The sequence below is a fragment of the Solanum lycopersicum genome, chromosome 4 (assembly GCF_036512215.1).
Source record: "Solanum lycopersicum chromosome 4, SLM_r2.1".
In the NCBI taxonomy this organism is placed as follows: Eukaryota; Viridiplantae; Streptophyta; class Magnoliopsida; order Solanales; family Solanaceae; genus Solanum; species Solanum lycopersicum.
In genome coordinates this window covers 35,359,001-35,431,089 of record NC_090803.1, presented here as the reverse complement: position 1 = coordinate 35,431,089, position 72,089 = coordinate 35,359,001, and the positions used below count along the sequence as shown (strand labels likewise).

Below are 72,089 nucleotides of genomic sequence, written 5' to 3'. Positions count from 1 at the left end.
GTTAGAATTATCAAGTTATGAACCTATGGGGAACATGTAAACCTTAGTTACTTTTATTAATTGGTTAAACTCCAACATTTGAAAGCTGTTAGTTGTCTCCTTTAATTTCGCTAGTTATTTTCATTTATTTAGAAATTGAAAACCCCCATTTTTATCATTTTTTTCTTTCCAAGGAAGTATTTGACTAAACAATAGTAATAATAGATTGAAGTTAAGTCTAAACTATTTTCCTCATGGGAACGATCCAAACCTCATTAGTTGGGTTATTTACTTGACACGATCGCTTTACTTTTTATTTGAGAAGTAAGTTTGAGCGTATCACGCTCAGAAATAAGTTCATACATAGCTAGTACTCGTCGCCATAGGCTTACCGTTATTTTCACTGCTTAAATTTACCACACTAGACTTTAGGATCACGATAGGACTTTCTTGGATTTAAATGTAGGCTCAGGGTCAAGTGTGGTACATTTGGGTATATTATTTTAGTGACTTTTTTGCCTCCAAGACATCTCTCAGAATCTTTTTACCTCTTTTCATTGCTTTTTTGGGCCCTACTTTTCTTTGCTCGCCTTCTTTTTAGACATGAATCTTATTTATTTTTCAACTTTTTCAAACTCTTTTCTTTCTTCTCTACACCGTTTTTCTTTCTTTTCTTTCACTTTCCTTTTCTTTTTTATTCACATAGGTAATTTCACTGAGTCACATCTTTCACTCACTTTCTCTTTTCTTTTCAATGTTCAACTCTTTCCATACCCAATTTTAGGTCATCACTCATAATAGCCATCAACTTATGAGGTACATATTACCCATGATCTTGAGTTAGCTATTGTGGTACTTGTGTTAAGACTTTGTAGACGTTACTTATATGGTGTACATGTTTATGTATTTACTGACCATAAAAGTCTTCAGTATGTTTTTGCACAGAGACAAATGAATCTTCGTCAGAGAGGATGGCTAGAGCTGCTCAAACATTATACTATGAGTGTCCACTATCACCCAGGTAAGGCCAATGTAGTGGCTAATGCTTTGAGGCGAATGAGCATGGGCAGTGAGTCTCATATTGATGATGAGAAAAAGGAGCTAGTTAAAGAGGTACACCAATTGTCTAGGTTAGGTGAACGGCAAGTAGATACAACAAGTAGGGGTGTATCAGTTCATTCCAGTTCTGAATCCTCATTTGTTGTAGATGTTAAAGCTAAGCAGCATCTCGACCTAGTACTCATGGAGTTGAAAGACTCAGTGCTGAATGAATCATTATCCCTAGGGGGGATGGTGTGCTTAGATACCAGGGCAGGTTGTGTGCGCCCAATATTGATAATATGAGACCTAATATTATTGCAGAGGCTCATGGCTCCAGGTATTCCATTCATCCAGGTTCCACCAAGATGTATCATGATCTGAAGGAGATCTATTGGTGAGAAGGTATAAAGCGAGATATTTCTATGTTTGTAAAGGAGTGCCCCAATTGCTAACAGGTTAAGGCATGAATACATTTGGGTTATTATTGACAGGATGACTAAGTCTTCTCACGTCATTCCTTTGAACTCTACTTGTAAGGCCAAACATTATACCAAATGTATATTGATAAGATAGTGAGGTGGCATGGTATACCTTTATCTATCATTTCGGATAGGGGAGCCTAGTTCACTTCTCATTTTTTGAGATTTTTCTAAAAGAGCTTGGGTACACAGGTGAAGCTCAGTACTTCTTTTCATGCTCAGACGGATAGACAAGTAGAGCGTACCATTCATACCCTTGAAGACATGTTGAGAGAATGTGTTATTGACTTCAAGGGGAGTTGGGATAATCACTTGCCACTGATTGAGTTCTCTTATAATAATAGCTACCATTCAAGTATTGGGATAGCCCCTTTTGAAACACTGTATGGCATGAGATGTAGGTCCCTAGTTGGGTGGTTTGAGGTAGCAAAGTATTCCATCCTTGGCCCTGAGATCATACATGAGGCTATGGAAAAGGTGAGAATGATAAGGGATAGATTGGCTACTACTTATAGTCTTCAAAAATCATGTGCTGATAATAGGAAGAGGGTTCGTGAATTCGAGGTAGGTGATAAAGTCTACCTTAAGATATCACCCATGAAAGGGGTGATGAGATTTGGTAAGAAAGGGAAGTTGAGTCCGAGTTATATAGGTCCTTATGAGGTCTTACAGCGAGTAGGGAATGTTGCCTATGAACTGAAGTTGGCAAATGACTTGGCTTCTGTTCATCCACTATTTCATGTTTCGATGCTTAAAAACTATCTAGGTGATCCATACTCAATCCTGCCTGTTGAGGGGTTAGGAGTTGATGAGAAACTTTATTATGAAGAGGTTCCAGTTGAAATTTTAGATCGCCAAGTAAAGCAACTGAGGAACAAGGAGGTTGCCACCGTAAAGGTGTTATGGAGGAACCACCTTGTTGAGGGAGCAACATGGGAGGCCGAGGCCGACATGAGGTCCCGTTACCCTCACTTGTTCAGTTTTTGAGGTTAGATATAATCTTCCTAAGTATGATTTGTTTATGAAATTTAAAATTTTAGTGCATTAGTCGGTATTGGTGCTTTAAGTCTATAAATGTGTGTTTTATACTTATACTATATGAGTTAATATGAGTTCATGCTTGCATTCATGTTGTTGTTCTTTGTATAGCGTTAGACATGATTTTTGTGTCACATGAGTTATGATGTGCATTGGGTTAATGTGAGATTGAGAAAGAAGTTCCTCAATCTCAGATATAAAGCATCAAATAAGCTTTGAGTGATGTGCATCATCTAGAGTAAGTTGTGAATCAGATATTCACAAAGAGTAAAGTTTCAAGTATATTGATGTGTTTTTCGAAAATACGCTCTTTGATTCAAAATGATGTGTAGTGTCATTCGGGGACGAATGTTTCTATGGGGGGATAATGTAACATTCCATAAAATGTACTTGACAAGTGAAGAGTCTATTGGGTTTTAAGAATATGTATTGGGGTACATAGGCATCCCAATGCCTAATATTGATTAATATTGAGCAAGTTAGAGAATATTGGCTTAAGGGTGTTAGCAAAATTCTATGTATTAACAAGTAACTTAAAATACACTTTGATGTTCAAATGCTCCAATCCAAACTTGTTTAGGAATTGTACCTGCAATGAAGACCATAAGCTAAAAATTTTGTTTTCTTAACTTGCGCAAATTAGGTACGAGGTATCCAAGTGTCAAGCCTAGATACCATAGCACATGATCATTTAAAATGATCATGTAGACTAAGCAGTTCACAAAGACATAGTGAGAATTCTTGGCACAAGAAGTTACCTTTCCAAGTGAAACTACAAAGTGCATGGTTACGAAACACACGACTAAAAAACAGTGAACAAACGTAAGAAAAACAAAAAAATGCTCTCGGTTGTCCTTAGACTATTTCAAGGCAATTCTTTAAGATTTACGTGCAAAGTAAAGGGTGATCTTCATAGATTAAATTCTACAGTAAGGTATGGGTTTTCTCTCTTGGATTTCTTTCCCTAGGAGGTTTTTCAAACATTTTGAATTCAAGAAAACCGAAACAAGGGTTGTTCCCAATGAAATGGTCGAACTTTTGATTCTAGTACTATGTATAATGCAAATCTCGAGCATGTTGTTGGTATATTCTGCTAACTGATCATTATGTGTACGTTTCTGTGATTCGATAATGTCGAATGATACCTATAGGTTAGATTTGTATGATTAGAGTATCATTTACATGAGTTAACAATTGTTGTAATGCCCAGTTGTGTTCGAAAAGATGAAATAGTTATAAGTAGTTTATGAAATTCAGTTTACTGTTGAAAGGAATGAAGATTTTGATCACTATGTATGTTTACAGTAGATATGTTTGTAAGTGTTTGGAATTTGATGTCCCAAAGAAGAAATAAGAATGAGAATCAAAGCCAGTTAATGAATCTTCAATGCCAAATCAAATTTATAGTTGGCCAAACTAAGCACTGAATCGTTCTTATGAGCTAATCAAATGTTAAAAGTTGGCTTGGTTAAATTGATGAGATTATTATAGTATATATATGAATATAATTGACTTGGCTAGTGATAATATCATGAAAAGTATTTAGTGAAAGTTTGGTTTATGCCAATAAAATGGCTAGCAATATTATTTCCATAATATGAAATAAATTGCCAATGACAAGGTCATACCAATCTTATATGGTCAATGTAAATTATGATATTTCTTGTAAGGCCAAATACATGTTAAAAGTTGACTTGACAAGATATAACTCAATGAACTCATAACCTAGGGTATGCCAATGAATGAGACAAGTCTGAACATACCCTATCTAAATGAACTTGTGAACATAGTAGCACATTGAATAAGTTCTCATAACTTTCACAAAGAATAGTACAAGACTACCAAATAACATTGAACAAGATAAGGTGAGTAATTATATGACTAAAGGCCTATGAGTTATGAAATTGACCTAGAATGGGGTGTTAAAGGAAGTGAGACAAGTCTCACTTGCACCAAAACAATTATGTTAAAGATACTCATATAATAGGGTATTAGAAATCGTCAGACAAGTCTCATTCACACCATAACGGTAATGTAAGATTTAAGGTCAGACTCATCAAATATAGAAAGGGATGACAAGTAATCCATTGAGCTAAGAATACCTCATACTAGAAGCAAGCTTCAATAGTGTATGAGTCAACTATAAATGTTGTAAAGTATAATAAAATTGAGCTAAGCACGGATAGACTAGTAACGAGCTTGTGCAAGCACATGTAAGCCTCATGAGATGACACTACCACCAAGGTGGATAAGGGTCTCCAAATTCTTCTAGTCATTGAACTATGTCGCCAGCATAGGTTACTAGCAAGTGGATCCACCTAAGAAAGCTAGGAAGTATTCGGTTTCACTTTGGCCGGTGAATCACCTCTTTTTCAGTATGGGGAAGACACTTGATTTCATGTTAGCTCACATGATCTATGTCGGTTAAATGCAAAATATTTATTTAAGAAAGAAAGAAAGAAAGAACTAGGAAGATAAGGGGTGTTCAGATAGGATGACCAAAGGGTGAGGTTAGAGTCGTTAGACTAAGTAATGATGTAAGCCATTCTTAGTCATTTTACATAAAGATTCCAATGGAAGTCTTAAAAGAATATCCTAAGTCACACTAGCATGTTCAAAGTGAACATGAGATCAAAGAAGAAGAAATGTAAGTTCAAAGTGAACTAAGTAAGCAAAAGCATAGGTATATCAAATCATCAGTGTTTGATAAGAATGAAGTTTTAACAGTTATTGGCTTATACGAATAAAGGGAGCAAAAGATAATAGCTCATCAATTTGAGTATGAATATATGCCCCAACATCTTTATATTATGCAAATGATCAAATAATGGGCATAGCCAATAAAGATAGGGTTATAAAGACTTCATTACTAATTCAACAAGAATGGAAATAATAGCTTGTGAGTAGGGTAGTCAAATCATTTCCTTAGTCTTTTGGATTACTTACTTGATTCATTGTAGCAATGGGACTACAATGAATCAATGAACTCGTAAGTAAAACATAGGAACAAATGAGATCATTGAACTACACAACAAAAAGAAGAAAAGACCGAAAAATAAACTAAGTCTGGGAGAGGGAGCTCTCGGCCTAAGGGGAACAAAAATATTAAATTTTGCTTGAGTTGTTCTAAAATTAGGTTCATGATTCCAAGGTCTTATATTCATATAAAAAATGAGTTGTGTGCTTTAAATGCATTAAAATATACCGCAGTCATAGGATGATTCATAAATAACGAATTAGGAATGTGAAGTGACTTTACTTTCCAAAAATGGCATGGTTCTATAGGAAAAGCTTTCATTGATAATGCATAATCATTCTGTGTTTATGTGCATACACCCATACTTAATACAAGTGTATAATAACCCAAATACATTTATTATTTTTATAGGTGCAGGTCTTTGAAGAAGATTGAAGATCGGTTGAAGTCGTTTGGACTAGTACCTCCAAACTTTGGTAGGTCCTCTTGACTTCGAGGATGTCTACACTTTATTTTCTAGCTATAATACATTAGACTTAGCTAGTGGATTTTGTCCCTAGCGTTTCCTTTAAAATATTTGTTTAAGTTTTTGTATTAAGGCCGGTTTTGCAACTATTAATGATATTATGAATTCTTCATTTCAATTGTTCAATCTATTAATACATGGTTGTTTATTTTGAGCTGTTATGCAAGAATTATATGAAGTCTAAGTACAATTCAGTAAATTTAAAAAGTTTTAAATTTTTCCGCTAAATTTAACTGTATGATTGTGATGAAAGCTAAGAAGAGGCTTGTCTGAGACCTCTGGAAGGTTAACGATGCATGTCCCATCTAGGATCTAAGACCCGGGTGTGACAAACACGGTTAGATTATTTGAAGTTTTCTCCATTTGTCTGAACTGCAATCGACAGTTACAAACTAAGGACCTTTGATTGAAAGAAAGGTCGTCGATGGCCTTCATGGGTTGCCTCTACGCTATTTTGCAACTTCCTTCTTCGTCTTAGTTCTAGACATCTTTCCTTTAATACAAATATAAAAGCATATTAAAACTACTACGAAAAGGCTCTAGACACACACAACTCTTAAGGAAAAAAGAATTGAAAGCACCGTATATGACTCAAAACAATATTTGGTACAAATGTATACTCTTTTAAGATTTTGGAATCACATGGATATCAATCCCAACTCTTTCTTTGATTTAGCTCATGTTTATGCTCTCAAGTTTGAACAAGCTAACTCATGTGGATCACACCTTTGACACAAACTCACCATAAATAGACACTTTTATTGTTTTACTTCTCACCAAGGTGCCAACTTTCCGACATCACAACTAGAATACTCACTACAACAGACATCCTCTTTTTTCGCACAATGATTTTAAATTTGGGTACAAGGACATTTATTCAACACTCACGTTCAAAAACAAGTTCGTACAAAGCTAGTACTCATCGCCATAGGCTTGCCCTTATTTTCACTGCTTAAGTTCACCACACTAGACTCTAGGATCACGGTAGGACTTTCTTGGCTTGTAATGTAGGCTCAGGGTAAAGTGTGGTACATTTGGGTATATTTTTTTTAGTGACTTTATACCGTCCTTGACATCTCTGAAAATATTTTTACCTCTTTTCATAGGTTTTTTCTGCCCTACTTTTCTTTGCTCACTTTGTTTTTTTACATGACCCTTATTTATTTTTCAACTTTTTCAAACTCTTTTCTTTCTTTTCTTCACCATATTTCTTTCACTTTTCTTTTTTATTTTCATTCACATAGTTGATTCACTGAGTCACATCTTTGACTCACTTTCTTATTTCTTATTAACATTCAACTCTTTTCATACCCAATTTTGGGTCATCACTTATAATATCCGCCCTTAACTTATGGTTTTTTTTCATTGGTAGAGGTACATATTACCTGAGGTTGGGTCAAGGACAAGAAGAGGCCAGTTTCTGCATTAGCCACTTAAACTTAGGCTTTAGTCCTAAGTCGAGGTGCACATGTCCAAGGAAGGACAAGGCCAACACATTAAAGCCAGCGAAAGTGAGTTAGTGAAGAAAATAAATGTCCATTATAGAATCAACAGATTTTGATCAAAACGGAATAAAACTTTTATTTGGTTAACTTCTTTTTAGGCTAGATGGTTTTTAATTCGAACAAAGGCCTATGATCGTTTCCTAGTTGTCTAACACAAATTCGTTTTATATGATCCTTTCCTAGGAGAACCATGCAAGTTCTAGCTAGGTACCAATAGTTGAACACTCAAAATTCCTCATACTTTATTGACACTTCATTACCCTACAATATTGTTAGATTTCCAAGTTTAGGTGTTAGTTTGAAGGTCATACAGTGGGTGCCTATATATGTCATGACTAGAGACAACACATTCAACTCATTTTCACCTATTCATGCAGGCACTTTTGTAGGACGAGATATAATTCATACTTATCCATCATGCTTCATATTTCATGCTTTTATACTTTGTACAAATTACGACTTGCCGGTTCAATAGAAAAGTAACCAGTATCTTGGGGGAAAAGAACACAGGCGAGAAAACCCCGAAGAGAGGATTGCGAGTTGGGCTACTCAGACTTCACCCTAACACTCACTTTCCATTTACCCCACCCCCAACAAAAAGATCATGCAATTGTCCCCAATGCATGATAATAATTAAAAAATAGGGTGGTAGGTGAAGCAAACCTGTGGAGCATAGCGATGACGATCTATCAACAAGTGGGCGGGTCCAGTTCCCTGAAACCCACTACATTAGTAGACAGGTCAACCTCAGTGGTTCCCATATAAATCTCCATACCATCTATGGTGCTCCTCTAACCGTCTCCAGTGTAGAACTAGATGCCCCGGCAGCTAACTCTCATGCCCTCATCTAGCAGGTCTCCTCATCAATCAAAGAGGCCCTCACACTAGCATCCTCTCCCTTAGTAGTGAGGCTGCAATTATGCCTCTTGCCACGACCACGTGGATTAGGTTGTGGCTCAGGAGGTGCTGAAAATAGTGTAGCAAGCATAGTGTCCTCCGCTAGCTTGGAGGGTGCAGTCTCAGGCTCCGTCCCTCGCATCTCAAGAATAATGTTTATATATACCCTCAAACTAGCCAAAACCTCTTGAAAAGTAGTCAAGTCAATAGTACGGGATGCGTGTGCAAGGAATCGCAACTCAAAGGCATCAAAGCACTGGTGAACGGCCTAAATCTTCTGCCCAATCTGTTGGTCCACCCTCTTATCAATCCAGTTCTCAGCCAGGGTGGTATCAACGGGCTCTAAAGTCGCAGAGTCAGCCCCTTGGGCTAACTCCACTGTGTCTGCCAACTTCTCACTCAACGGTTGCAACTCAACTCTGGGCCTTCTCCTCAGTGCCGCTACATTGGCCTCATCCCTTATGAGACCTATATCAACCGTCCCAGTCGGAGTGTGGAGTGCATCGCAGTGACAAATGGGCACTTCGGCATCCCTACATAAATGGAAAATAAGACATGCGAAGGGGTAACTATTAGAGGTATTGAAATCCCTCTAATGTATCACCGTGATCAATAGCTTCGCGAAGTCGATCTCCAAACCTGTTACCAGGGCCGCTACCAATACCGCATTATACCATGTAAGAATATTATCGGCACTCGTCAGCGATAGGCGGTTGTGGACTAACAACCAGAAGAACATGGTTGTGAAACTGAGGTTGGCCTTCTTGATCATCCCTTTGGAGTTTAACACCAGTCTTCCCCCTCACCATCGATCGACAAATATGAGCAAGCCATCTCTTACCGGCTTCTCTCTCCTCTGCGTTCCTCTGAAACTTGACAATTTTTACCATCTACCACCTATATTCGAACTCTGGAGTAATAGGATCCCGTTGTGTGTCAGTGGTGGGGGTGTTTACAAAACGGCAAATGGTGAATGCAAAAAGTTCAACCTGACAGCCTCAAACTAGTACCTCGGTGAGCGGGTCCTATTTGGAAGGAATTTCCCGCCTATCAAAAGAGCCTCTTAGAGACACCACATAGGAGGTTTAGAACTCTCGGACGACCTCCTCACTGTACAAACCCAAACTCCTAGCAATCCACTCTAGCTTGTTTTTGTTAAACAGCGTATGCATATCGAGGACTGTGCACAAACTCCCCGTAAGAACCCAACGCTCGACATTTGCCAACCAGGTAATCACCCCCTTCTCATTCAGCATTTTGACATCTCTGTATACCTGATATTGACCATCTGCACACCACCGGTTAGGATCCTAAGCAACCGGTGTGCGGACATCTGCATGGGGTGCTGGGGAAGACACCAAGCTAGTATCCTCATCAGACGAGGCTTGACGGGTAGGTCCCTCAAACCAAGTGGTTCCTTGAGATAGCGAACCGGAGGCAGTGGTCTCATTCAACCCCAACGAGAGGGCTGACCATGATGATGAGGCAAATTTGGAGCCATACGGTTCTTCAGAACTCGAGGCAGACCCAGACGATGTGCCGGTCAGTGTTCAATCCTCATTAGACTGGGACGCAGTGTCTAACACTAGGAACCACCTTCTGGGATGTGCCTCGAGCGGCTCGTGCAGCTGGTGTAGCGGGCATGGTACCCAGGGGAATATACTAGGGATCTTGTTCATTATCGGAAGTAGAAATCATCCAACGAGACTGGGCTACAGACTTGGATTTTCCCCTTGAGTAGATGATATCCTTTTTCGGTGCCATTTGTACCTATAGAACAGTTATTTGTCTCAAGTCAACACTACCACACACTCGAAACAAGCAGAGCAAAGAAAGAAAAGCAAATTTTACTATATAGTGTAGGTCTGCAATATCAGGATGACAGGCACTGTCGACGGTCCGTCAATAGGATCCGTCTTACGACACTAAGAGTTATTCGGCTTAGTCTAATTTTCTGACCTCTCAGATGGAAACGACAGATGTGCAGAATGGTCCGTCGATTCCCCTTCCTTCGTCTAACACTTAGCATTATTTCTTTAGAATTGGTGAAAATAGGTTTTCTGAATGAAACGACGGACGTGCAGAACGCTCTGTCGATCAATCGACGAACCGTAGTGCACTTACGTGAACTCAAACTTTTTCAAATTAAGGGTGAGCAATCGACGAACCCCATTGAAGGCCAGTCCATCCATTGATGGTTCGTCGATAGGGTCTCATTTTGTTGGCCTGAAAAAAAAATTCTAGGCCATTCTTTCGATCTCCACTTTTGAACACTTTAAGACCCATTCAAGTTTAGACAATACAACATAATAACCAAGAGACCATTTCATGATTCCTAGTGATTCAACTTCCAACTTATGGACTTCTAAATTAACAAAAGTACAAAACCCTAAGTCGGATTTGGGAGACACGACACCTATAACTACATTTTAAGTGGATTACAAGACCATACAATCACTTTCTATTAAATTTAGCCCCTCTGTCAAGACCTACATTCAAAATCAGTTTATGAACGAGAATTCATAGTATAAAGGAAATTTACACACCTTGAGTTCGTAGTGGGACGGATGTGAGAGGGAATTTTATAGCAGCCTACACGCCCGATTTGAACACCGAATGAAAAACAACGGAGATGGAAGAGAATTTGGGAAGAGAGGGTTTTGGGGAATTTGGGGGACTCTTATGATGTTCAGAGAAATTTGATGGTTATAGAAGGTGAATGTATGGTGTTTTATGAAAAAGGAATGAAGTTAATGAAGAAAAGTGGTTTTGGGGGAATTTGAAAAGATGAAGGCTAATGATTGTAATGTCCTTTTATATTACCAGATGGGTCGAGTTGGGTTGCAGGCAATTTAGACCTACAACACCCCATCGACGGGCCGTAAGTCAGTGACGGTCCATTGAGTGGGACCGTCAATTACATTAAGACTTGGAAAAATTTACGAGACATACCTGGATCTACAGACACCATCGACGGTCCGTTGATTGGACGACGGCCCGTCGATGGGGTCCGTAGACCTGTGCCCAGACCATTTTCTGCAGATTTTTAGTTTTGGTCCTAAACATGTATCACCCATTAAGGTATTCTTTTTGTACTTTTTACGACACTTTTGAGCCATGGACTCTCTAATAATCTCTAGCCAACAATACTGCATAAGTGAGAATGAAATAAAACTAAAAATAAAAAAAAACGGAAAGAGTAGGACTATTCCTACAAAGAACATAAAAACCTATCATTGGCTAGAGGGTATACCTTGGGTTGACTCCCACGAAGCGCATGATTTAAAGTTGCGGCACTATGTAGGATCCTTGAATACTCAGACTTCATCGAGGGGATAAGCCTCAACCACTTCATGGACGCTCTTTGCATGCCCCAAGTAGATCTTAATCTTTTGCTCGTTTAATGTGAACTTTGCACCCTCCTCATTTTCCAACTCAACCACTCCGTGTGAGAACACTTTAGTGATGAGGAATGGCCCTGTCCACTTGGATTTGAGTTTGCCCGGAAACAAGCGTAGCCTAGAATTGAATAGAAGCATCAGATCACCTACCAGAAATTCTCGCTTTTCAATCCTTTGGTTGTGGTACTTCCTCATCTTCACTATGTAATTGTCTGAACTTTCATAGGCTTTGAGTCAAAACTCATCGAGCTCATTCAACCCATTTAGTCGTTGGTCTACTTTTTCAGTCCAATCCATCTTCAGTTTCTTGAATGCCCACATTGCTTTGTTCTCTAACTCGATCGGAAAGTGACAAGCCTTCCCATATACAAGTTGGTATGGATACATACCAATAGGAGTCTTATATGCAGTTCGGTAGGCCCAAACATCATTATCAAGCCTCCTTGACCAATCAGTTCTATTAGCATTCATTGTTTTCGCCAGAATTTGTTTGATCTCTCTATTGGACACCTCAACTTGCCCGCTAGTATGCGGATGGTAAGGAGTAGCCACATTATGGATAACCCCATATTTCTCCAATAGGACTTTGAAAAACTTATTACAAAGCCACTACCACCAACACTAATAATGGCCCTAGGTGTGCCAAATCTGGAGAAGATATTCTTTTTCGAGAACGCGGTGACACTCTTTCCTTCATTGTTAGGAGTGATATAGCTTCCACCCATTTAGACATGTATTCAAACGCCACAAGTATATACTTCATCCCATGAGAAGTCACAAACGGGCCCATAATATAAATGCCCCATACATCAAATAACTAAATCACCAGAATAAGTTTAACGGGAGCTCTTGCCTCTTCAAAATTCCTCCATCTCGCTGGCACCGATCACATGATTTGAAAAACTCATGACATATTGGTGAATGGTTAGACAATACTACCCACACTACAAAATTTTATGCACAGTACGGATACCACTATGGTGTCCTCCCACAGGCGAGGAGTGACATGCCTCCAAAATGCTAAACATCTCAACTTTCGATATGAAACAGTGAATCATCCCATCGGCACAACTCCGTTATAAATAAGACTCATCCCAAATAAACTTTTTCACATCGTACATGAACTTCTTCCTCTGATGGAAAGACAAGACCGAAGAATAATAGACAATTGAGACATCTGTAGCTCAAGATACTTGATTGAAATTACATGTGCATCCACCTTTTCTAAAATATTAGCTAATCACCTCTAGTATCCTTGGCATTCTCATTACTAGTATCAAATCTCCTCATCATATTTTGTAACATATCTCAACTCACTCCATACTACCTATACCATCCCTAGGAGCAATTTTCCGATTTTGTAGGGGAATATAGGGCCCACCCGTATCATTCCCATTACCATAGTTACTCCAGTTGAAGTTGTTGTTGCGATTATAGTTCCCATATCGAACATATTGACCCTCTCGAATGTAGTTACTGTAGTTCCAACCATGATATCCTTGACTTTAGCGCTAATTCTCCTAATTGGAGCCTTAGGCGTTTGGTTAAAAAAAACCCATGTGATCATTCACTGCATAGTAATCTTTTTCATAATAATACTCATCTATCAGCGGTGGTGGTTTAGTGAAGTATTTCATCGCATTTACTTTTTCATCACCCCCGCTCACATGCTTCAAAACTAACCCTAGCTCAGTTCTCATCTGTGCTAACTCTTCACGCATCTGATATGTTGTTGGGTTGTTTGTATCTTGTACTGCAAAGGTGTTTCTTCTAGTGTCTGACTTTGTAGTTCTCCAATCCTTGTTGTTGCAAGATATCTTCTCCAACTTCTATGTGATCTCTATATATGTGTACTAACCATAGGAACCCCCCGCAATAGTGTCGAGTAATGATTTATTGTTATCATCTTGATCCTGATAGAAGTACTCCTTCAATGATTCATCATCAATGCGGTGGCTTGGTATGCCTCTCACAAATGAAGTAAATCTGTCCCAAGAGCTACTCACCGACTCCCCAGGTAGTGCCGCAAAGTTATTCATTTTATCTTTGAGGTTTATCTTCTTGGACATTGGGTAATACCTTGCTAAGAACGCATCTCTGAACTGATCCCAAGTATAAATAGAGTTTTTGGGAAGCTCAGTAAACCATATGGCGGCATCTTCAGTCACTGATACAGAAAACACTTGCAACCCAATGACATTCATATCTAAGTCTGTCCTACCCACACAACTCTTATATAAAGACCTCAGTTTGGATATGTGAGCATGAAGATCCTCTGATGGCAGTCCCGAGAATAAACCCCTCGCGGAGAGCATTTGTATTAGGCTACTCATAACCACAAATGTGTGTCCATTTGAAAAAGAGGGTAGGACAAGAGGTCCATCAGACTTATCTATGTTAACGTTGCCCCTATTGTAATCCTTAGGTCTTGGCTCTGGAGGCTGCAACCTCAAAGCATTCTCCAACTCAACTTGAACTTGATTGTGTGCTTCAACCAGTAGTGGAGGTTGACGAATTGCCCCATCACCTAGATTGGTTGGGTTCTCCTTAGCTTCGTGTACTTGGCATACACTAAAGCTAGACTTGAAAGAGAAAAAAACAATAAAAAAGATAAATTTAGGAAATTCTTGACTAAATATCAATATTGTATTTAAAGTTATTCTAAAAGTCACTTTCTCCAGAAGCAGCGCCAAAATTTGATACACTTAAATTTCACTTCCTTAAATAACTATAAGCGGTCGTATCAAGTAAAGAATCCAATTAGTAGGTTCGGGTCGATCCCGTGAGGAAAATGGTTTAGACTTAACTTTTATGTACAATTATGTCTATTTAGCCAAACTCTTTCTGAAAACAAGTAATTAAAGGGATTTTGTGAAAAAAATTTCTTTAATAATTCTAATTAAACAAGTAAGCAAAAGTAAACCAATACATAGAAATTTTGCCGAATACTTTGCCTCACATTGAACCATCTACAAGAGTATAAATGTTTGGACATAGCCAATACAAGAACAATCCTCCATTATAGGCTTATATCAATTGTCTCAATGATAAAAGAAATAATAATGTTCCTAAACGTAAACAACATCATAGCTAGAGTGGAACATGGCAACATCCCTGAACATGAGGACTCACCAATGACTTGGGAAAAGATCCAAGTCTTCTTTTCAAATTTGCCACGAATCTTCAATGATCGGAACCTAAAATATTTGGGAAAAAATTAAATAAAATGGTTTAGTACATCACACGTACTAAGTATGGCTTCTATGCACAAAATCATCAATTCATGAGAAAAAGGACATTTTAGTCAAAATCATGCTTTCTATCAACTTAACTCAACATGCACATATAATAAGCATAGTAAGTAAATTCAACATAATATCAACCGAACATATAGTGCACCTAAGCAATACTTGTGCAATGCCAAGGATAACCCCATATCCCTATCCAAACTAAGTATCACACTGAGCAACCCACTTCATACTTACAACATATTCTCATAATTCATCATTAAATGATTAATACATCAATACTACTCATACATTATCAAAATAATCATAATCATAATAATAATAGTAGAACCATCCCTTATGATCCCACAAGTTCAATGTGAAAGAAAAGTATCATACCCTCTCTTACACCATGTTTAAACCTTCAAGACAAGCCCTAGTATGAGTTCATACACTTAACTTGATAATACTTTTACATCAGAGAAAGAAGTGCAACAACTGACATTAGATCATGTGAGCTACATGGAATCTGGTGTTCTACTCCAACACCAAAAAGAGAGGGTTAACACTTGCCTAAGGAGTAACCATTCGTATGTAGCTATCTAGGTGGATCCACTAAGCTAGAGTCCTATGTGGGCACATAGTTAAGGGTCAAGGAGATTATTGCTGGAAACCTTAACTTACTAACGTGGAGGTTTCCATCTCATAACACAACACATAACTTGGGAATCCGTACTTACTAACGTTTATAAACACATGTGGGAGGCTGGACATACTAAACGTGAGACCTCCATCTCATTTACATGCCCTTTTGGTGCTAAGCATTTATTCCCTTTATTAGTTATCATACTCATTATACAAGATAAAATTAGTCTCTTCTAGACCTCTATGTGAATTTTTTATCATAATAGCTCATAGGTATTCGAAAGTGAGAACTATCCTTTCACATAGAAACCAAATACAAGTGAATAAACCTTTCACTCAACACTTTATTATAATCATGAGAAACTACTTTCAATATATAATAAATCATACCATAACATAGTTGCATACTTCATAACTAATTCAATAGTCTAGGGATAAGGATGAATAATACTTGTTATCAACATTACAATCTAAGTAACTCATACTTAATAATTGGATTCAAGAAAAATCAACCTTTTTAACTCATCGCCTTTTCATTTCCGCCATACTTCAATTACCAAAGAGCACGTAGCCAATGCATGACTAAGGTAAATTCAAGAAAGCAATTGCATAATTAACATCAATATAGTTAATCAACATATTCATCCTCTTCACAATTCACCCTATCAAATCAAGGTTTTCATGAAATTGGGGGAAAGACATCGGTCTAGGTAAAACTCATAGGAAATCATTAATTGGCCATCAATAAATACTTAAACAACATTAACTTATCATAATTCAACACAATTGATTCTCAATTTCACTTTTCAAAGAAGACTCATGTGTGGAAGAAAATCCTTGTTTTGGGAGATTTAGAAATTATCCTTTGGAGGGATCTTTTGCAGGAAAACAATCCCAAAAGTGAAACAAACCATAAATTAAATATGAATACCCACGAAATTTAAGTAGAAAATTGGAGGATTTGGTCTTCTTTTTCAACCTTCAAGGCTTCTTCAATAGGGATGAATACAGAGAGAAAGTAGTGAGAGGTGAGAGATTTTTAGTTTGATTTGGGGATTTGGTTTTTGTGGGAAATTGTGGTGAAAAATTAATTTAAAATCAATATATAACCCTCCCCTAAAATACCCAAAAAGACCCCTCACTTAAATTTACCCTTTAATGAAGTCCAACTCGAATTCAAATTTGAGATTTTTTGGCGGGAAACAAGTCCGGGTCGCGGAGCTGTTCCCGCATAATTTCCAAGAATAATTTTTGAAATAGTAGATTCTGCCATGTGGCCACGTCTCAGATTAAAATTTTTGCCTTGGGTGTGCCAAGTCAGCGAACTCGAAAATATCTCACTCATATGAAATTATCTCACTCATACGAACTCGAAATCGCACAAACTCAGCGTAATTGGAAAGATATTTCCAAGATATTTGATATGGTATCTGGAAACACACCTAACTAATCCTGAGTTAGGATTTATAGTTGTTTGAAGTTGACCAGAAATCCAAACTTACCATAACTTATTCAATTTCTAGATTTTCCATTCTTTCCAAAAATGGCTATTTCCAGTTCTAACTCTTTCTAGTTCTTTCAATTAGTGATATGTTACAGGGATGACTGAAACTTTATAAATCTAAGGAAAATAATAATTATTTGTATTTAGTTTTTCTTAGATCTATGAAGTTTGGCTATGGATAAAGAGGATAGTTTGTGGATTAGTGTAGAGGAGGGCAAAAGGAAAAAATGATACAATTTTGAAGAATTTTCCATCCATAGGGTGGTCGCCGCCAGCGTGATGGTGGCAGGTGGAAGCAAGGGGAGAAGAAAAATAAAATCAAAATAAGGTTAAAATTCTGATTTTTGGAGTTTTGTATTTTTGGTAGAATCACATAAGAGCCCTTGGATCAAAATATTATGAATGATTGAGATTCAATCTTGACCGTTGTTATTGGACCAGGTCTAAAATTCATTGGGCTATAAAGATTGGGTCTAAATTTGCCCCAATTCAATCAAAAGTTGGTCATTTGGGCCAATTTAAAAAAAAACAAGACAAACAAACCATAAAATATAAAATACAAAGCAAAACATAAGAAAAAACTTTATTATATATTGTAGGAGTAGATTTAAACACGTATTAGGTGTTTACGATGGAGACCACAACTTCCCTGTTGGCTTGAGCCATCATGACTTGAGAGACACTTGAAAAGCAACAATAAACCCCGCATTTGTTGACCGAAAATTGAGGAGCTTCTCGTTCCACATTGGCTCCCTCATTCTTTCTAGCATATGTCCTTTGAGTGGACATATCATGTAGAGCATCGAATAAGGATTAGGATAGAGACATTATAGAGTTAAACTCTATCGCCTGATGAAAGAATTTGAGCTTATAGCCTCTCATTAATAAATGTGGAATGCTTCATACTCAATTCGACGTGGCTAGGTGTAACATGACGTATAAGACCCTAGGTGTAACATGACGTATAAGACCACGGGAGGCACCATACAAGCCAACTTAGCATATATCATACAAGATAATAGCAATGTAAAAGAATTGAAATATAGTTTAAATATATAAGAGTTTATAAAATGAAGCGGAAGTCTAAACATCGTCTTCAAATCCATCTAATATATAAGAAGCGATCAGAATATACCACGTACATCACATACAATCTGAAAAGTAGAGACAAATGAGATAAAGGCTTAGTTCTCGGAACACGGGGGCTCACCAAATCTTCAAACTTCGACTAAGAGATCCTTAGCCACAAAGTGAATCTGAAACGTTAGAACCTACATTTTTATAACAAATGTAGGTAAGAGTATGTGTCAGTACAAAGATTACCAAGTATGATAGCAATGCATAAAACATATTAAATCATGCTTAAAAGGTACCTTTTCATGATATGCGATGACCAAGGTAAAACATGAATTAAAAGGGTAAGAAAACATAGGTCATAAAACATGGTCAATACAAGTGAACATCTTTAAGGAATTCATGAGATTCTTCTAAAAGTAACCTTAGTTAATTATTGTGGGAGTCGTCACTTGCCCACTCAGTGCTAAGAATAAATCTCATGAAATATTGATTAGTCTAAACTTTTTATTATCATTAATAAGACATGGGTAATCACCACTTTTCTTAGCATTTTGAGGTCATGGGTAATCGCCGCTTGCCTCATTATTAGAATAGCTCCTTAACTTTGATTCATTTTAGATGAGAAGAACTTTCAGCCTTAGAATCCTTTATGTGAGAAAACCTATCACAATCATATTTTTATATGTATATGAGAAATCCTTTCACAACAGAACAACAATATTGATGTTTCACTCTCAAAGCATCCTTAAAACATTTACATCAATTTTATAAGAACATGCATGATTTCATAAACTCATCTTTCATAGTTCAAACCCCACAATATATCTCATAACTTGGAAATATGGGTTATGTGTGGGTTCATGCGAATTTATATTAAAATCATAGAATTATCTCAATTCATGCATAATGGTTCATAAAACAATCAAATATATCAACATTGAAAGAACATGTGACATAGAAGTTTACCCTAACTTCAATTGGGGATTTCTAATTTCAAAATTGAGAAATTTGGGAACTCTATGGAGGAAAGGGCTCCATAGATGAAGACTATCATGCCAAAAGCTTGACTTTGATAGAGGACTTAGAGACTTGTCTTGAAGCCCTAGCCTTCTTCTTCAACCTTTTAGAGAGAGAAATATTTGAGAGAAGGAACTTCTTCTTATTTTGAGATTTGAGAGAATGAAGTGATTTGGAAGACTTTGGGGAGAGGGGGTTAAAAACGTTTATATAGACTTTTAATAGAATATAAAATGGCATAGTATTAGGATAGATTAATTAGGAAAAAATCCAAAAGCCTCTTTAAAATAACCGTCGATGGGAACCTACAAACCGTCCTGGTTGATCATCGATGGGTTCAAAAACTATTATTTTAGACCTTTGACTGACGGGACCCATGTACCATCCGTGGGGCCACCCATGGGACGTACATGCGCAATTATGGGTCTCACTTGTGGCTCTAAAATTTCACTAAGTCTGAGGCTCACCTACGAGACCTACGTACCTGCGACTCGTACATTGGTCGACATGCCATCCTGGTGAACCATTGAAAAAGTATTGGAACTTGACATTTTGAAAAACTATTGTACTGCTACCTACGAAACGACCTAAGGTTCATCGGGACTGGCACCAGATTCTACAAAAAGCTGGAATTCTCTCATTTTTTTGGATTCATGGTGTTATAATTTCTTTTAAAATCACATAAACAAAATACTTTTGATAACAAAATGATGGGGATAATGTGCAATCTAATATTGAGAAAAGACATAAATTAACATTTGAAATTGTCTTGAATATTTAAAAAGACATATTAACTTGGCATGTGTCCTATTACCCCACGAAACATTTCAAATCACAAGAAATACATACTTTTTGAACAACTTGTATTCACAATGTCCGAGTTTGTGTATCCCACCCCCCTCTGCCCCAATAATAATAATATTCTAATATTTATTTTTTTATTATTTTCTTTCATTCATTTATTTATTTTTCTATCCTTCTTCTTCAATTCATCTTAAACCCAACCCTTTGTCCCTCTTTGTTGACAATTTTGTGGTATGATCACCATCACCACCATTACAATAACACTATTTTCACTGTGTCTAACATCAAATCACCACCAAATAAAAAAATGAAAAATCAAATCCTATAAAATTAAGTTTTGACAAATAAAAATCTCAATTTTGTGTACTTTTCATTTGATTTTTTGCTCTAAATGAAGAAAAATTATTTTTGCAACGACGAAAACTCTCTCCGAATTTAGATTGGTAATTCTTACCTGGTCTGGACATGATTCCACCTCGTAACTTATCAAGGATTACTTCAAACACCACCAACAATTCTGTCTTCAACATCGCCTAAATCTTTTCGATACTTCTCGCGTCGGGATCTTTCTGATTTTTCTGTCATTTTATTTCAATTTCCTCTTTTTTTATCTTTTCAATAATCTTATAACTCTACTCTACTTCTTATTTTTGAATGTCATAACCTTGTGTATCTAAGATATTTCTTGAAATTTTATCGATGACTCTATTTTGACATAATTTTCGTTCTTCTTTACCTCGGATAACTTGGCTTGAAATTCAAGTTTTGCTTATTTGTAAAAGTATTGTGCTTAGCTAATTGTCTGAAAATTCTGGGTCTATGAAGATGAAGAATAAGGAAGAATTGATAATAAAACAAAATAAATTGAGTAAATTGAAGAAAATAAAATTTCTAATTAAATAATTTTAAAAATTCAAATTGGCAGTGCTACATGTTTTCTTACACTGGTGTGGGTGTGTATTTTTACTCATACATGCGTATATCAAACGTGAGAACACAACTGTTGTGAAGACGAGTTAAGAGTGTTTATTTATTTTTATTTGAAATGTTTATATGGGGGGTAATAGGACCCTGCGAACTTTAGGTGTCTTTTTGAAAAAATTGGAACAACTTCAAGTGTCACTTTATGGCTTTTCTCTTTACTATTTTAATACATGTATAACTAATATCCACATAATTTTTTCACCTTTTGTCCATACTTATAGTAGGTTCTGTCATAAGTTATGTGAGTATTTAATTATGTAGGATTACAAAAAAATATAATCAAGCACCAAATATTATTAAGGATAAACTAGCAAAATAGTCAAAAATCCTAACATTATTATTAAAAACATCCATATTTTATAAATTTTAGTAAAAATATCAAAATGTCAATAGTTTAGAAAATATTGTGTATCCTAATTTAGTTCCTATTTGATCTCACTTTAATTGTACATTTTCCAACTCATTCTCTCTCATATGTTTTTAAAAAAAAAACATTATTTTCTCTCTCACTGATTTCACTCTTCCAATTATTTCTTCATCTTTCAACTCTGACTTCTCTTTTCTATTCTATTCGTTTTCTTCTTCAGAAATTGAGAAATATATCTCTAAAGATATTCACAACAATCCTTTTGATTAAGGTATTTTCTCTCTCACCGATTTCACTCTTCCAATTCTTTCTTCATCTTTGAACTCTCACTTCTCTTTTACATTCTTTTTGTTTTCTTCTTCAGAAATTAGGAAATTTATCTCTAAAAACATTCACAACAATCCTTTTGATTAAGGTATGCATCTTCATCCGATTTTAAGGTTTGTTTACTATTTTTTTTAAAAAAAATTATAGTTGAGGATTAAATTGACCAATTTTCGTTTAAGGTTTGAAAACCATAAAATCACTGTCTAATGGTCGAATCTAAGAGGATTACAAGAGATATGCAACTTAATCAACAATTTTCTAGTGACTTTTCATCTATATATATATATATATATATATATATAAAACTCAAAAAATAACGGATAATGTATGATCCATTGCTAAAATAACGGAAGAGAGACGATCAAAGAGTTGGTGTTTGCATCTTTTTGTATCACTATTAATAAAAGAAAAAGAATGGGTATAGAAGATTTCGAAAACTTGTTGAAGACCGAGTTGAGGAAGAACAATTTTCTATTAGTTTGTTTTGTATTTATAGTTCCTTTTTAGAATTTGGTATCTTTCTCCATTTTTATTAAAATCACGATGTATGCTATTAATATTTGTATTTATTAATAATCTCATGTTGCATAGTTTGTGAATCTTGTATTTTTCCATAATTTGTATTTATCCCAAAGATATGTCAGCTATTTTATTTATATGAAGAATAATTTTCTATTAGTTTACTTTGTTTTTATAGTTTTTTCTTAAAATTTTTGTATCCTCTCTCAATTCGTATTCAAACTACTACATATGCTATTAATATTTGTATTAATTCAAAATCTCATGTTGCATAATTTATGAATCTTTATTTGTTCCTAATTATATTTATCTTAAAGGTAAGCCAACTAGTTATGTATTTTATTGAAGAATGATTGCAACAAATATTCTCGTATTCTTTTTCAATATTATATTTCATTCTCACTTTTTCATCATCTTATTTTTATATTTTATACACTATCATACAAAATATAATATAAAAACTAGAACAAATACAAATACAAATAATATACATATTGGAATGAATACGACTTAGGAAAGTGAACAAAATTCTGAAGATAGGACACATAGCTAGAGATTGTAAGTTACCAAAAGACCCAAAAAAGAAGCAAATTGTAGAAATAATTATAGATAGTGACAAATATATGCAAATAGAATATAAAGACTATGAACTAAGTGAAAATGATAGTATATATGAAGTATCAGACATAGAAACAGAAAATGAAGAAGAATATATTAATCTAGATAATGATATAATAGACGAAGAAATATAATGTCTGAAGAAGATATAAAAATAATATCCAAAGAAGATTATCAAAATGAAGAATTATCAAACAAAAAATTATATTTGATAATACAATATTTGAACAAATAAAAGGAAAAGAATTAGATTTAAGTGTTGAAAAGGTACTTGAAATACCTACTTTAAGAAATTGGTTTAAGAGACAAAAAGAAGAATACTATGTAGTTAGTCAAAAAGAACATATCATAGATTGCAAATATACAAGAGGAAAAACACATATACCTATACTAAGTGAACGAATAATAAATAAAGAAATACAAGATATAAAAGCTAAAACACCAATAAAATATGTACATTTAGGAGGAACAGAAATATTAATAAAAGCTTGTTTTAGAGAAGTAATAGATACACCTATTGAAATATCTTTAGCAGATGATAGAATTATACACCCTATAGAAAAAAGCGTAATTAGTGCAGTAAAAGGAAACCTAATATATCAAAAATTTAAATTTATAATAAGTGTCAATTATACAGTAGCATTAACAGATAGAAATATAGATAAATCATTAGTTCTATATTGGAAAATGTCTGGAATAGAACTAGCACCAGGCAACAAATTATTTACAGCAAGATGTAAAAACCTATATATATTAACAACAAAGCATAAAATAACAGCAAGAAATAAAATTGATAAAATAAAGATAGAAAATCCTTTTGAAAAAATAATTACTGTAATAGATAATAATGACTATAGCTATAAAGAAATTGACATAGAAGAAGATTTAGAAATTGTAAAAGAAAGATTAAGCACTTCAAGCGTTCCAAATACGTTAACAAGAGCTACCTCATCAAGAATGAGTACATCTAAAAGAAACTATGAAATCCCACAAAACTTATTAGACAAGGAAGAAATAACACCATATCATTATTTCATAACAGGAATAATAGACCAAAGAAGATATAAAATTTTGATAAATACAGGACAAGAAGAAAATTACATAACAAGAGAGTTAGTATTAGAAGAAGAAATTATAAAAAAAAGGACACATATGCCCTGGATTACCTAGTGAGATAGTAAACACAAATGAAGAAACAACGGAAAAAGAAATAATTATAGGAGGAATACCCTTAATAATACCATTTAAAATATACCAAGGAAATCATAATATTACATTAGGTATAAAATGGTTAGAAAAAGTTAAACCGTACAATTTAGAAAATGAACAATTAACAATAACTTGTCAAAATAAGAAAATAATTATAAAAAGAACAAAATGAATAATGAAAATATTTATACTTGCAAAAATTATTGTAGAAGGATATCACAACAGATATTATACCCCTATGATGAATACAGGAGCAGAAGCGAATATATGTAAATATAATTGTCTACCAGAAGATAAATGGGAAAAATTAAAAACACCTATGGTAGTAACAGGATTTAATAATGAAGGAAGTATGATTAAATACAAAGCAAAAAATATAAAAATACAAATATGGGATAAATTATTAACAATAGAAGGTATAATTTTGAGTTTACAACAAAAGATATGTTATTAGGAATGCCATTTTTAGATAGATTTTATCCACATATAATAACAAAAACACATTGGTGGTTTAATACACCATGCGGAAACAAAATAGGAGCAAAAAGAGTAAATAATAAACAACGAAAACCTATGGAATGGATAAAAGGAAGTGAAAAAATAAACCAAAAAATTGAAAATATAAATAAGAAACAAATATCACAATTAGAAATTATTATATTTACAATAGATAAAGTTAAAATAATAAATGAACAACTAAAACAACTATATAACAAAGATCCATTACAAGGATGGGAAAAACATAAGACAAAAGTAAAAATTGAACTAATAGATGAAAATAGTATAATAACACAGAAACCACTAAAATATAACTTTGATGATTTAAAGGAATTCAAAATTCATATAGATGAACTATTAGAAAATAATTATATACAAGAAAGCAATAGCAAACATACAAGTCCAGCATTTATAGTTATAAAACATAGTGAACAAAAAAGAGGTAAAAGTAGGATGGTCATAGATTATCGTAATCTAAATGCTAAAACTAAAACATACAATTACCCAATACCAAACAAAATACTAAAAATAAGACAAATACAAGGATATAACTATTTTAGTAAATTCGACTGTAAATCAGGATTTTATCACCTAAAACTAGAAGAAGAATCTAAACAGCTACAACATTCACAGTACCGCAAGGTTTCTATAAATGGAATGTATTACCATTTGGATATAAGAATGCACCAGGTAGATATCAACACTTTATGGATAACTATTTTAACCAGTTAGAAAATTGTATTGTATATATAGATGATATATATTACTATATTCTAAAACACAAGATGAACATATAAGGTTGTTAGAAAAATTTATATATATAATTAAACACTCAGGTATAAGCTTAAGTAAAAAGAAAGCAAAAATTATGAAACCACAGATAGAATTTCTAGGAATACAAATAGATAGAAATGGAATAAAAATGCAAAACCACATAGTACAAAAAATAATCAACCTTGATGAGAATATAGATACCAAAAAGAAATTACAATCCTTTCTAGGAATAGTAAATCAAGTAAGAGAATACATACCAAAATTAGCAGAACACTTAAAACCATTACATAAAAAACTTAAAAAAGATGTAGAATACTATTTCGACAATAAAGATAAAGAACATATAAGAAATATTAAGCATTTATGTAAAAAATTACCAAAACTTTATTTTCCTGATGAAAATAAAACATTTACTTATATTGTTGAAACAGATTCAAGTAATCATAGTTATGGAGGAGTTTTAAAATACAAATATGAAAAAGAAAAAATAGAACACCATTGTAGATATTATTCAGGATCTTATGCAGAAGCACAAATAAAATGGGAAATAAATTAAAAAGAATTATTCGCATTATATAAATGTTTATTAGCATTTGAACCATATATTGTTTACAATAAATTTATTGTAAGAACAGATAATACACAGGTAAAATGGTGGATAACAAAAAAGTTAGAAGATTCAGTTACAACAAAAGAAATAAGGAGATTAGTATTAAATATATTAAATTTTACATTTACAATTGAAGTAATTAAGACTGACAAGAATCTTGTTGCAGACTATCTATCAAGAAAAAGGAACCCAAACTGAACCAGATACGATGGAAGAAATACTCAAAGCCATTACTACTCTTTCTGCGAAAGTGGACAGTATGGATAAAGAGTTACAAAAGATGAAAAATATAAGTCAGCAGCATGACTATAAACATGCGGAGCTACGTCGTTCGGCAGACGGAAAACAGCCAGAGCTAAAAGGAGACGATGGGAAACTCCATAAAACCCATGACAAAGTTTGTTCAAATACAGCTGCAGATACAAGTAGGAAAGCTAGTGAGAAATCACGAAACACAAACCTAAACTAGTTATTTATAAAACCATTTATCCAAAATACACAAATACAAATACCCATAGAAACACAAACTTCCACATATGCAATGAGCATACAAAGTGATAAAAAGAGGTACAATTACATTACACAATCTTATATCGAAAACATATATAAAATCCAAACATATTTAAACCTAAACCCCAGATCCACGCAAACCAAAAATCCAAATGAAGATTACAAACCCAAAAGTTACAAGGATATAATAGGTTGATTGCACAACCCAAAACTAGTTCAAATTTAGTTAAAACATGTTATAATTATGGGTTACTGAATACAATATATACATATGATGGCGAAGAGATAAGTGGAATACCAGAATTATATAAAGCATTCGTCATATACAAAAGAGTTACCAAAGGAAATCTATTTTATATTAAGTTTTATACAGCACCAGCTGAGATATTATATGAAGAAATCAAATCACCAATTCAAGTTATAAAGATAGGTTTGACCAGAGATATGATAATACCAGAAGAGATAGAAAAACAGGCTGAAATACCGAAGATAGAGATACCAAACTTTTATGCAAACAAAAGGATAATTGGTATAGCAACAATTATACAAGAACTAGCTAACAATTATTTAAACGGCAATGCTATTTGGAGTTATTATGCAAGAGACCAAGTTATGATATATTCAAACTCCAAGGAATTAAGAAGAACAGATATGGAAGAAGTCCAGCGATGGATTTTATCGTTATTAAAACCAGAAGAACGATCTACAATAAGAGCATTAAAAAAGAAATTTATTTCAGAGGAGTTATTAGTCAGATATTGTAAGCTTATTGGAAACAAATATCCAGATCACAGATGTTCCAAATGTAACGGAGAAGATAATGTTATACCAGATGTTGATTTGGAGTAAAAATGGAAGAGATAAGCATAAGATTCTTTTGAGATAAGATTTACTTTTCATTAGCCAATGTATAGCAGCTATTTGTAAAGTTTTTATTTTTAAAGTTGTAAAGTAAATAGTGTGTGTTGGCCAATAATAAAAAGAAAGGGTCATTATGTAAAGTAGTAATATTATGTATTTTGTTTTTAGTGTCGGCAAAATATAATTAGGCCATGTATAAAGTAAGTGTCGGCCACTTATATTGGCCAGATATGTAAGTTTGATAGTATAAATAGAGGGTTTTCCCTTATAATAAAATCAATCCTCTTTCCTCTCTACTATATCTCTCTCTAATATCGCTTCCACCCCACATTGGTATCAGAGCTAGTTCACAGAAAATAAGATATGGAAAATCCAGAGATGACAAATCTACAAGAACAGGTATATTCGTTTATGTTCATGAGTAGCTAAATCTATTTATTCCTGATAATCTCTTGTTGATTATAATTGTTTATCATGTCTTAATAATGTTATAATAACCATATTTAGAAAGTTTGCTACAGAAATATTCTGCGAATAAGTATGCCCAGACTATGCCATCCTAAGGTTGAAACCGATAGGCAAAGAAGGCCGTTAGGGGAGTAAACAGAGTTGAGGCGCTGTTAGGGTAACTGATCAAAGAAGAAAATTGTAGTAGTGACCAGACGAGATAATTATTAAACCATTATTATTACATAATAAATAAGTATAATCCATTAAGAGGTTGGAAGGAATAAAATTATTTTAGTGAAAGTGGAAATAATTAAAATGAATAGTTATCTAGTGGATGATAATGTCAATTACAAGATATTAATACTCTATATCTTAAAAGATCTTAATACAGATATAAAAAGAGCAATTTATGATATATTAGTAACATATGAGATAATAGAAATAACAACTCAAGGTTGGACTGAATTAGATATACAAGATAATTTTTATGATGAATTTTATTATGACATAAATGATTTATATGATGATATAGATATATTCAGAGATCAATGATAAAATATATGTATTTACAATACTGGGTAAAAGCTAAAGAAAATATAAAACAATAATAGAATATAATGATTAAACCAAAAAGGTTTGAAATTTGGCAAAAACGAAGTAATAATATTTATAAGAGAAAATTTATTAAAGACCCAAACAAATTAAGTAAACTTTTTAAAATTTTGTTCAGAAAAATATAAATGAATAATACAAGCAGCAAAGAAAATAAAATAACAAAAACCAAGATAGATAAAAAAGTACGAAAGATATGGAAAAAATTAAAACTCTTATACATAGAAAACAAGTAACGATAAGACAAATTATTTGATAAATATAATTTCAAAAACAGAATACAAATATGTTTGTTATTTGAAAAAACAGTTATGAACAAAGAAATGTATAGGCAACAATTGATAAGAAAAATAGATGAAAAAAGACAAGGACTACAACATAGGAAAGAAAGATTAATAGAAAACATGCTAGCAGGAGTATGTAATAAATCAATATTAGCACAAAGAAAAGTTATATTTATGTTAGAAATACAAATAGAGCACCTTGAATATAAGTTACAACATAACATAATTTAAAAATTATAATGAATAAAGAAGAGTTTGCAGTAGATGAAAAGACATATGAAAATCAAGATGGATTAATGATAAAAATAATATTTTCAAACCTAGGAAGACGATATAAAAAAATAGGAAATAATTTATATTTAATGTTAGAAAAAGAAACAGCAAAATTAGAAGATAGTCTAATAGCTATGATAAGAATAACAAAAGAAAATGAAGAAATAGACAAATCAAAAGAAATTGAAAAAATAAAAATACAAGCAAAACAAGAAGTACAACATTTAGAAGAAATAAAAAAATACAAGAATAAGTGAATTAGAAAAAGAAATAGTTAGGTTAAAATTATTATATGAAACTAAACAAAAAGAGAAACAGATAGAAAAGGAAAAAGAACTAGAATTAACTAATGAAATAAAAGAGATGGAATAAAAACTAAATGAAGACCTTGAAATAAATGAAATAGACGAAAATGAATCAGATACAATAAATGACCAAAAATCAGAAATAAGTGATATAAGTGAGACATACACAGAAATTTTAGAACAGGTAAATAAACCAAAAAAATTAGAAATAAACACAGGAGATATGAATCGACCTAGTACGTCAAGAGTTAAAACTCCAGACAGTAGTCCCAAAAATAGTCCTAGAATTAGTCCCAGATGGACACCACCAACTTATTATACAGAAAGTTATCAGCAATCAGATAGAACTAACGCAATATGGTATAGTAGATTAAATAAAAATTGAATACCAAAACCAATAAACGAACAATATAATTTCTTAGATCTAAATTGTGTTACAAATATAAACAAAGCAATATTACTATGGATAGGAAATATATCTAAGCAACTAATAGATAACAAAATAAAAATAACAGAAACACCAAGGTATATAGAAAGAACATTTGTAGGAACAACAAGATTATGGATAGGAAATCTACCCTTAGAAAGTTTAGAAGTGACAAGAAAATAGATGGATCCCCATCAGCAACAAATATAGATATACTAGATAAATATGAATCAGCAATAAGAAATGAATTTGGTGGTATGACCACGGATATAAGAGAACAAAATAGAGAAAAAATAATAAATAGGCAACTTATGACAAAATTAGCTATATGTATAATATTGTTTTCTTATTTCTTTTGCTTCATCAAAATTGTATTATATCCTTGTAATTTTTGGGTTATGTAATCTTCATTTAGATTTTTGGTTTGCGTGGATCTAGGGTTTAGGTTTAAATAAGTTTGGATTTTATATATGTTTTCGATATAAGATTGTGTAATGTAATTGTACCTCTTTTTATCACTTTGTATGCTCATTGCGATTCCGTTCGGCCAATCAAATTTAAGTGACATAGCATATGAGCTTTATGAAGCGGGCTTGTCATCTTTCACACATGTCATGATTCTATTGGTTCCTTATTTGACTTGACATGCCACATCATTTGCATATGTGGCGCCAAGATGGGCTCTAGAATGAGAAGAAATTGGGCTTAACAAATTGGGTTCATCCATTGTAGTCCAAATCAATTAGTTTAGACTTTAATTAAATCCATATTTATTTGATTTAAATATTTAACTCAATTATATCAATCCACAATATTTATTTGGATTAATATATTTACGAATTTAATATAATCCGAATCAATCTATAAATTTATATTTAATAAATTTTAAATGATTAAATTCTCATTAATTAATAAATGAATAATTTTTACACAACATTTAAAACCCCACGACCGAATATTATTTAAAATTAATACATATCCTATTTGCACACCAAAACTAACTTTGCCCCGAAAATTAGAAGTCCCTTAGTGCATGTTGAAGAGAAAGAAAAAAACACAAAAGTAGATTATTTTTATTATTATTAATAATAACAGTGTAACCGAAAATAAATAAATAAATGAAATGAATATTTTATATATATATATATTGAACGCCCACCCTGTTTTTCCTGGACAAAATATATAGTCCGTAGTAGTAGTAAAAATTTTGATTTTTGATTCCTGGTGGGTACTCGTCCCTTTTCCCCCTATTTTTTTCGTTTTCAATCTTTGGAGGGAAATATTTTTGGTTCAAACATTAATTTGAACTTTTTCAGGTTGTCTGGCTGGTAAAACCCTAATTTTTCGTTTTCATGCTTTTCTCCTTCGTTTCTTCAAATAAATATTTGAGCTCCTTACTTGCAGGAACTGATTTTGAAGTTTATACTCTAGCTAGGTATGTGGATGTGGATGTTTCAGCTCGCTTAATTCAACTCTCGGTTTACTTACAAAGTTAGAATTAATTTTCTGTAAATCATAGTTTATTGAAATGTGACTATTTACAAATCTATTGATGCATTCATCTCTTTCCTTTTCCCACACTTTGAATACTCTTCTTTGCTTATATGCATCCAGGAAACCATAGTCTTTTCTAATAGACTTGGCTTGCAGTGCCGTATAAAAGTTTGTTGTGCAATATATGGAGATTGTAATAGGCTCAGTTTCCCAAAATAAAAAAGATTGATCACCATATTCTATGTTTGGGGTAACTAGTTAATTGATTACTTATTCAAAATATAGTTAGTTTATTGCTCGAGGAACATAAACTTTTTTAGTCATCCGCGACTTATCAGAAAGATGTGTAAAAAAAATTGATTTCATCATCTTCCTCTATTTGTCAATGAATGATAAAAGTAATTTAAAAACGTGAAAATCCATTTAATTCTCTAAGGTTTTTATATCTGCTGGAAGCTGCACTGAGACTCTAGCTCATCACCCATTTAGATGTCTTGTTTGCTTGGTTGGATCAAAACCTTTAATAAAGGGAATTGATGCTCAAGGAATTAGTATTGTTCAACTCTTTTACTGTGGAAATTTCCTTTTTGAAGTTTAGTTTCCTTATTTTATTCCGGATAGGTAAAGCTAAGTAGAGAGATTCCAAGCACATGTTATTTTTCTATGGTGCTGCATTTAGTTCCATTTGTTTGCGACCTTTAATTTTAAGAATTCTTTCCTATCAACTTTTTTTTGACAACTGAAAAATCCCCAAGGCCAGTGACATGGTTTCAAAGTTGATAGATAATGGGCCACCCCTTTACCTTCTCTACTTAAATACTAGGCTTTTTGTCTTCGGCACACGGTTCAAACCTGTGATATGTGCCTAACTCACACATCATGCATTGTTCTCTTAGCACTAGACCAAAGCTTTGGGGCCACATCGCTGCCTACTAACTTATGCAATATATCTTCATGCATAGAATTACATAGTTTTGTGCACTTACACTACAGTTACTTGTTGACCCCTCTAAAGAAAAATAAATTAAGAAAATAAAGTGTAGTCCTATTAACCAATGCTTTAAGAGTTTGACAATTGGTATTTGAATTCTAAAAGCTCTCGTGAGAAAGACAGTAAAAGGTTTATTACCTTGCTGACTCTTAACACATTAATTATTGCGTTTTACCATCAGCTTAGATTTTTGTTTCCTGTTTAATTTATAGGTATGTTGATCGATGTGTTGTTTGATACTTGCTCTCTGTCTATTTTTGAGCATGTTGTGTAACTTATTCATCTGTATACATGCACCATCCTTTTAAGCAACAATGAGTTTTAAGTACTAATATCTGCTATACATGGTAACAGAGGTTTGTCTGCAAAAAATGTTGGTACGTGGTGCAACCTGTTTTCAAGTCATCATTATATGCAATGAATTATCACTTGTACATGCAGAGAGACTTCTGTGGCTTTATACAATTATTCAGAGAGATTTCATGTTCATTCTGTATTTACTTCACTAGAACTTGTAACAAACTGTCTATATCTATTTCTTGACTGTAATTCTTTCCAGGAGACTATGTGTCCTTGAACAAGGAGTGATTCAATTCTTCTATGTCACAATTCTTTAAACAGGATAAAGCATCTGTACGGTGGACTCTGCTGTAGTTGGATATGCAGACTAAGAAAAAAGTAAATGGGAGAAATCAACGGGAGCTGGCTAGTCCAAAGGTTTCAAGGCAGCAGCGAAAAATGTCCGAGAAAGTGCAAACTGAGGCAAAGCAAGCTAAGGAACTTATAACATCTTCAGTAAGGAAGCAAAAATCAGGTAAGTAGTTTTTGCATGTATTACCAAGGCAGAAAGCTTCTGATTCAAAGTGTTTGTGATGTGGTAATGATAGATTAGATTTTTTCTGTATTTATATCCGTAATTGCTTCCTGCTTTCTTTTGTTGTTTTCCCTATACTATTCTTTGATCTCAGTTGTTTCCACATAGAGAACTGACTGTTCTCTCCTGGAAAACCATCTAACAAGAAATAAAATCTAAAAATGGTACAATTTGAAGTGATTTGCCGTATGCTTTCACCACCTTTTGTATCCCTCTGCATGTTCCCGTTGCTCCTTGGGAACAATCACTGAAATATGGTCCAGGAATCAACCTTCCATGGTCCTAGTCAATGCATAATGTTTTCCGAGCTGATTAGTTTCTTAGGTGTTGACTCTACTCCTTCTTTATATTCCTATATTCCTGGAAGAGCACAGTTGATTATCTGGGGCAACTCACCTCTCATTTACTATGTTTGTGTTTATAGGAAGCAATTTTTCGAAAAAGATTGAGAAACATGTTGTCAGTACAGATTTGGATATAAGGTTTGGGTTGGTGGCTGATGCTACTTCTGCTGCTTCAGGCGCTCATGACGTTGTTCATGATTATAATACCATTACTATTGATAAGGTGATGATTTGCATTTGCTTTATGTGGTATTGTTTGGTATATAAGCTAACCCTGTTAAATGCAGATGTTTTAAAGTGAGAATTGCAATAGAATGGTTGTTGTTGTGTATTATCTAATTATATTTCTTAATGTAGGACTATGATGGTGAAAGTGATAGTTGCAGAAGTGATACAATATTTTCTCCCACCTTCCATATATCCAGAACTGTTGGAGGGGAAATTTCTAACCGTGGTAGGTAGATTCTTTGGCAGTTAAGTGTTGAGAAGGTTTCTGAATTAACATTCTAATTTCTCATCTTTCAAAATCCTATCATATTTTTATTTTTTCCCTCAGCGGACTTCCTCAAATTCTTCCAGCAAGCAGACCAGCCATTGCAGGAGCCTGGAAAAGAAAATGTAGAGGTTGATTTGCTGACAGGTCATTTTGTGCTAGACGAGGCTACAGGTAGGGTTTTTATGTGATAGTACACGTGCTGTTGGTAATGTCCGATATAGTCATGATTAGTCAAAATTGTATATGACTTCTGATTTTTCCAATTGCTAATTATGTGCATTTGGCTTTTTTACAAATTTAGGGGACCAGCATATGTCATCTGAAGTTTCAGCTGTGCATCTCTCTGTCAAAGATTCCAAACTGGAATGCATTGATGAATTTAGTCAAGTTCAGTTGCCTGCTGATGTTAATATGGAGGAAGAGGAAACTGAAGAGTTTGATGACTTCGATCCATATTTTTTCATTAAGAATTTACCAGACTTGTCCTCAGTTGTTCCAACATTTCGGCCTGTGTTGTTGCCTAAACAGACACGGAGTTGCCCATCAACCACTCTTGTTTTGGACTTGGATGGTATTGCAGTCTATATCCTCAAGGCTAAACTTATTGTTTCCTTCTTTTTTGGTCTGTTCCTGTAATGTTCAGTTTCAACAAGGGAAAATGATAAGTTTTAGACTTTTAGTATATACCCCAAAAGTAAAATGGTATTAAGTTAAATGGTTTTCTTTTTTCTTCTCTGGAAAGTGGTGTCCTTTTCTCAAGTAATTGTGGTCCATAGGCATTCCTCAATCAGTATAATCAGCTCCTCTTAAGAAATTTCTGAGCCAAAACAAGATATTAGTTGTGGTACAAATCCCAACAGGGGCAGTCAGATCTCTTTCCATCTACCTAAGCTTGAGTTACCTAGTGGAATAGTTGAGTGCGCCAAACTGGCTAGAATATGTCCAAAAAAGAAAGGATATTTGGTTGTGGATAGATGTACCATTCATATATGTATCAATTTTGCAATATGCTCTATAGTGATGATCTTTATAACTGTTGCTTTACTTCTTTCTCCCTTGAACTTAGTTGGCTATCATGCGGCATTGCTCGGTGATGGGGATTCGCTATGATAGATATTCCTTCTCTCCTCTGATAAAATTTAAAAGAAAGAGAAAATATTCCAAATCTCCTACCAAGGTTATCTGTCCTGTGTAGGCTTACCATTTACATTGTTGAGTCTACTCCGAGAATTACAAAAAAAACCAAGATTGGAAGATGATGCCATTTCCTCCCTTGGGAAATTGTGTTGGACGTACTCATGCAAATTACCGCATGCCCAAGTGAATATGTGATGCCTATTGAATTGTGCTCTTATGTTTGTACATCCGACATGGGTGCTATGGTCAATGCTTGTTGTTTTCCTTTTCAAGCATCTACTCAGATTTCCTAGTCAAATGGTAGTATATGCTCATCATTTCTTATTGGGCGTGTTAAGCTGCGTCTAATCTTTTATATTTGACAGAGACTTTGGTGCACTCTACACTTGAGCCTTGTGATGATGCAGATTTCACATTCTCAGTGAATTTCAATCTGAAAGATCATACCGTATATGTTCGATGCCGTCCTCATCTCCAAGATTTTATGGATAGAGTATCCAGCCTATTTGAGATTATCATATTTACTGCAAGCCAGAGCATTTATGCTGAGCAGCTTTTGAATGTGCTTGATCCAAAGAGAAAAGTATTCAGGCATCGTGTTTACCGGGAGTCTTGTATATTTGTTGATGGCAATTACCTTAAAGATCTGTCAGTTCTTGGCCGTGATTTAGCACATGTGATTATCATCGATAACTCTCCTCAGGTGCTGTGTCAGAATCCCTCCGTGCTAAATAATGTTCCTTTAATATGATTGATCCATGCTCTACCTGGTCTTTTCTATCTTTATTTCTTTCACACATTAAGTTCTGGTCCTTTGCTTCTTTTTTCTCAAGCAACATGATACATGAGCATTTACAAGAGCTATTAAACTTTTATGTTCATAAAAGCTGGAAAGAAACATGTTTATGGTTGGTTTCTTCCCCTGTTTCTTGAAATGATTGAACTGATAATCTTGCTAAGTAGTATTTTGCTGAAAGCTTAAACGATACCATTTAAAAATAAAAGTTAATGAAAGAGTGTATGTATCGCCTTCCTATTGGATTACTTTTGTTGAGCATCATCTTATCTGGTAATGTGTTAATAATTCACAACTGCTTGAGCACTTGTATGTGTTTTTGTGGGCAATTACTCCTGTTTAGAATGTCATTCTCCACTTTGCTACCCTGATGTGGTAGAGAGTTTTATTTGCAGGCATTTGGCTTCCAGGTGGACAATGGTGTTCCAATTGAGAGCTGGTTTGATGACCCTTATGACAAAGAGTTACTGTCACTGCTCCCATTTTTGGAAAGCTTAGTTGGAGTGGAAGATGTTAGACCGATTATCTCAAGCAAATTCAACCTTCGGGAGAGAATAGCTGCTGCTGCTTGTCCTTTTAATTCTATTATAGGAGATGCGTTTGAGAGATAAGGATGTGCCTGCCCATATAGATTCAGTCTTGGTAACTTGAATTTTAGATTTCAATGGCTCTAGATGAGTTGGAGGAATTGGCTGTGAAGGTGAAGCCAGTTTGCTAGAGAGGCTGGTTTGTAATGTTGGTTAATTTATGTAATTCTCATTTATCTTGTAATGGTGTCATAACGAAGCTTTGATGTTGGAGGAACAACCCCCTGAATAAGTTTTATGTCTGAAACCTTGTGGTCAGCCTCTAAACATTAGTTCAAATGTTGTGTTGCAACTTGTCTTTCCTCATTTGTACTTGTTTCTTCCTTCAGGTAGGTGAGAATGGAATATGGTGATTAATTAATGTGCTATCACTTATCGCCTATCTTTTGTGTGATATTGTTTTATCGCCTATCTTTTGTCATATTGTTTTGCCTCTGTAGGCTGAGTCCAGAAGAACTATGTACCAAAGACTTTTAACTAAGAACTCCACAAACCATAAACAAAGAAGATACATAAATTAGGTATAGCTCAAAAAAAGGAATGTGGTGAACAATTTTTCTGTGATAAAGCTTGTTACCTGAAATGCACCAAAACTATAAGAAAAAGGGATCAGATTCAAAGAAAGAAGTGATGTAAAATTGATCCATCTCTTTAGGAGAAGGTACACTCATTTTGTAGCTTGTTTGGCATTGCTTTTTAAAATGACAAATATATTTTAGGGAAACGGGTTTGACATACCCCTCAACTTTGTCACTTGGAGCTGATATACCCCTCGTTATGAAAGTGACTCATATATGTCCTTACCGTTATACAAATGGCTCACATATACCCCTGCCGTTACAAAATGAGCTCACACATATCCTTCATTTAACGGAAGTTAAAAAAACAGTTTTAAGTTTATATTTTTACTTTTAATTTTTTTAAATTATTTATGGGTATATATGATTCTTCTATCAAAGTTCAAGGTATGTTTTAATTTTTTTCATACATAAATTATTTGTTGAGTTCTTAAAATAATTTTTTGAGTTTCTTATTCTTATTTTATATTTTTCTTTCATTCCTTAGTTTAAAGAAAACAAATTTAAACTACTTTTATGTCTATATTGTAATTTAATTTTTGTATTTGAAAAAAAAATGGTCATTTATAATAAGCTCTACAAGAATATTAGTGAAACATAAATAAATTTGATTATCAAAATAATAATTCTAAATTAGTCATTGAAACAAAAATAAAGTAAAAAAATGTTTGACGAGGATTCAATTTACTTATATGGGATTATATTTTTTTAGAAAAAACTAACAAAAATTAGATTAAAATTAATTTTTTTCATTTCCGTTTGAGGGAAAGGGTATGTGTGAGTCATTTGTTTATAAGTAGGGGTATATATAAGTCATTTTCATAACAAATGGTATATCAGTTCTAAATGACAAAGTTGAGAGTTTTTTCCCTATATTTTAAAAGGAAAAAGGGTTAAAAATGCCCTTACACTATGAGAAAGGAACAAAAATTCTCCCAGTTTATAGTTTGACTCAAAATTGTCCTTACCGTCAATACTTTGGTTCAAAAACGCCCTTGCAATCAATACTATGGTTCTAAAATGCCCCTATAATTACTAAATAGGTCAAAAAGCCCTTTTCCGAACAACTATATTATTTTTTCTTTTAAAATACATTTTCTTCTTAATTAAATTATTATAAAAGAACCATGTTCTTGTTTTCTTTCTTTTAAAATCACTATAACAAATAAAAATGTAGGAATTTTTTTTTTCTTAATCTCATCTTATCAACTAAAATCGAATAATCAACATATAATATATGTCATATATACAAGATCATTGTATATCCATCATTAATTTATATAACGATAAAATATAATTATAATAAAATAGAAATATTTTTTATTTTTTATTTTTTCTGAATTGAAATAAGATAATCATTTGCTAATTTTAAAAAATATTATTAGAGATAGAATGTGTTAAAAAGAAAATAATAATATATTTATTTGAAAAAATGAGCAATTTTTATCCAAAATAACAATAAGGGCATTTTTGGACCAAAGAATTAACGGGAAGGGCATTTTTGGACAAAACTATAAATTTGAGGACATTTTTGTTCCTTTCTCATAATTTAAGGGCATTTTGACCCTTTGTCCTTTTTAAAAATATCTTTTAGAAAAGGATTCTGAAAAATAATAATTTATGTTTGACTAATTCATTTGAAATGTGTTTTTGATAAGCAAATTGCATCTGACTATTTTCTTTTAAAAAAAACTCTTGGGAGTAAAATTACAAAAAGAGTAAGTGCAATATATTTTTAATATTAAGATTAATTTATATAGAGAGAATATTTTAAAAGTCTATTACAAAATTTTTAATTAATTTTAATTTTTTAATCAATATCATGCATAAGATAAATAAAAATAATATTAACATGATGATTTAAATATAATTATAATATCGAACAAAATAAATTGAAAAATCATACCACAACTAAATCATTGCATACGAAAATTAATATTGTTTTTTGAAAACCATTCTACATAATTACTTATTTAAACTGGGTAAATTACTTGTGCTTCGCACAGGATTGAACTATTTTACTAATCTTACATATGATCATTGAGTAATATTCGTATTTTTGATACATGCACTACATTATCAAAAACATTTTATCTCAAGGCAATGCGTTCCTCCGAAATCTTAAAGTGCTATATTTTTTTTTAAAATGTTCATTTTTGTTATACAAAAATTATGAGTCATAGATAGATTTTATGTATAAAAAAAAAAAGTCTAAGAAAATCTCCCCGGAAATAGTTGGTCAAATGTAATGAAATTTTTTAAGTTATAAAGAACAACATCAAGTGTTAAAAAAAAGGTACCAAGAACGTCGAACAACAACACCCAAGTATAGTTGAACATAACGTCCATACAAAATCATAATTAACTATATTCAAATCGACGATCTTGGACTCCTTTCTTATGAAGTCTTATCAATCTCTTTTTTATTATTGTATGCTATATCAAGTATATGCTAAAAATGACTCTAAAATTGTTATTGTTATTGTCATAAATGAATATTTTTTGTGATTGTCTCAAAATAGTCATTACTATTTTAAAGGTTTCATATCACCGGCGCAACTTATTTGGATAAAATCATAGTTATTGTTATAGTTAAGGGAGCCACAAAAAATTATGCAATTATCAACAAGCAATATCTGAATGTTCACAACGAAATATACCAAACAAAATTTTTGACATATAACATATTAAAATCTCACAACATAATTTTGTGAGCTCTTGAACTCACAAGTATCAAAAAATAATAATAAAGACGATCTTACTTTTCTAACAATCAAGCATAAAAAGGTGTGTTGCTCAATATATTTTTTAAAAAGATAGTCTTTCGGATTGTTTTCAAATTTACAATTTACAAATTTAATTGAAAGAAATCAAAAGAAAGAGTTATTACTTCTTTATAAAAAATAAATAAATAAATAAAAAAATTTATCAAAAGAATGAGTTATCACTACAGAAAAAATGATCTTTAATGATGATTAATAGATTAATTATCACTAAATATGTATTTTCAGAGACAATTGGTACTCTGTATAAATGTCCCTAAAGTCTATAGCAACATTGAATCTAACGACAATTACTTAATGTCGATAAAGGTTGTAGCACTCTTCGTGAATGTACATATTTATTGCCGATAAAAAATATTTTTGATATAGTGTATTTTGGACATTTGTTAGTTTCACAAAAACTTGATCTATTATATGCCCAAAAAGATGAGAAGAAGAAATATGACAAATTAGTTAATTTGCTATAAAAGATATTAACTAATTGTCTCTATACAAATATTCTAGAAATAGTGCAATGACATACAAAATATTTGTACCCAAGAAAAAATAATCAAAATAATATAGTAATTGTTGCAAGCAAAAGAGCGATCATTTACCTTTTAACAAACTTTATCATTGGTTTTATATTAGTTATCAAATATCTGTTGTGCGTTATCAAATATAGCTCAACCCACAAGCAAATTTCTCAAAAAGTATATGAAGAAAATCTGTAGAAAGAGACAAAAGAAAATATAAAATTTTAAATCATCCTCGCTGAAATTTTGAACATAATTAAAAAAAACTCACCTAAATTGCAAAAAGGAGTTGCAATATGAATCACTACGACTTACAGTGAAAAATTAAGTTTCATGAAATAAAAGGAAGAAAACTTTGAGAAATGAAACACACTGCATAAGAAGCTTACTTAGTGTATTAGAATTTGAAAAAAACATACAAATAATAATGACAAATAAAAGAATAGTTCACTAAAGAACCAAATGTAATGGATTCAACCATTAACTATTCAACAACATATCACATTGCAAGTGAAATCTATTTTATTTGTTTATATGTAGAAACCTTTAGAAAGGAAAAAAAGAGAAGATCAATTTTCAATCATCATTGCTGCAACTTTAACAGAGTTAAAAAAAGTCCCCAAAATAGAAAAAAGAAATTGTCATAGTTACATAAATCACTATGACTTATAGTAAAGATTAAGCCTCATAAAAATTTTCAAGAATGAAATAAACTTTCTAAAAACTTAATTTTAATGTATTTGAATTTGACTACCCTATAGCGGGGAAAACCTAGAAATTATAGTTGCACAAAATTTCTCTATTTATAGACAACAAGGTAGGCGTTCGGTTCTTCAGTTCGGTTTAATCAAATTTCAGTTCGGTTCGTCGGTATTCAATTTTAGAAAAGTGTGCACCATAGTTTATACCAAGCTAGATCGGTTCAGTTCGATTTTTTCTTCTTCGATTCGGCTTAGTTCGGTGTTTTTAAATCGATTTTTTGATGTGAATAAAAATAAAGAGGAAATATGATAAATTGTTAAGTTTCATCATGTATTTAATAAAAATAAAGAGGGCATATATTATTTTTTAGCAAAGATGTCAAAGGAATTGTTTCTATTTCTTAGCATAGATGACTGCCATTTTGCTAAGCCTAAATGCTTTCTCTCATATGGGAATGCTGAATGAATAAAGAAGAGAGTAAACAGCCTACCAAACACGATGCCACGATGAACTTTCGAACAATCAAAATATAAGGACTTACAATGTACAATTGTACATGAACAACACAGTTCAACACTTTATTGACATTATATTTGTTGTCGTTTAAAAATTAAAAATTTAAATGAGTCACGTAAATATTTTGAGTCAAAATTCAAAAGTGTATAACTATTATTAATTAAGCAATATAATTTAAATATTTTTAAATTTAGTAAATAAAACTTTCCTTCTTCGGTGCATCGTAGTTTTGGGACCCTTGCACCGAACTCTGGACCGAAGAATCGAAAAAAGAAAATCGACACCGGATCAAAACAATGAAAAACAAAAATCGAAGAACCAAAATTTTTTGGTTCGGTTCGATTTTTCGATATTTATGCCACCCTACAACATAGGATAGTGTGAACAATGTTTATTGCGCCTTGTCAAAAATGTAATAACTCTTTGAAAAAGGTTATAAATTTTTCATAAAAATCGCAACTCTTCATAAAAGTCACAACTTTTTATAAAAATCACAAATTTTAATAAAAATGAAAAGTTAATTTTGAAAATAAATAAATTTAAATGAGAATATGATATATGACGGTGCCACATGGACAGACCTTGTTTTATATAAATATATAATATTAAATTGTGCAAAAAATATTATTGTTACCTTTATTTGTAATTTTGTAAAATATAAAATATAAATATTGTTTATGAAATGTTGGCCCATTAACCCGAAATGATTTGCCCCATTTTAGTCCAGGATCTAATCTGAGAATTGAAAGTTGTAGGGTTTTGAGGTAAGAGTTGGATTTGCAGGTAAAAGAAAAGGAAGAGGATGGGATTCATAATGGAATTTGCGGAGAACTTGGTACTGAGATTAATGGAGGACCCAAAGGAACGAGATCGCAAGTTTCGTGAACATGTGTATGCCACTAAGGCCAGGTGCGACAAGACTTTGGAGATGTGGAGTTATCCTCTCCGTCCCTATGGTTTCTGGACCTTTGATCGCCACAATGCTCAGAATTTCTGGGATCCTCAGATCAGCCAGGTCCAAGGCCGTCGTGATCCTTATGACGACCTCCTTCACCACCACAAATGAATCACTTTCAGGTCACCGACTCTCCATTTTCATTGCTACTCTTTTTTTTTCTTTCTGAAATTAAGGAATGAACCAATCTTCCTTTTGATAGTTTTAGATTGTAATCAAAAGGATAAGTTCATGTAAAGGTTGCTCACATACCTGACCTGTCCAGGCCTAATTCTTTAATAATCACTTAGTGACGTCGTCCTTACTATTTTTTAGTGTTTGATAAGTAAATAAGAGAATATTATCCCAATAACATCTAAAATTTATCTAGCAATACACGATGGGATGGGATGGGATGGGATGTGGGAGTGGGAGTAGGGGGTTCAAGGGTGCTTGGGTTTGGGATGGTCGGGGGATAGGGATTGAGTGGGTGGCAAGGAGACAATAAACTTGAAATGTCACTTATGAAACTTGTTTTCCCTACTTCCATTCGGGAAGTCATTTTCCTCATTACATTTCTCACCAACCATACATAGGAGTTGGAAACCAAACACACCATCTTCTACTTTTGTTTTTGTTTCTTTTATATAAAAGTTCCCACTATACTGGTTTGAGGATCATGCTGCAGTTTACTGAAAGAGAGACTTGTCAGATCTAGAATTCTAGACAGTTGATACCAAATTCATTGATTTGGTTTTCTGCAACCCAAAAAAAGAAGAGACTCAAAAAAGAACAGCACTTGTATCTTTCCTGTAGTGCATTCCTCTAAAGTTAAATTTCTTTTTACTCTCATGCACTAGCAAGATATTTTTCACCATTCCCACATTAAAGATTCTAAACTACTTGTATCCTGGAAATTTATGAAGAGCTTTATGTATTTATATCTACTTTCTACTGAAATATGGGCAAAGAGAGAGTGGTCGGTCTGACTCTTACCTGTCGAAGCCTGGAAATGCAAGTACTAAGTAGTTATTGCAAACTGTTGTATGACTGGCAAAGGAGATGCAAAGGTAACAGGAAAATAAAGAGCTGCATCAAAACAAAATAAAAACAAAGCTAGCTGCGCAAAAATTTGTGAACAGCCATAAAAGAAATCATCAAAATCTTACTATGCTAGAGTAGGGAACTAACAAATTCAAAAAAGTTATCCACACTGTTCACAGGGGAAAGAAAGTGCCAATTGTAGAGAGTAAATAAACATTTAGCCTTGAGGGTGCTAGTGTCAGTTGAGATTCCATCAAAGACTAAAAAATAACTGCTGGGACCATCCTCCATAGCCTTTTCAAAGTCTTGTTAATTCTCCAGCCTATCCAGTTAGCATAGGCATCTTTAATGGAGAAAGGCATAACCCATTGAAGACCAAACATAGAGTGGGAAAAATGCCAAAGTCAGTTGCTGTAGGGCAGTGTAAAAAGAGATGATTAACAATTTCTTTATCCTTCTCGCAGAGGTGGCATCTGTTGATGAGGATGATCCCCTTCTTTCTAAGATTATCTTGAGTTAGACAGACCTTATGAACGGCTATCCAGGTAAAACATGAAACCTTTAGAGGTTTTCTTGTCCTCCAGATGCGTTTCCAGGGAAAAACATCAAGGATGCCATTCCGTGAACACCAAAAATATAGCTCTCCTTCACAGTATAATTTCCTTCCTTGGTGTTGCCCCTTAATCTGTCTCTGGTTTGTTCATCTAGGTTGCATTCATCCAGAGTATGTAGTAGTGAGAGGACTTCATTGATCTCCCAGTCCTGCAAGTTCATTCTGAAAATTGCTCTAAATGTTGTCTACTCTGTATTGGGCAATTGCAGCATTCTTGTTAGTGGTTATCAGGTATAGTATAGGAAAGGATTCCTTCAGTCTAGTGTCACCAAACCATTTGTCTTGCCAAAATCTTATCTTGAGTCCATTAGCAGCTGTGAGAAACACCTGTAAAAAGTCATCTTGGAGATGTGTTTCCAGACGACCAGACCCCTACACCAAGTGTATCCTTGCCCCTCATTGGCCTCCAATGATCAAGAATGCCATGTTTGGCTTTGATTGTATTCCTGCAATACCCTGCCTCATTCTGTCCAAACCTCAAAAGCCACTTCAAAAGCACACTTCTGTTGTCTAGTTGTAGGTTGCTACTCATTAGTAGAGTTAACCTGAAACATTAGTAGAACCATAACAACCGGTGTTTGAAAGCTCACTACAAAGTAGACCTAAAATCAAATGGAATTAAGTTAGACCTAAAATCAAATGGAATTAAGTTAGATTTATATTTTGTAGGATTCCGTGCAAATCTAGCAAAAAAAAGTGCCTAAAAGGAAGCAAAAGATGCATTAGATGGTATCAACTAATTGGAACTAAGGTTTAGTGATGTTGCTACTCTTGCTCTAGGGTTCCCGTGTTTGTTAGTAGCTTTTTGATTTTCTTGGATGTGTGTGTCAATAGAAATGTTGAGAACCTCTAGTGTTAAAGAACCTCATTTTACCGAATATTATAAAGAATTGGGTCCAAATGGTCCATGGGATGTAATGATAATGAGGATTCGCATGGAAGACCTAACAAGGTTGTGATTTAGGCATCGTAGTAGTTCTATTAACTTATGATTGGCAAGCACATTAAAGTTCAAGTTTTGGTGTTACTTGCAGGATAGCCACGAGAGGTCAGCAAAGAAGCTCTTTTAAGTAGCTGGTGTTCCAGATTGTTTTTTATGCATATTTTCTGTTTTCTGAACATTCTCCATTCTTGACAGTTGGACAATTGAATAAACATTATCAATGATGTCAAGGCACCTTGTTTTCACAAGGGTATAACATTTTTTTTAATGTTGCATTTGAATCTTTAAATTGAATAACCTGTGGTATTTGTGTTTGATGCCCCGCTTATCTCATGATTTGAAAAGTTGGTGTGCAGTATTTGAAAGAAAAGGTACAATTTAGTCAGTGAAGTTGTTAGAAAACTTAACTTTAGCTTCAACACAGACAAATTGCTTAGGTTTGAAGGACATGATCAAACTTATCAGTATAAGACGTGTAGAAGTCAAAAAGTTTTTTTTTTTTTGGGTAGAGAGAAAAGCTAATGTTTGTATCGATGATGGTGCTGAAAATGTTGCGTCCTGTACTGTTTAGGGTGAATGAATAATGAGGCAGAAGGCAAAAGGCTATAGATGAGGATATAGGCGGAAGGGAAAGGCTGTAGATGAGGATATATAAGCTTCTCAAAGTGCTTGTTAAAGCATGTTATCGTTTCTGTTGACCCTAATATTCTATGAAGAAATATTATTGTTGAAATAAATTCCAGTAGAAGAAAGGGTTGGTGTTGCTTCGAAGGTGATCAATTACTATTTGCGCCTTCATTTGTTTGTCTTTAGACAAAAGTATTTGTTCGTATTGAAAATAGTATTGCACTTGACATGAATAATTAGTTTTATATTTTGAATTATTAGTCAATCTTAAAAACAATCAGCGATTTAATTACCTGAAGTTAAGTGCTTATGTCATACACATAAATGTGTTCCTACACGTAGAATTTTCTATTGAAGTCACATTTATGTGTTCTAAAGTTAGTTTTCTTAAAAACAATCAGCGATTTAATTACCTGAAGTTAAGTGCTTATGTCATACACATAAATGTGTTCCTACACGTAGAATTTTCTATTGACGTCACATTTATGTGTTCTAAAATTAGTTTAGTTAATTAAGTAAAAAAAGTTTTAAAACTGTCAATAGTTTTATGACTAAAAACTAATAACTTGTGTCAAATTGATACACAAAATTAACAATCTCATTTATTTTATTTTAAAAATGCTATTTATTGCTTGTCATTTACTTATAGGGTGACATAAGAAATATACATCCGTTAGACTTTTTCCTTGTAATCTATTTCAGATTTTTTCCTAATAATTTAGTCGATCAAAAATAATATACAACTCCATAACTCACTTTATTTAAAAAGAAAAAAACAACAAATCAAATAATCAAAAGATAAAAGACTTGTTTAATGAATATAACTTATTATTAAATCATTACTTTGGTGCAAATACACGAAGATCAGCAATGAGTTTAATTGTCATCTTCATTCTCAATGGGTTAAGAATTAATTAATTCAATGATTTTTTTTATTTTTTTTTTGCATTTTTTAGTTTTAACAAAGAATTCTTTCTTAAGCATGCTCCAACTATATCTATCAACTATTATATACATATATTGTATTATAAGATTTATGATTATATAATTATTTTTATAATTTTTTGGTCAAAGTGCGGATATAACTACTGAGCCTAGTTGTCAACTAAATTATTGTGAATATCAGTGGGGATTTTTGTTCAGAAATTACTCATTAATCAATGATACTATGAGACTATATAAGCATTTTTTTTAGAGTATATAGTATAATTATTTAGTGGGGTATGAATGTAAAGGGATATATATTTGTAATTATTTTGCTTTATGGAGTATTTGTCTAGTTTCCTCTATTATTTGTCGCAGTACATATGTGATATTCCTTGATTTTTAAAATCTTGAACCAACTTTATATCATCACACTTCACACTATTATTATTTGTTTTACATAATTAACTAGATTCTTAGAAGGAAAAAAAATGTTTGTATTTGAAGTTGATACAAAAAAATTTACAACTCATTCTATTTACTAGGCTTCAAACTTTAGAGGTCCAAAAATAATTGGCTTTGAAACAAATTTAAAATTTACACTCATTCTATTTATAGGACTTCAAACTTAAGAGGTCCAAAAAAGTTGACTTTGAAGCAAATTTAATATTTCTTTTCCATTTTGGGATAAATTTCAAAATAAATAAATAAATTTTATTTTACCTAATAAATATATTGATTGATTGATTTTCAGGCTACAAAGTGTTTTTTCTTTTAAAAAATACTTGCATGGTTAATCAAGCTGGTTTCTTGCCTTTTACAGGCCCTTGTATAGCCCGTGGAGGGTTATAAGCCCCGTAGAAGCTCATGTAGAGTGCCCCTCAACAACTCAGTTAATCTGAGCTTTCACTAGCATCTTCATGAACTGTGAAGTGTTGTAAGGTTCGTGAAAGGCTTTCATGAATGGTCTTCGTTAGCTTTTTAAGTCAGGTTATTTAAGTTTTTTCTACTCTATTAATTCCCATTCTATGTTAATAAAACTCACCTTATTCTTGCTTTTTTGAACAAAGAGGTAATGAATGGGGAAATGATTGAAACAACAAAAATTTAAGGCTATCAACCCTAATATAATAGCTTGAACTTATTCAAAAATAGCTATTTGGGATCAAATGTAAGGGTCAAAAAATATACACCAGTAGACTGACCAAGTTGCATGGTAAAATTTATCTACTTAGGTTTCCAGCAACTTAGGTGAAATCATCTTACCAACCTTGCATGTTATGCACCATAAAAGAGTTAATAGTATAAAATTTAACGACATCATGAACTCGGGGGATCACAAAACCCTAATATCATTTCTCATTAATTCAAAATCCGTTCAATTGACATTGTTTACTTGCTTTCTACTAAGATTAAAGACATTGTCTGTTACCCAAAAATTTCCTCTTTTCGGAGATAATTCAGCTATTAGCATAAATAATTACAATTGAGCTAAGACTATGTCATATTCCCTGTAAAATCGACTCTAACCTTGATTAGGTTCTATATATAAAAAACGATCACTTTATACTTCTATTTGAATGTGCAATTTGGGTGTATCAATAAGACATATCCATTGAGCACCTCCGAGAAAGAAGTGAAAGTGAGAAGCAAAAAGAGAATGAGAGACACGAGGGGAGCAATGGATGGCGTATTAAAGGTTCTAGATAAAGGGTGCCCATGCAGGGCACACCTTTGTTTTGGCCTTTCCTGCAAAGGATTTGATATAGACTGAAACGAGAGGAACTCTCTGTATAACATTCCGCAAAATGGATGTAACATACTACATAATGTATTATGTTGGTATTCATTTTAATCATCTTACATATTTGAACGTTTTATATATATATATATATATATATATATATATATATATATATATATATTGTTATAAAAAACGAACTAGAATACACATTAATACGTTTTTTGAAGATAGTTGGAGTCTTCCCACGAGCAATCAGAAGAATAAACAACAACTCTGTCTTTGGGATTCAACTAAGTCACAAAACAAGTAGCATTCAAGAATGTTGCCCTTCTATTCTTGAATTGGTGATTTCACCTTTTGATTAATGTCTCACAGGTGTTTTTCAAAGAGAAAGTAGTTTTTGAATGCTATATCTTTTCAACCAAAAGAAACTCAATTTATAGGACAAATGTTTTTGCAAGAAAAAAACTTTAATTAAATTGTATTTATTATAGGATCATGAATTAAAAGAAAAATTTTCTTTCAAAAAACCTATAACGTAGAATTAAAAAAGCTTCTTGCAAAAATTTGATAACGTAGAATTAAAACAAATGAAGGTTACAAATCACATTCATGTATTTTGTTAAACTTTTTCAACGGATGAATTTGTTTCAAAATTAATTGAAACACTAAATCTTACTATCCCCCACTTGTTTCAAGAAAATTTATCTTTCAAAAATCCAAAAAATATTTTGAGACATTAATCTAGCAACATGCATCAATAATGGTGTCTTTTGGACTTGAACCATTAGCTAGTGAAGCTTTTCTTAGTCATTGACTGCTCAATGAACAAATATTGAACTAAGTGGCTCATAGAATGAAGTTATGAAAATACTCCATGCATATCACTATGTTTCGGTAAAAATCAAATTCCTTTGATATGTTACGACCATGTATCATGAATCGTTTTAGCCAAGTGCTTTAAGATTTCCCTGTTAAAATCTTATTGAGGCGGCCTCCACTTCACACTTAGTGCAGTGAATTCATCAAGAGTAACTTTGCATACTCCGACCAAATAGTCTATGAACTTCATTAAGAGAAATTAATCTCATCTCCTTTACAACAAAGTATCTGTAAATCTATCAAAAGTATTCCTACACACTCCAATCAAAACCAATTTGTAGACTTATTAAGAGAATATAATATTATCCTACTCTTCAGTAGGAAACAAAAGAAGAAATTTATCAAGAGTTTTCTTACTAACTCCAACCGAGATTGGTCTTATAAATTTATCAAGAGAAAATAATCTCAATCATGCACATCTGCTTATTTCATTTTATTTTGAAAATGAGAATCTTGTTGATGTGTTTCACAATTGTAACTTTATTTGTTTTTCCCTTTGAATCCAAGATTACATCATTAGGTAGGGTTACCATAAAGTACAATTACCTTACAATAGGCTTTATTCCCATACCATTACAAGTTTCCACCACTAACTCTTCACCTAACCCTTTAGACATAGGATCCACTAAATTAAATCTGGACTTCACATATTGAAGCGATATCACGACTTCCTCCAATAATGTCCTCACATGATTGTGTTTGAGACGAACTTGCGTTGATTTGCCATTCTAACAATCACTTGAAGCCTGAAATATAGCAACTTGATTATCAGAATAGATAGTTAAATATGGTATTGACTTACTCCACAAAGGAATATCTATCAACATAAATCGTAGCCAATCAACTTCTTCTCCAGCAGAAGACAAAGCTATAAATTCTGACTCCATGGTTGAGTGAGTAATACATGTCTGCTTCTTTGATTTCCTAGAGATTGCTAGTCCAGCCAACGTGAAAATCCAAGCAGTAATAGATTTAGAGTCATTCAGATCAAAAGTCCAAGTAGCATTGCTATAGCCTTCAAGAACAACTGGAAATGTAGAATAGCGTAGGCCAACATTAATTATACCCTTAAGATATCTCAAAACACGAATTAAGGAATTCCAATGTTCAACTCCAAGATTACTAGTAAACTTGATCAAAGTTTGTACTGTGTAATCAATATCCGGTCTGGTAAAATGCATGACATACATAAAACTCCCAACAATCTAAGAATATGTCAGCTGATCGAGAACATTTACAGTTCTGCATTAGTTTGATGCTAGGATCAAATGGTGTAGGAGCGGGTTTGTCGTCAAAGTGACCAAACCTCTGTAGAACTTTCTCAATATAACTTGATTGAGTAAGAGTCAAGCCATTCACTGATCTCATTATTTTAATGCCCAAAATTACATTATCCTTTCCAAGTTTTTTCATTTCAAATTGAGAAGATAGAAACAATTTTATTTCTTTGACTCTTTCAATATTAGTTTCAAATATCTAACATATCATCTACATAAAGACATATTATAACACCAGATGTGTTTTAAAATTTACTAAATATGCAAATGTCACCACCATTGATGAGTAGCCATTAGAAATCATTACTCGTCTAAATTTCTTATTCCATTATTTTGGAGCTTGTTTTAATCCATAAAGAAATTTAAGAAGCTTAAAAATTTTGTGTTCTTGACCAGGTGCGACAAATCCTTCTGGTTGTTTAATGTAGACTTCTTCATCTAGATCACCATTTATAAATGCAGTCTTCACATCCATTTAATGTATTACCATACGATGAATTGAAGCTAAAGCAATCAAGAGTCAAATAGAAGTCATTTAAGCGACAGGTACAAAGGTATCAAAATAATCAATATCTTTCAATTGAGTAAAACCTTTTGCTACTAAGCGAGCTTTGTACTTATCTAAGGAACCATCAAATTTTAATTTCTTTCTAAAAATCCATCTATAATGGATAGACTTACATCTAGGAGGGAGGTTTGATAAAATCCATGTATTATTTGACACGATAGAGTGCAGTTTATCATCAATAGCTTCACGCCAGAAAGAAGTATCATGTGAAGCCATTGCTTCAGCATAACTTTCAGGATCCTTTTCAGCTAAATAGATTTGAAAATTAGGTCCAAAGTCTCTTGGTTTGGTTGATCTTGCACTATGTCTTGGTTGACTTTCTTCCAAAGGTTCAACTATTTTTCTTTTAAGAGTAGATATAAAATGACATGTACTTTGTTCCAAAGATTCTTTTTTCTTAGGACATATATGCTCAAAAATGTTAGCATGCAATTGTGTCAGGGCTTGGAGTCTCAAGATTCAAAAATCTATAACCCTTACTGGTTTGTGAATAACCAATAAATACACATCTACTCCTCTATAGCCAATCTTAGTCAAATGTTCATATGGTAATCTAACATGAGCCAAACAACCTCATACTTTAAAATAATTTATATTTGACTTTCGATTCTTCCAAAGTTTATATGGATATGAATTATGTTTCTTAGAAGGAATTCAATTCAAAATATGACATGCAGAAAATAAGGCTTCAGTTCACAATTTTCAGTGATACCGGATACATAAAGCATAGAGTTAACCATTTCGATGAAAGTTCTATTCTTTCTTTTAGCTACACCATTTTGTTGCGGTGTATAAGACATAGTCAGTTGTTTCTCAATGCCTTATTTTTCACAAAATCCAATAAAATTTGATTTTAAATATTCTCCACCTCTATTAAGATCTAATTGATTTAATCTTCAAACACAATTTATTTTCAACTTCTGCTTTATATGTTTTAAAAGTTTCATATTCCTCATCGTTTGATTTTAATGGAAATACATATGTATACCTTGAGTAATCGTCAATGAAAGTGATAAAATATCTCTTTCCATGACGTATTAAACAATCAATCTCACAAATATCAGTGTGGATCAATTCCAAAAGTGTGGATATCCTTTCAACAAACTTAAAAGGTTTCTTTATTATTTTACTGTCACATCCGGGGGGGCACTCACGAGACGTAACCGGCGTTGTCATCCTCTTTGAGTATTAAGACTAGCCTCTTAGCTTACATCATTACATTCAGGAAGATTACTTAGTCTTCTGCTTTTATTGCACATAGATATATAAAATATCACATAGTCTCAAATAGATGTCTCATCTCATAACCATCTAAGAAGAGTATATCGAATTGGTCCTACCCCATACATCAATACAATAAGATCACATATCCGCCACACAATGTTTACTATCCAAATTAAAAGGAAAGAAACATAAGAGTCTTAAAACTAAAACAACTTCATCAGCTTGATAGTGGCATTGACCTCAGAAAGAGAGGACCTACCCAACTTGGATGATTGATAATTCCAAGTCTTCTTCAAAGTCGTCTCAAAGCCCTTCAACGACTAGAACCTAAAATGTTTGGGAAAAAGGAAGAAATGGGGTTAGTACACCACTTGTACTAAGTATGAGACCATACGCACATATAGTATTAAATCATGCTAAAAAAGGGACCTTTCATGAAAACATGCTATTTTACCTTTAAAAAGTCTTATGCACATTCAAGAAGACCATATCAATCAATAAGACATATTCATTAAGTATAAAGCATGTACATCAGAAGACCAACAATGCTAAGTCTAGTCAAGTCAATATTCATATCACATTATTGAACATAAAGTCAAGAAACTCTATCATAAAGTTATAATAGCAACAACCATAGATAAGAGGTCGTTACAACATAACCAAACCAAGACAATTACCCATGACCCCTATTAAGTCAACAAGTGCAATGACCAAGCAAAGCCCCATAACCTTACTCAATGAAGTAACCCAACAAGAATCATGACCAACATCCAATTTCTCATAGCATATCATTAAGAGTACATATCATCATTCTTTAACAATGTAGACCAACACATATTCATAAGTGAAACCAATCATCATATAGTATCAACAATATGCAAGTTCATCATATACATATCATGTACCATTATAAGCATATACATACATAAGAACATCCTCCTAAGACTTCCCTCAAGGCTAACTAGTGCAATATTTAGGTAGAGTCTCATACCCCTACCTAAACTAAGCTAAACCCCTTAGGTTATCCTAGTTAGAGTTCATTCCTTTAATTCATTTTACCTTTTGGGAACATTATTCCTTAACCGACATAGACCACATGAGCTAATGTGGAATTAGGTGTCATGGATTACACCTAAGGAAGACGGACTACTTGCCAAGGTAGTATCAAAACATGAACATAGCAACTATGTGGATCCACTATCTAGTATTCCTATGGGGGAAACATAGTTAAAGAACTAGGAGATATTGTTAGGACCCTCTTTATGTTACATGCATTATGATCTCCAATATCAAGAGTACATTAGTGATCCTACCTTCCCGACGTGGGAAGGGTTACTCCTCACTCTAGTTCACTCGGTGCTAAGCTAGAGTCTCTTTTGAAATGTCTTTAATACCTTTATTAATCATCATAGCTTAATGTAAGTCATAGGGTCTATCCCTTGTATAATCATCATCATCATAGCTCAATAAGAATTTCATGAGTATAGTCCTTTCAATAAAATTCATATAAGTGAGGTTAACACATCTATATATCACTTTATAATAAGGCCCAATGGTAAATCATCACCATCCTTACAACATTTACATCTTAGCCAACACCTCATAAACCATAGTCAAGAAATTTCAGTTCAACATCATACCAACCCTATCAATCTTATTACAAGACATACTCCAATACAACATCATGACTTAAAATTTACCATAATTGAAGTAAAGAATAGGGATCACAAGACTTACCAAGTCTCCTTCATAATCCATCATCAAGGTCTTACCATCAACCGTTAACTCAACCCAATTAGGGTGTAGTATCATCATATAACAATAACCAACATGATAACATGGCTAATTGAATCACTACATCATAATCCACCACTAGTTCATAGCTTAGGACAAGAGATATAGGTCAAAGTCATAATTTAGATCAATTACTCAAGAACTAGCATGATAGGACTATAATTTACCCTAATCTATTCATAACTGATACAATATCATCATCTAATACTAATTCAACCAATAAACTATTCAATTGAACCAACATTACACAATTCATATCAAGATCATAACCTAGGGTTAAGGGGAATACATCTTCTACAAACTAGATCAATCCATCAAGAAATAACATAATTGAGTTAAAATAAATTTTAATCAATTCATAATATCCAAAAGAAATCATAAACAAAGTAATCCATAACATCAATTTCGTATTAGATGAAAACCCACTTGGAAATCCAACTTTTGAAATTAATTTGATGGAACCCTTTGAGGAAAGAGGTCTCAAAGGTGAAAGGAATTACATACCTACCTAATTGATTAAGATTGATGGAGAAATTTTACCCTTTTAATACCTTGAACCCACCCTAGCTTGGTCTTCAATGAAGTTCTTCAACAAGAGAGAGAAAAAAGAGAGAAGGAAGAGAGTTTTGGGTTTGGAAATTATTAGAGCTTAGGTTATTCTAATTAGCTTAGGGATTTATATAGGTGGTTAAATAACTTAATTATACCTCCCATAACCCCTAATTAACCTCCTAACTAAGCCAAAATATTAATTGACTTAAATAAAACCGTGCAGCAAAACACAGACCTCACAGAGGACACCACGATCGACGGATCGTGTGTCTATCAACGATTTCTGTTCCCTTCTGTGCTGTACATCCGTCGATGAGTTCATGGACTCTGGAAAACAGTACCTTCAATAATTTTGATAAATGTCCATCGACTGAGGAAATCGATGCCCCGTCTGTGGCATCCGTTGGTGACACTGTCTATTGACAACTTTTGGTCACTTTTGCAAGGGTCCTCCTCAAGGGCTCTTAGTTGGTCCTTGGGGAGTCGCGCCCGTTTGTTTCGACTATGAACTAAATCTTATACGTGTTAGACACCCTTCCACCATTTTTCATCATTTTCGAACTCCTAAACGCTAGTCAAGTAGGTTAAGGCACGCTAGTACCTCATTGAACTAGTTCCCGGACGTCATGGACGTTCTTGGATGTTTTGATTTCTAAACTTTCTAAATTACTTATATACTTTATAATAGACCTTAAAAAAATTTCTTAACCTTTTGACACTTATGTTAGGCTCTAGAAAAAGTCTTAGATTTTTGAAGTGTTACATTTACATTTACAACAAGTAATACACTTAGCAACATGATCCTTTCCACAGTCTTTAATTAATCCATTTTCACCATAAGTTGAATGGATCTTAATTGCACATGACCAAAATATTGATTCCAAAAATCTAAATAATCTACAACATAAGCAGAAATATTTTTGTTTTCAATATTGAGCTTAAACATGCCGTTTGTAGCATAACCTTTTCCAACAAGCATGCCTTGTTTAGACAAAATTTTTGTCTACCTCAAAAATCATTTTAAAACCATGATTCCAAAGAAGCATACCTAACACCAAGTTCTTTGTATATCAAGAACATGCAATACGTCTATCAATGTGACCATCTTTTCGGAAGTGAATTTCAGTTCAACAGTTCCTTTTCCCACAACCTTAGCACATGATGAGTTTTCCATATGCAAAACTTTATCGCCCCCACTAATTCATAGAACATGAAAGAATTTTAATTACCTGATATATGATGAGTTGCATTAGTGTCTATCTACCATTCTACTTGATCTCTCGCTACAAGTGCTTCTGTGACCGCAACCATGAGTCTATTTTTTAATTATTATTTGTCTTGTCTTTCATCTTTTCAGCTTTAAGAATTTTACAACATGTTCATAGTGACCAATTTTATGACAATGATAACATTCATTCGACTTAGAATTAGAATTAGTAGACTTGAAATTTATACCCTTCTTTGCATTCAAAAATTTATTATTGGCAGGTTCCTTCTTGATCTTTTCTTCAACAACATGAGCTTTCATGATGGGTTCCTTCAAGAGGTTATTGTCACAGTATCGTGTTTCTTGTTCTATTTGCAAGTGTTGCAATAATTGTTCAAGAGTCAAATCTTCCTTCTTGTGTAAGAGTTTGCTTCTGTAATCCTTCCAAGATGGAGGAAGTTTTGAGACAATAGCATCAATATGAAAGTTTTCATCAAGAAAAATTCCAAATATAACAATTTTATTAGCTATAAGTTGAAATTCTTGTACTTGTTCAGTGATTGACTTGTCATCAACCATTTTGAACTCCATATAATTTGAAACAAGAAATATCTTTGAACTCGCCTCTTCTTCTAAATAAATAGCTTTAAGAGTATCCCAAATTTCCTTAGCAAATTTACACTTAATGTAATATTGATCATAATATTTATTGGACATTCATTAAGAATATAATTCTTGCATAAGTAATCATCATCTTTCTATTTGACAATTTATTCTATAATTAAAGTAGCCTCGTCCGATTTTACCTTAGAACTAGGAGCATTAGGACAAGGTCTCTCAAGAACATATGCCAACTTTAGTCGTCTTAAAATGAGTTCCATCTTTCCACGCCATCTAAAATTTTTTTTACCATCAGATATTTCAAAATTAGGATTAGGAAAATTTGGAACACTATTTGTTATTGATGTGGATGACATAGAGACAACTATCTACAAAGTGTTAGAACAAATGAACAAGAATGATAAAAATACAAGGAATCCAAAAACAAAACTTGCTTGGCTTAGAGGCAGGTTAATATGTTTCTTGAAGATAGTTGGAGTCTCTCCCACAAGCAATCATAAGAATAAATAACAACTCTATCTTTGGGATTCAACTAAGTCACAGAACAAGTAGCGTTCAAGAATGTTGCTCTTCTATTCTTGAGTTGGTGGTTTCACCTTTTGATTAATGTATCACAAGTGTTTTTCAAAGAGAAAGTAGTTTTTGAGTGCTATATCTTTTCAACCAAAAGAAACTCAATGTATAGGAGAAATATTTTTGCAAGAAAAAGACTTTAATTAAATTTTATTTATTATAGGTTCATGATTTAAAATGAATGTATTTCCCCATAATGTAGAATTAAAATCTTGTTGCAAAAAGTTTATAACGTAGAATTAAAACAAATGAATGTTACAAATCACATTCATGTATTTTGTTATTTCAAAACTTTTTCAACATATGAATTTGTTTCAAAATTCATTGAAACACTAACTCTTACATATATTATAATGGCCTGGAAGTTGATTAATGTAAGAGCTTCTGAATTCTGGAATCTCTAAACAAAAGTAGGTTGAAACTCCTTTATGACCTAACATGAAAAAATGAGTAAAACTAACACAATTCAACAGACAAAAAATTGGTAACATAACACAATACATCACTTTGGAGATGATCTATTTAAATCCAAAAAAATCAAATTCACAAAAGCATAAAAGAAATTGTCTCCCTGACTTTGAACACAAAGAAATAGGAATAAATGTTAACCGCATTAGTTAGATATAAGCATAACTATGACCGTATTAGTTAGATACAAGCATAACTATTTGTAAAAGTACAAGTATGTGTAAATATAAGTAACAACTTATCTTGAAATCTTTACTTTCTTGTATATCTAACTGGTAATTCACAAACCACATTATAATTGCCTACTAACAATATGTATACTTTAGTCGTTCATCTCCAAAATCACGATGAGTTAATTAGTTCTCACAATGTACTATTAGATAATCTAGATTACTCGGCAATGGAGAAAGAATCAAATTTCAGACCTTGCATTTGCATATCATGGGTCTGTGTTGTTTACCTGTAATTTGTACAATTAGTAGATGTTGGGTTTTTAATAAAGAAATTAAGAAAATAACAGAGCAAGACTTTGAGAGAAAAAATACTGCAGTATTATTAAAGGAAAATTATTTTATTAATAATTCAAAAACTTCAATTTATAGATATAATTTTTAACTAAAAATAGAAAAAAAATGCTACTAACCTATCAGTAAAATTCAAATAATAAATAAAAGAATTAACTCCTAAATTCAAGTCACATAGGATTCTAATAAAATACTTTAAAAACTCCTAAAAGTAGCTAAGTGTTTTATTTCTGCAATATCTTGAGACATATTTTCAACACTCCTTGGATCAGGAATTGTAGATTGTAGTCTCATCTGAAATTGACCTTGTGAACAAATCTGCTAACTCGTCCTTTATCTTGTAAGACTTGTGTGCATCTTCTAATGGACTAAAGGAGAAGCTCTTACCTCCCATTTCAACTTGTAAAATCTCTACTTAGTGGAATCAAAGATTCGACAATATTTGTCTTCAAATAATAACTTAAATCCTTTATCTATTAACTGACCAACACTAAACAAACTTTTATCAACATCAGACACATAAAGAACATATGAAATTATTTTTGTACCTGAATTTGTTTAATTGAAACATACCGTTTTCCTTTTGCAGGAATACAATAACCATTCCCAATTATGACTTTCTTATTTTCCATAGGAATGAAAACTTCAAAAAGATTTCTTTCATATGTCATGTGGTTTGTACAACCATTATCACTCTTCCAAAAATAAGATCTTTTGGTTGAAAAACAAGTTGCCACAAATAAGTAGTCCTCTTCTTCTTTAGTAGTGACTTAAGCAACATCTTCATCCTTTTGACTCTTGAATTGGGCCACGGTGGAATTAATTATTTTACAGCGGATTGATTTCATAATCCTCTTCCACGGCTTCCGAAAGATCAAGAGCCTCCAAGTAAGTTTCCATTCTCACAGCACATATTTGATAATTCTTACCATAAAAAATAAGAAGAGCCATTCATGAAAAACTGTTTGAAATCTATTTTTTTACTCACAAGTCCTTCAAGAAGAAGGCTCTAGATACCAATAGTTGTGTTTTTAATTAAACAATTAAGAAAATTATAGAGAAAGACTTTGAGAGAAAAAATATTGCAGTATTATGAAAGGGAATTAAAAAGAGAAAGATATGTTACTAACTTATTACTAAAATTCAAATAATAAATAAAAGAACTAACTCCTAAATTCAAGTCATATAAGACTCTAATAAAATAATTTTTAAAAACTCCTAAAAATAGTGAGTTCTTTTATTTTTTCAATATGGTGAGACATATTTTCCCACAAGAATGATATTTATATTATGTTCCTCAGCTAGCTGGTGATAATCTCGGGAGTTTCTACAACTTATATATAAAATCAACTTTGTTCGCAGGAGGCAATCAGGTAACAATGACTTTCCTGATATTAAAAAAAAGGAACACTTGTGTAATATCTTTCTAACTCTTACTAAATTGGACTTTAATGAGTTGGTAAGAATAATTTTCAGATTGAACAACTCATTAATCGTTTTGTCATGGACTCAACTCAATGACAAACTATATCTCAGACAAGCAAAAGTAGAAGTTAACATATATTATACCTGGTCATTTGGCAGGAGAGTTGGCAAGAGAGTTGTTGAGCGACTCCTTCGCATATGGACCTAGCAATGTGGACACGCATCAATACAACACCAACTGCAAAAGCTTGTATGTGACATAAGTGTGTCTGGAAAACATATTACATAAGTAGAGGATAATATTATCTATTTACATACATAAAAGATAGAACCTTCACAACAATTTCTATTTGCTTTCCCAAACAGAAAATTAAATCCAAAATGAAAAATCAAAGAGAGAATACAGAAAACACATTAATAAACATATAACAAATTGTTCCTTTTTGGTACAAGTCAAGAAATACCCATTTCATGAAATTAAAAAACTGATGAAACAAGAGAAATCAAGATAGCACTATTTTGAGCACTTTATGAGAAGTATAATACCATTGCTATCCTATAAAATGTAGGAAAATCTGAAATAAATGTCCACCATATTGAGACCTAGCTGGAGATGTATCCATGACACGAAAAAAGAATGTAGAATTTCCTCTTAAATAAATTAGGCTTAGACATAAATAACCTAAGGAATTAACAAAATTCTTGCAACTTGAGAAGATATAGAGGCAATTCATTATTTTGGGGGAAAAGGTTTTAGCAGAAGCAGTTGTTTCGTCTTCTGCTGAGGCTAACATATAACTTTTGTTATCAAGAGTAGTATCAAAAAACTAGCTAACAACCATGGCTGATCATCCACGAATGTAACAACAAACATGGAAAGGAGAAGAACATAGTGTGGAAAGAATCAACCAACTGATTTACACTATGAGGAGACAATGTATTTATACCAGAAAAATAAAAAATATCTAACAAACTAATGAACTGTCAATAACAGAATTAGCTAACTATCTATTCTAACTAATTAATTGAAACAACTAACTAAATGACTGATTGACATAATTAACTAAACTAACTAAATCGTAACACCCCCCTCAAGTTGGAGGTGTGGAGAACACAAACAACTTGTTAAGTGCTGCAGAATGCTTGATTCCAGTCAATGTCTTAGTTAGTATGTCTGTCAGTTGATTATCAGAACTTATGTGATGCAATGATATGAGACCTGTCTGAAGTAGATTCCTTACAAAGTGACAATCAACCTCAATATGTTTAGTACGTTCATGAAACATTGGGTTTCGAGCTATATGAAGGGTTGATTGGCTATCAAAATATACTTCTATAGGTGTTTGCAATGGCAGTGTAAGTTCTGTGACTAATCTGCTGAGCCAAACTAATTCTCCTACAACTTTCCTTAGATCCCTATACTCTGCTTCCAGCTGAGTGGACTGTTACCCATTAACACAATATAGCCACTTATTGACCTTCTAGTATCGGTACATCCAACCCAGTCAGAGTCACAATAATCCTTGATACTGTAAGACTGATCTTTGGACATAAAAATTCCTAGTGCAGGGTCTGCCTTAAGATACCTCTGTAGATGAAATGCTGCTTGTAAATGTGGCTCTCTAGGATCTTTCATGAACTGGCTGAGATTTTGCACACTGTATTAGATGCCCATCCTTGCATTGGTTAAGAAATTTAGTTTACCAATGAGTTTTCTATAGAAAAGTGGTTATATTAAAGATGTTCTTTCCTTTGCTTGGAGTTTGAGTGTAGGATCAAGTGGAGATGAACAACTGCTCATGTTTCCAATCTTGTAATCATTCAACATGTCAAGAATAAATTTCCTCGTAGAAATGATCAGTCCATTATCTTTATATAGTACCTCTATTCCAAGGACATAATGCAGCTTGCCTAAATCCTTAATTTTAAACTTGTCATGAAGAAATGCCTTGAGGTCATTGATTTTAGAAACATTTGTGCCAGTTAGGATCACATCATCTACATAAACATCAACAAAAATGGTTGAAGTCTCAGACTTCTTATAGAACAAGGAATAATCATTCAAAGAGTGTGTGTAGCCTTTTGAATATAAAGCTTCAGTCAACTTGGTATACCACTGCCTGCTGGCTTGTTTCAGGCCATATAGAGACTTATTTAATCTGCATACCATCCCTGGCTTGTGCATTTCTAATCCTCGGGGAACTTCCATATACACTTCTTCATGTAAATCTCCATGTAGGAAGGCATTGTTCACATCAAGTTGGAATATATCCCAGACCTTCTTTACAACTGTAACTGACAAAGCCCTCACAGTTGTCATCTTAATTACTGGTGAAAAAGTCTCTGTATAATCAATTCCAGCTTCTTGAGTATAACCCTTCACTATAAGTATTGCTTTGAATCTCTCAGCAGTTCCATCAACTTTATGCTTCACTTTGTACACCCATCTACATCCTATGACCTTCTTACCACTAGGTAGACTAACAAGATCCCAAGTATGATTTGTGTGTAATGCGTCACATTCTTGTGTCATATCTTGCTGCCAGGCAGGGTTTATAGCAGTTTCTTTATATGAAGAAGGTTCATTATCATTACTGAGTTCCTAACAAGTGTTTGACTCTCAGAAGCCAAGATCTCATATGGTATATGTTGGTGTTTTGAGAATGCAGTATTGAGGGAAACATGTGAATTATGTAACTGATTTCTTAAATTGTTAGGTAAAAATAATCATGCAGGTATGCCAATAATTTATGTGATCTAGATGGTCTATTGGGAATCATAAGATCAGATCTTTGGACAGAATTAGAATCAGGTTCTACATTATTGGGTGATAAACTAGTTGTAGTATTAGGTGATGTATGAAGTAGACTGTTACTTGCACCATCCACATTATTTTCCACATGTTGCATAGAATGTGAGACAGTGTCATCATGTAAAATATCTATGAAGGGTACAAAATGTAAGACTGAAGGAAAGGAAGATACATCAGATAAAACAACAAAATGAAAGATACTTTCTTTAAAAACTACATCCCTTGAGATGTGTATTTTTCTTGTGGCTAGACTAAGAACCTTGTAACCTTTTGACCCAAAGGGGTAGCCTATGAATACATGTGGTTTGGTCCTTGCTTGGAACTTGTCCCTATGAGTCTTTGGGAAAGTAGGATTGCATAGACAACCAAAGGATCTCATGTGTGAGTATGTTGGTTTGGTGTCATATAATAAATCATATGGGGACTTAGCCTTTACTTGGGAGGTAGGAAGTCTATTAATGATGTATGTGGCACACAATAGACACTCACCCCAATACTTAAGAGGTAACTTGTATTGAAAAAGAAGGGCCTGGAAGTTTCTAACAAGTATTTGTATTTTCTTTCCACCCCCCATTTTGTTGGGGTGTAAGGACAAGTTCTCTCATGTATAATTCCTTTTCCCTCAAGAAAGTTTGATGTTTCTGTATTCACAAACTCAAGTCCATTGCCAGTTGTTATGGTCTGAACACGGGTATTGAATTGATTCTCAATCATGGATAAGAAATTTTTGATGACTACTAGAGTATTACTCTTACATGTCAACAATTGTTTCCATGTGCATCTACTATAGTCATCAACAATAGTGATAAAGTATCTATGTTTATCATGTGTACCATGTGATATGGACCCCATAAATATATATGTAGTAATTGAAGACTTTTGGTAGAAATGTGGATACTATGATGAAAGGGCATTCTTTCTTGTCTTGCCATAGGAAATATGTTACAAAGGAAATGTTGTTTTACAGAAAAACTCTCAGGTATGAAATTAATTTCCTTCATCTTTAAAAAAGGTAAATGTCCAAGTCTATTATGCCATAATACATTCACATCATTGCAAGTATGAGGCATAAAAGAAGAAGAAATATTAGGAGTTTTATTGATTGAAGAACACACAGAAGATTGTGTATTATGTTTACATGAGTGAGTAGGAAAAATACAGGCTTAGAATTGAAAAAATTTGGTCTTGATAGATGATCAGATGTAGAAGCAGTAGAAGCAGCATCAGGAAGAACATGTTTCATCATGCATTTAGAACACAAAAAATAAAGCCCATCTTTTGCTTCACAAATTACCAGAGGCCTCTTCATTGAAGGGGCCTGCAGAATGCATGAAGATTCAAAAAAATACACAATACTTTTAGGCATGGATTTTGAAAGGCAATGAATTGAAACAAGATTATATTTGAATGAAGGCACATACAACACTTGATGCAAAATAATGTCTGGTGCAAGTATCACAGTACCAATTTTAATGAGTTTTACTCTATAACTATTTGATAAGGAAATCAACAAGGGACATGGAAGGTATGTAATGTTTGTTAGGACTGTTATATCAAAAGTCATATGGTGAGAGGATCCTGAGTAAAAGATCCAAGATTCAGTTTCATTGTGAGAACATCTATAAGACAATTTCCCAAAAGCAATTGAAGAAGTACATGCTATCATACCTGCAAAATTCATACTACCATTGTCCACTGCTGCAACAACTCCACAAATTGAACATACTGTTCTTTAGTTAGTTGATGACCTATGTCAGCATTTGCTTCACCATCATTTTCCTCTCCTGAACAACCATGAACATCAACTATAAGGCTCTTTCCTCTGTTGAATCTAGAATTCTGATTATTTTCCCTGTACCCATTTTGATAATTGTTCCTTTGTGGATTGTTATTTATCTGTGGGTAGCCATGTAGTTTGTAGCATTTATCCCTGATGTGTCCAGGTCTTCTGCAATAGTCACATATCACACGAGGTTTGCTACTACCATAGGAACTGATCTGAGAGTAATTGGTTATGAAATTAACATTGTTGTTCCATGTAGAAGTGTTACTTAGTCTTGGTGATCTAGAAGAACCCGATCCTCTATGAACTATTTGCATTGAAAACAACAGACTCCATGCCATTTTTTCTGAACTACTTGCATTCAAAGAAGTAGATTCCATGAACATTTGAGCACCAGGTTTAATTTCTCTCTGCTTCTCATCCTGTACTAACAGAGAAAAAGTTTCTGCTAGGGACGGTAATGGGTTCGATATTTCCTCGTACTACAGTATAAACTTCATTCAACCCCATAAGGAATTGTATTAATCTTCTATCCTGCTCCACTTTGAACATATTATCCTTGGCTCCACAAGTGCAATTACAATTGCATTGAGTTTTTATGTGTAATGTACTCAACTCTTCCCACAACTTTTTCATCCTAGTGTAATAAGCAGTAGTATCCAAAGTTCGTTTTTTACAATTCATTGATTTCACGTTGAATTTGATACAATTTTGCACCATTAGTTTGGTCATATCAATCCTCCAACTCTTTCCACAATTCACATGAATCAAAAACATATTCTACCCTTTCTGTAATTCCCTTAGTTAGAGAATTAAGAATCCAGGAAGTAACCATATCACCACACCTTTCCCATTGACGAAACTGTGGTGTTCCTGTATCAGGCCTTTTACAATCACCATTGATAAAACCCAACCTGTTTTTAATTGACAGAATTCTAAGAATACTTCGTCTCCATGATCTATAACCTATTCCATCAAAAGGATTTTGAACCAGCAAAGCACTAGGATTATAAGAAAGATGCTCATACAGTGGAGAACTAAGATCATTACTGTTAACACCATTATTATTCACAGAATTCTCAATCGAAGTTGAACCATTCTCAATCGCCATAGTAAAATCAGATCAAATAAATACACCAAATACCATTTGATCTAGTAATGAAATCCAGCAGAAAAGAAATTTAAAAAAAATAGATCTAGAATTCAATTCTATCCAACAACTATGATATGCATATCAAAAATAAAAAAACGATATCAAAAAAGAAGCACGAAGAAGGCAAAATAGATGAATCGAAGTACCCCCTTGGTCTGATACCATGTGAAAAAACTATCTCACAACCATGGATGATCATCCATGAATGAAACAACAAAGATTGAAAGGAGAAGAAGAGAGTGTGGAAAGAATCAACCAACTGATTTACACTATGAGGAGACAATGTAATTTTACAAGAAAAATAAAAAAATATCTAACAAACTAATGAGCTGTCAATAACAGAATTAGTAAACTAACTATTCTAAATAATTAATTGAAATAGTTAACTAAATGACTGATTAAACATAATTAACTAAACTAACTAAATCGTAACAAGTAATATAACAAGTAGCTAGAGTGTATAACATTTCTAGTTAGATAATATATTCTCAAAGCAATTGTTGAAAGTGATAATATACGATAGATACTTTGGGGTCCTCCAAGGATTCACTTATTTCTCAAGTGAGAATTGATTTTCATTAGTTTCTCTTTATTAACTACTTCAATCTGCTGTCATTTAACATTTTATAATTTTTAGTTTGGGGTGCCAATATTGCATAGTCTTCCTTCCTCTAACATATTACACTATTTAATTACTAACTAAAGGGTCTGCAGTGAAACCTCATATAACGAACAAAGATTGAAGATACGCACAGAAAATGAAAGAGGGCAATTTTTGACAAGGTAAATGTAAGAGACCTTTAGAAATCCAAAGACATTGCTATCTAATTGCAAAAGCAAATATGAGGGAGGCACATTAGAACAACAACCTTTCAACTCCCACAACTTAGCAATCAGATGTACATACTTGGATTCATTTTTTTAGATAGTAATGAATTTCAATAAGAAGGACAAAAAACCAGCTGCATACAAGAAGTATATCAAAAACCTTACAATTTCCTATGAACGACACCAAATATTCTCCACAAATAAGAACCTCGTGGATGCACCAAAAGGATCAGATTTTTCATTGATTTTAGATACTTGTATTATGCATATCATTGCCGGCTCTAGCTAACAACATTCAGAAACATTAGTGTTCTAAATGTACATCACACAATAACATAAGGGAAGCAACTTGTTTTCATAAAATGTTTCAGCGTACGAATGCATACACTAAACTCTTGAGATAGTATTTTTTTTCCCGACATCATTGACGTAGAATTCACTCATTTAACAATAATTATGAATTTTTAACCATTCTAATAAGAATATTGTACCTTTTCCAATTTTTAACCATTCTAATAAGAATAACAGTTCATCATCTTCACCTATATCACACGAAAGGTTCTCAAAGAAATTGTAAGAGTTGTGGGATCTTCTCAACGTAGACATGAAGCAGAGTGAAACATGTAGTACAAATATAGTAATTGCAAAAGCATAATGTTCATATTGATACAAAAAAAGATCTTAATATACATGACATGGAACATTTAAAGAATTGACAAACAACATCTAGGGTTCAATCACGATACCGATTACTAATCGTACTCAATGATGACAATTTCTTCCTTCTTTCTTCTGAGAAAATTGTCAATTATATACTGAGCACGGTAAAGTTTTGAAAACTCAAATTTTTATATTTTATTTATGAAGCAACTGCATAAACATAACTTTATATCAATTATATCAAATACCTTAGGACCATCAACTCTATCATATAGCCTGCACTATCTATACTAAAGGTAAGAATGAGACATGGGAGGCGTAAGGGAAAGTGAGTGCGTACGTTTTGAGATTTTTAGGTAAATCAATAATAAATTTACACTTCTTACTTAAATTGAAAATTAAGAAGTAACAGGTAAAATCAGAGAGAGATTATAATGGAGGAGTGAAGTGTAGGCGATAACAATTTATTTGAGGAGTACTAAAACGAAGGAGCAACCAGAGAAAACCAAAAGAAAATCAAACCAAAAGCAACAATTAAAATTAGCATACAGAACACCAAGCAAAACATAAGGTTGAAAGGTGTTCTCTACTAAACTTTGAATCAAGAATTAGGAATTATTCGAATGATAAGACAAGTGACAATTACCTATGTCCCATAATATTAAGACAAGCGATGATTACCCATGTTCAATAATGATAAGCCAAGTTAATATTAATGACTATTTTGTGGGATTCAATCTTTGAATCGAGTGGACAAGTGACAAATACCCATGTCCCATAAACTACGTGCCACCATAGACTGTCTTGGATAAACATTAGCTAGTAAATCCACCTAAGCTAGAAATTCATGATTCTTACCTTAGCAAGTACGAATATCCCTTTACGTTGTGGGGCGGACATTGAATTCCATGTTATAGATCACATGGTCTATGTTAGTTAAAGGTAATTTCCCACAATAATGAGCTAATTAAGGTTACTTTCTAAAAGTATATCAAACGTGTTTTAAATATGTTTATCTTGAATTGACCATGGTTATGACTTATATTTTTAAACATGTTACGTTATGATTAGGTTGGTCATTGCATGTCATTTAAACCTCCTTTTAGCATGATTTGTAACTCTTATGCATTTTTATCATACTTGTTACATTCCATGTACTAACACACACTTTTTCCTACATTATTTCACTAATGTTAGGTCCAGTGCTCCTACCTCCCATACTCGTGTCTCGTGATCTCATATAGATATGAAGATTGGTGAGTCATCATGTTCCGAGGACCGAGTCTCTTTTATTGATTTCATGTATTTTATTTTTGCATATTGTAAGTGAAGTATGAGCTACGTCATAGTCACTCCTTTGATGTTATAAATGGATTTAAGACTTATGTTATACTTCCGCTATTTCGTGTGAAACTCTTTAATATGAAATGCTACTTTTAAACTCTCTTATTTCTATTATATTGTATGATGCGTACTAAATGGATTGTGTTAGACCTCTAGAGGTCTTATACCTTATGTCACATCTAGGATGTATTTTGGGTCGTTATAGTATAAAGATAAATATGTTTGCATTTAAAACACTTATACATAGCAAATGGACCAAAAAAGTGATGAGACATTGTGATTGGATTTTTAAAAAAAATTCTATTTATATAATCAAAAAAGTAAAAAAAAGTATTTTGAATTAACCCAACCCACCCCACCCTACCCTACCGGCCACCCACTCTTCTTCTTCTTCTTCTTTTTATCCATCAACCTTATTTACCTGTTTGTTTTATGTTTATAGGAAATTATCACCTCCATGCTTTTTCTTCTTCTTCTTCTTATTTTTCCCCTTCTTCTTTGTTCCTTTTCCAGTGTCCACTGTGCCTGAAAGCTAGTCAACCATAGCCTCTACCCCTTTGTTTTTTTTCATTGAATCTTATCCATTTCACCAGCTCCAGTAATACACCATTATTGTCCATATAAGTTGACCATTCATTCACCTTCCCTTCTGATAGCATCAAAATCTTCTACCCGTATCTTAATATTCTTTCCATTGGTAATTATTTATAACCATTATACAAAGATATGGACAATTATAGAAAAAATAATCAATTACTTTGTTGAAATATTATTTTCATCAAATATAATGGAACTTTACTAGAATTTGAGACTTTTATTAGATTTAATATAACAATAAGAAGGAAAAAACATGAGAAGAATCAGAGAGGATGAGAGAGAGAGAGGTGGTGTGTGTGTGTAAGGAGATAAAATAGTTGCAGTGACGGAAGATGGGGAAGAGACATTTTTAAATTAATTATTATTTGTACGTTATTATTAATTTAGGTTTATTAGTAGTAAATAAAAAATAAAAATATTGTTTCCAATGGTTTCACATGCTTAAGGAGTGTGAAATACACATTTTTTGCTATGGTAGCATTTTGTGTTCTTTTGGACATATAAGGTGTTGAATAGGTATCAGTCTAAATTGATGTCTCTAAGTGAAATATGCGAATACTTTAGGGGATAATTTTTAGTGCAATTTATGTATCTATAATGTATCGGCCTAACCTATAGGTGTCCCACATAAAGTTTACACTATATTGGGCGATGTTCATTTGAACACCTAACGTAGGGTCCCGTTTGGTCAATTTATCATTATTTGAACAACTTTTTATTGACTACAGGAGCATGGGACCCAACCATTATATTATGTCCACTCTTAAATCCCTTTGCACATCATTTTTTTCGTCAAATTAAAAGGTGGTGATCTTTCAACTCCCTAAGCTTGATTTTCTCTCTCCTTTGATGGAAACCATAGGTAGATCTTTCAATTCACTAAGATCAACTTTATATGAATTGGTTTGTTTATTAATCAAATCATAGTTTGTACTAACTAGTGCTTTATTGTATGTCGCCATTTTTCAGATTTAAGATTGAAAAATAAGTATTGACATTTTATCGGACTTTACAACATTAAAGAAATTGAAGGTTCTACAAATTTTTTTTTGTGTTTATATGCTTATTCTTGAAAAAGTGTATCTTGCTTGTTGATCATTTTGAATTTAGATTCTGGCCTAACTTGTACTCATAAAGTTAGAGGATTTTTGGGTATTCCCTTTTGATGGGAGGTCTGCGTTTTGGGATATAGAAAACTATATTTAAAATGTTTTCATCCAGGGGTGGGTGGGTGGGTGGGGTGGGGGCGTGTTGTTAAAAACACTAACCTTCTTTACTAAGGGAAATTCGTTGTATTTGGTGTTGGACTAGATAAAGTTCATTTTAGTCTTGTCGAGTTCTTTTTATGCACTAAAGACATTAGGTGTACAAAAGTGAAGGAACTTTACTGTAGAAATGTAAATAACAATGAATTAGTTCAAGCTACTTTTTATATTTCAATTGTTAGACTTTTTGAAAGACTTGACTGATGGTGATGACTTTCACGTGTATGCAGTCCATGAAATTAATGAGTTTGAGGAATAGCCTACTCCAGCTGGTCTTTTAGCATGGTCTGAACCTGATGATGAATCTGTGGGTATAAATACTTGTGAAACTATGGGGGATGAGGTTGTTTCAAAACTTTAATGAGGATGATTCAAATATGAATGGAGGTGATATAGATATGTTTCAAGATGATACAGATCAAAATGAAGCTGCTACAAATACGCATGGAGTTGATATAGATCATAATGAAGGTGATACAAATCTGCCCAATAGTAACATATGTAAATCCTATCCTAGAGGAAGATGATTCAAATGTTTATGAATTATTGAGATCCTTTACGGTTGAAAGGAAAAAACAAAAGAAATCCTAATTTTAGTAAGAAAACAAATCTTAATCCAAGGAAACAATACATGAAGAAGTACCAGTAGGTGAAGTTAGTGTTGACAGAGGATATGAATATATTAAAATAAATAAAAAGCATAGATATGTTGACAAAGTAGGTGGACAACAGTAGTATATTGTGTAACATTCTATAAAATCATATGTCTAATGAAAAACCTGTATGACATTAGGATAGCCTATTAGAGGGTACATAATCACCCCAATGCCCAATATTGAGAATATTGGACATAGTATAGAAAAATTGGCTAAGGGATATTAGCCAATTTTCTATGTAGGAATAAGAAATATACTTTTTGGGGTTTCATACCCCATTTAAGATTGATGTTCAACAAATGTACCTGCAATGAAGACCCTAAGCTAAAAGAAAATCCGTTATGAATAGTTCACACAAAGTACTAGGCATCCAAGTGTCAAGCCTAGTACCATTCCACATGACCATTTAAAATGATCATGTAAATTAAGCAGTGCCCAAGGACATAGTGAGGGTCTTTGGAACAATAAGTAAACATTCCCGAAGGAACCATAAATTAATATTTAGTTAGGAAAGAACAACCAACCCATGTTCAAGCACATGTGCAATACATGTGAAGAAGCACCAAAGGAGGGGGCCACCTTATCCGAATTCGGTTAGGGTAATTAAGGAGACAAACACATGCATAAGACCAGTCCATGTGGGACATAACTTCCTAACCAATTTTAAACTCTAACCTACTTCCCCTAATAGCTAAATAACCTAGGACTAACCGAATTGGACCCATTAGTATACCCAACAACCTAGGACCAAATCCGGGTTGACACTAACCTAGTACTAGTTAAAGAGACAACCTAGTACCTAAACTAGTATGGTCCAAAAGGTTAGTTATGGTCCTAAAAACTTAGGGGTACTTTAGTAATTACCTAGGTTACCTAATTAATTAATTTAGAAAATTAATTAATTAATCTAAAAAGTATAAAACCGAAAATAAAAAGGAAATTTTCAGATTTCGGTTAAGACAAGAAAGGGACAACCTAGTACCCAACCTAGGATGGTCCAAAGAGTTAGTCAAGATCCTAAAGACTTAAGTGTACTTTAGTAATTATCCTATTCTACTGAATTAGTTAATTTAGAAACTTAATTAATTAATTTAAAGGTGCAAAACCGAAATCACAAAACAATTTCCAAATTTCGGTTAAAACAAGAAAAAGACAACCTAGTACCTAACCTAGGATAGTTCGAAGGATTAGTTATGGTTATAAAGACTTAAGGGTTCTTTAGTAGTTAACCTAGGTAACTTAATTAAATAAATTATCCATTTAATAAAATAAATTAAAGGGGTCAAATCAAAATTCTTACACTAACCTAGTACAACTCAAGAAACATCGTAGTATTTAACCTAGGAAGGTCCAAAAGGGTTAATTTTTGTTCCAATGACTTATGGTACTTTAGTACTTGACCTAGGTACATAAATTAATTTAATTAAGGATTTAAAATATAAAGTCAAAATGTTGACCAAAACCATAGTCAACACAAATTTCCAGATTT

At 33.0% G+C, this 72,089-nt stretch overlaps 5 protein-coding genes and 1 long non-coding RNA gene across 17 annotated transcripts; 3 read left to right on the top strand and 3 right to left on the bottom strand.

The window, feature by feature from the left end:
• Nucleotides 1-11,759: 11,759 nt before the first annotated feature.
• Nucleotides 11,760-12,314, bottom strand: LOC101245053 (uncharacterized). The gene is made up of 2 exons (XM_004237645.1): nt 12,085-12,314; nt 11,760-11,961 (listed from the first exon to the last, which is right to left on the bottom strand). The coding sequence occupies exons 1-2, from the start codon at nt 12,312-12,314 to the stop codon at nt 11,760-11,762; spliced, it is 432 nt and encodes a 143-aa protein (XP_004237693.1).
• Nucleotides 12,315-26,231: 13,917 nt separating this feature from the next.
• Nucleotides 26,232-27,382, top strand: LOC138348085 (uncharacterized). Its single transcript, XM_069296695.1, has 2 exons — nt 26,232-26,460; nt 26,907-27,382. Exons 1-2 carry the CDS (start codon nt 26,232-26,234, stop codon nt 27,380-27,382), a joined length of 705 nt encoding a protein of 234 aa, XP_069152796.1.
• A 3,505-nt stretch (nt 27,383-30,887) lies between these two features.
• On the top strand, nt 30,888-36,846 carry LOC101264315 (uncharacterized). 8 transcript variants are annotated; one of them, XM_004237513.5, is made up of 9 exons: nt 30,888-31,073; nt 31,150-31,180; nt 32,852-33,044; nt 33,529-33,671; nt 33,806-33,902; nt 34,005-34,115; nt 34,246-34,515; nt 35,447-35,784; nt 36,273-36,846. In XM_004237513.5, exons 3-9 carry the CDS (start codon nt 32,891-32,893, stop codon nt 36,486-36,488), a joined length of 1,329 nt encoding a protein of 442 aa, XP_004237561.1. In that variant the 5' UTR covers nt 30,888-31,073; nt 31,150-31,180; nt 32,852-32,890; the 3' UTR covers nt 36,489-36,846. The 8 variants fall into 8 exon arrangements, with proteins under 8 accessions (XP_004237561.1, XP_010319874.1, XP_069153222.1 ...); XM_010321572.4 differs by having other exon boundaries at nt 30,914-31,061; XM_069297121.1 differs by having other exon boundaries at nt 30,915-31,061; nt 32,790-33,044.
• A 5,406-nt stretch (nt 36,847-42,252) lies between these two features.
• Nucleotides 42,253-56,469, top strand: LOC101264816 (uncharacterized). 5 transcript variants are annotated; one of them, XR_011220649.1, is made up of 3 exons: nt 42,253-42,635; nt 47,467-47,585; nt 56,173-56,469. XR_011220649.1 is itself a non-coding variant. In XM_010321575.4 (2 exons), the coding sequence occupies exon 1, from the start codon at nt 42,361-42,363 to the stop codon at nt 42,622-42,624; it is 264 nt and encodes an 87-aa protein (XP_010319877.1). In that variant the 5' UTR covers nt 42,253-42,360; the 3' UTR covers nt 42,625-42,635; nt 47,467-47,749. The 5 variants fall into 5 exon arrangements, 2 of the variants coding, with proteins under 2 accessions (XP_010319877.1, XP_010319876.1); XR_011220648.1 differs by lacking the exons at nt 47,467-47,585; nt 56,173-56,469 and adding exons at nt 45,184-45,342; nt 45,664-45,996 and having other exon boundaries at nt 42,257-42,635; XR_011220650.1 differs by lacking the exon at nt 56,173-56,469 and adding an exon at nt 45,184-45,342 and having other exon boundaries at nt 42,310-42,635; nt 47,467-47,749.
• On the bottom strand, nt 49,998-50,637 carry LOC138348084 (secreted RxLR effector protein 161-like). The gene is made up of 2 exons (XM_069296694.1): nt 50,508-50,637; nt 49,998-50,416 (listed from the first exon to the last, which is right to left on the bottom strand). The coding sequence occupies exons 1-2, from the start codon at nt 50,635-50,637 to the stop codon at nt 49,998-50,000; spliced, it is 549 nt and encodes a 182-aa protein (XP_069152795.1).
• A 2,396-nt stretch (nt 56,470-58,865) lies between the features above and the next one.
• Nucleotides 58,866-65,499, bottom strand: LOC138348279 (uncharacterized). Its single transcript, XR_011220651.1, has 3 exons — nt 65,397-65,499; nt 59,647-59,706; nt 58,866-59,001 (listed from the first exon to the last, which is right to left on the bottom strand). It is a non-coding gene; the product is annotated as an uncharacterized lncRNA (long non-coding RNA).
• Nucleotides 65,500-72,089: the final 6,590 nt, after the last annotated feature.

Coding starts and splice junctions, on each gene's coding strand:
- LOC101264816 (XM_010321575.4), top strand. CDS start 42,361: ATGGGATTCATAATGGAATTTGCGGAGAACTTGGTACTGAGATTAATG.
- LOC138348084 (XM_069296694.1), bottom strand. CDS start 50,637: ATGAGATCAGTGAATGGCTTGACTCTTACTCAATCAAGTTATATTGAG. Junction 50,417..50,507: donor CATCAAACTAATGCAGAACT/GTAAATGTTCTC, acceptor TTGATTACACAG/TACAAACTTTGATCAAGTTT.
- LOC101264315 (XM_004237513.5), top strand. CDS start 32,891: ATGCAGACTAAGAAAAAAGTAAATGGGAGAAATCAACGGGAGCTGGCT. Junction 33,672..33,805: donor ATACCATTACTATTGATAAG/GTGATGATTTGC, acceptor TTCTTAATGTAG/GACTATGATGGTGAAAGTGA. Junction 35,785..36,272: donor TCATCGATAACTCTCCTCAG/GTGCTGTGTCAG, acceptor TTTTATTTGCAG/GCATTTGGCTTCCAGGTGGA.
- LOC101245053 (XM_004237645.1), bottom strand. CDS start 12,314: ATGAATGCTAATAGAACTGATTGGTCAAGGAGGCTTGATAATGATGTT. Junction 11,962..12,084: donor GGGTTGAATGAGCTCGATGA/GTTTTGACTCAA, acceptor ATTCAATTCTAG/GCTACGCTTGTTTCCGGGCA.
- LOC138348085 (XM_069296695.1), top strand. CDS start 26,232: ATGGAAGAAATACTCAAAGCCATTACTACTCTTTCTGCGAAAGTGGAC. Junction 26,461..26,906: donor AGATACAAGTAGGAAAGCTA/GTGAGAAATCAC, acceptor AGTTTTATACAG/CACCAGCTGAGATATTATAT.